A 71,527-nucleotide genomic window follows, 5' to 3' on the forward strand; every position below is an offset into this window, starting at 1 on the left:
TTGTCTCGGTAGGCGTCTGCGCAGCAGCTACCGGTGATGGGAAGCTGCGGAGCAGAGCAGTTTTGCTCTCAGAGCGGCGAGCTGGACTCCGGATTATTTGTCTGTTACAAGCTCTGCTTTAACGCCGATGTTTTCCAGATGTTACAGATGTTATTACCACATCATTGCTGCTGGTAGAGCCCCAACTGTGAAAGCAACCACAACAGTCCCAGCCTCGGTACCAGCACTGGAAGTGGAGGAGTTTCACTCTTGTTGTTTCTTTTGGCTAAGGGCCAGCGGGGCCTCTAAAGGCTTTAACTGATTTATTTAGGAAATGTGAGAGTCCAGAGAAGAGATGATGAGGTTTTTCAGTAGCATGTTGAAGGTGGAGACACTCTGATACTGTACGGAGCTGCAGTGCAACTTCAAAGATCACGTAATAATGTATTACACATTATTACAGCTAACCCTGAACACAAGAGGCAACAATAAGGCAACCAGGACAGGACCTGCACATTCAGAGCCCCAAAGAAAAAGGAATGAGGGATGAGGGTTGAGGGATAAAAGGGTGAGGTTTGAGGAATGTATGGATAAAGATTCAAGGGACGAAAGGATGGGAGTTGTAGGATGAGGGGATGAGGGATGAGAAGTGAAAGGATAAGGGCCAAGAGATGAAGGGATGAATGGATGTGGGCTGAGGGATGAAGGGATGAATAGTGAGAGATGAGAGGATGAGGGTTTAGCGATGAAAAGGTAAGAGTCAAGGGAAGAAGAAGGTAGATTTATTAGTCACTTTTTTAAACAAAGTTTAAAAAATGAAATTACAGTTTGTTCTTGATCCTGCTACATCTTTGGAGTTGAAGGATGAGCTGATTAAAATCACCAGCTGCTATGAAAATTCCATCCTGTTGCTGCTGGCGGCATCATACAGTTCCTGCAGAGCATTTTTTGAATTTGCGTCAGAGTCTTGTTTCCTGTCAGCTCTGAACATGGTCCACGCATCCAGTGCAACAGCTTGATCCGAGATGTTAGGGGTTAACCAAGTCTCTGTGAAGATGTGTTCAGAGCAATCTCTGATCTCCCATTGCTGAGCGAGCCTCAATCACATCTCATCCATTTTATTCTCCTGTGACCGGACATTAACCAGAAGAAGGCTTGGTAGAGGAACAGCTCTCTGCTCAAGTTGGGTCAGCCTTGCCCTGATGCCAACTCTCCTCCCTCTCTTCGTCTGGTGCTTTTGGATTAATTTCTTCCCTCTGGTCTGACTGGCCGCTAGACGTATGACATTGGTGGAGATGATGATAAGTGCTTCTATATCTTGCTTCATTAGAAGGGGCCATTGAGTTAATAAAATAAAAAGAATAGCAAAAAGTAGCAAGGTTTAGAGAAGCTACTGGCTGCTGCATCTACATGCACCACCATTGTCATAGCTATGATGATAAAGAACTTGAATTCAATCTCAGGTCTGTGTGTTACGACAGAGTTGTACACAGGATATGGTTAGCCTAGCTTAGTGTAAAGTCTGGAAACACAGGGAAACAGCAGGTGTGTCTCTCCCCAAAGTTTTCAAATAAACCCACCAACACCTGATTGACAAAAAGCAACTTTTCTGTTGTTTTTGCATTTCTGTTTGTGCTCAAGTTAAACAATCTGTCGTTTTGGGGAAGAGCAAAATCCGCTCATTGACCACATCTGCAGCCTGCTCTAAAGTCAAAAGACCCTGCACAGAAGCAGGCCTGCTGGGTGGATTGATAAACTGTTTATAAAGAAATAGTTCCAGCACATAACTCCCCTCCAAAAACAATAAATGTCATTTCAATAAACTCAAATGTTGCTCTGTTTATTAGACAATGGCATGTTGAGGGAATTTCCGATTAATGATAAATCTACTGTGTAAACTTCTTGTAAATTCAGATTTCCAAACACTTTATGGAGACAAAAGTCTGACCTGTCAGTGGATGTTAGAAAGGTCAGCATGTCACCACAATGATTAGAATCATTCTCTGTGGACTATGAGGACTACATTTTGTGTTGCGATGTCACTCAGATGTACCTAAGATTGTTGGACAGACAGGCAGACAGACGGATGGGTCACTGGACCAACATCACCACCACTCATCATTTCATTTTTTTTTTTATCATTTCTTGACAGGGGGGAGAGAGGGGATGACATGCAGCAAAGGGCTGTGAGCTGGATTCTAGCCCACGGCCACTGCAGCCTTCATTAATGGGGCGCCTGCTTTATCCACTAAAGACGCCCCCATTTTTATCATTTCATCACACAACTGATCAGTGCAACTTTGTGGAAAATAACTGCCATTTTTCACCCCAAGAATGTGTGTACAGACTAGAGGCCATGATAGGGGATAATCTTTGAACTGATCATAAACAGACATTTACATTCTGCACATTGTTCAAACATTGTTCAAATCCTAATTGTTGCCAGATGTATGCACATCTCCTACAAACACAGTGATGTAGTTCTTTCAGGGACCAAAGTGGGCTCATGCGTTCTAGGATCAGAGGAGATCTGTGATTACAGGGTACCTGGACAGCAGACCCATCATTTATTATGCTATTGCAGATTCAGAATAGGTTGCAAAATAATTATTAGACCTGTCTATAAAACAAAATATGTTTACCAATAAAAAAACTGAATACAGACTTGTCAAAATGTGTGCAGTTTGTGCGCATTTTAAGGGATTCTGCTTTATGAATTTGGCATGATTTGAGGGATTGTATTTTGTGCTCTGTGGTTTGATCTCTTGTTTAATCCCCATGATATATATAGGGGGAGAGAGAGAAGGGGCAGCATGCAGAAAAGGGCCAGGGCCGGAATTGAACCCTTGGACGCTGTGGCGAGAGACATACAACCTCTGTTATATGGGGTGCTGCTCCATCCACTGAGCCATTTTTCATTTTTAACAGGACCATTTTTGTCTAGATGTGGACTAAAATTAAAATGAAAAATGCGATTTGGAACACACCTTGTGTTTTTTTGGTTTTTGGATTTCAGTTTACTGTGTTTTCCCCCTTCTGTATTCCAGAGGGGGGTTTAGCAAATTATGCTGAGTCTAAAGATGGGGTCTCTGTGTTCAGTGTCAGCATATATGAACTGAAAAAATTAATAATTCACTTTATACAACTTGTTGAGCCTCAATGTTATATAAACGCCTCCTAAGTAATCTGTGCAGTTACAATATCGCTATATGCATTGTGAAGCTTTTTTTTTTTTTTTTGCTTTTTTCCCACAGGAGCCTACAGTTAATCAGAGATGCAGAAAATCTGAGACAGCATAGTGTTTACCTTATTCGGTTGTGACTCTCACTGAACTCCTGAATGTATCTGTGGTGTTTTCTGGTCTGTTTGTCCACAGGATATCTAAAAGAAGCTTCTATAAAACCACAGATCACACTATACATTAATGGGTCATGTTATATTTTTAATCAGGATGAAGTTAATTTCACATTAAATGTGATAAAATTCCCTCAAATCATACCATACCGTTACCACTTCCTAGTTATGCTTGGATATGCTTGGATCTGATTTGCCAAAGTCTGTTTTTACACAGCTGTTATATTACAGCTGATAGATCAGTCATTTATCATTCAATCCGTAAAATTCTTTTTACTTTGATTTGTCCACAAACTGAAGTGATTTATACCTCTGCTTCATAATGGGACAGTGTTAAACATAAATATCGTTCTTTATAATAATGTTTAAATTTAAAGTTTAAGAGCTGCGGAATGTGCAGCTGTCTCGTCAGAAATAACGTGATATAACAGCCTTAACATTGCCCATATTAATGACATTTTCTGTCAGCATTTCCCTTAATTGAAGCAACAGTTGCTCTATGCTGTAGTATATTTTATCATTCTTCATAGGTGGAAGTAGGCGTCATGCGACTGTGACTGTTTTCTTGTTTTTTTTTTGGGTTTCAGTTTACTGTGTGTTTCTCCTTCAACTTACATGAGGCAAATTCTGGACCCTAAACAAAAAACAGAAGGAGGAATTTCACACATTGGAGGTCACATCACCAGGTTTTCATGGGAATAATTGGAAAAATCCAGCCTGAGCTATCGAATCTCAGGATGCATTGAGGATGCTTTGGGTGCATTCACACCTGCACTTACGGGTGTCCACAGATCACTGAAGACACATTTTAATACCAAGTGTATACACAACCAGTAATTAGCCCACCATTCAGACACTGACCTCATGTCCTCTTTTGTTTGAGACGTTTGCAATTACAATTAGAAACTATTTCTGGTGTTTTTAGACACAGTAGGCTGTATTCAAATGCTACCACTTTTAGGCCAAATCTTTAAATGATCCACCAGAATTTTATTCCACAGAGTTGAGTTTTCATGTGATTATAAAAAACAGTAATGCTTATTTTGTTAGGCTGATCATTTCCTAAGGTTTGAAAGAATTATGTAGGCTAAGACAGAGTTTTTGGACCACATTGAGGATTTTTTTTTTGAGACTTCAAGAATAAAGTTGTAATATGAACAAAAAAAGTCATAGTTTAACAAGAATAAAATCATGGTTTAACGAGAAAGGAAAATTGCAATTTAATGTAAATAAACTCGTAATATTATGTGAATAAAGTCAGAATTGTACAAGAAAAATTTTTATAAGAAAAAGTTGTGGTTGCCAAGGAGGGTGCACAGGCAGCAACCACTCTTCCCAGTGTCGTGCCACACATAGGTCATCAGGTAACCTGTAACCTGCTGTTTTACAGTTTGCTGGCAAAATGTTTATCTCTACGTCCCCCTTCTTGTAAAAATACGATTTTATTCTCGTTAAATTATGACTTTTCCCATAAAATTACAACTTTATTTTCTTAATTTACAATTTTATTCTCATGAAATTGTCATTTTTCTTGTAAAATCACAACTTTTTTTCTTGTAAAATTCCAAATTTATTATTGTAATATTAAGAATTTATTCTCATTATATTACAACTTTTTTCTCGTAAAACTACAACTTCATTCATGTAATATTATACCTTTTTCCCCATAATATTACAACTTTTTTCTTCTAATATTACGACTTTATTCTTGAAATCTACATTTTTTCTTTCTTTAACATGGCCCTAATCAACCATCGTAGGCTAATGACTGATAACAGAATAAGTTTACATTTTTAACAGAAAGAAGTAGAAAAAATAATGAAACAGAGCTAACAGGCCTGCATGTCTTTCACATCGTGTTCGTTATACACTGTCAGCACAAAGGACTGTCAAACCACAGCCACTACATTTGAGAGGCCATTTTTACGAGCTTCATCGAACGTAACTGTGACCCGCTGTGAATCATGGGTAGTGTTTATGTTTTGAAATCAGTCAGCTGATAATGGAAACCTGACCAGCAGCTCGCAATTACACAAAATGATGAACGGAAAGACGGTAATAGTAACCGGAGCGAACAGCGGGATCGGGAAAGCCACGGCAGCCGGCATAGTGAAGCTCCAGGGCCGCGTGATCATGGCCTGCCGGGACCTGAGCAGGGCGGAGGAGGCGGCCCGGGAGATCCGACAGCAGACCGGGGCAGACGGCTCTCTGCTGGTCCTAAAACAGCTGGACCTGGCCTCCCTCACATCTGTACGCACTTTCTGTCGAGACATAATAAAGGTAGTTGGATGACTGTTACAAAGCGACGTTTGCCTCCCAGACAGTGTAAATACTCCCCTTACCTGACGTCACGCCAAACCTCATTAAAAATGTGTACAATTTTATAAATCTCCTCTTTTATCCCCAGAATCTACAATTGACCCCAAACAATGGCATATTTTCCGTTAGGAAAAATAACACTCCTTCATTCGGCATACATTTATTCCACAAAATTTAAGTATTTTACAACCTAATAAGCCTGCTATTTTAGTATTTTCATCAAGTCAGCATTAGCTGACGATATGACGGAGAGTGAAAGGCTAGGTAAATATTTTTAAATATATTTTGGTCAGATAGGTTCCACTCACGGGATTAAATTAATGCCGAATCAAAGACCATAACACAACGATTTACGCAAGTACATTTTAAACACGTGCTATTTTGCTATCAACATGTATTCATTGACAACTCAGTAAATGCAGATTTTTTAAATGAGGTTCTCATAGCTTATAAGTAATTGTAACATTACTTGACACTGTAAATAGATAGCTTGTCTGTTACTAAAGTTTGCAGTGTCTCCATCAAATCTAATGCTAATTTACCGATTTACTGCTGTTTGGTTATTTTGATATTTCAATGATATGACAACAATGGCAAATAAAGTAATTCTCAGTTACGTAATCTTAACCTTTTGAAACCTGAGGAAATTGTCTTCATTTCTTTCAAAAACATGGAAAGAAGGCAATAAGCACCCTTTTCCCCATGTTTTTGAAAGAAATTGAAAGAAAATTTGCTCAGGGGTCAAATGTTTGAATGTTATTTTAAAGGGTCTGAAAGCAGCACACGAAAAGTAATGTCGCTTCAGCTTTCAAATGGTTACATTTCAAAGCATTTATTAAAACCACAAAACCACCTGATATTTAGCATAAAATGGGACATTTAAATATTTTGTGGGCTGACTGCTATTATTAATCCTTTGAAACCTCAGCAGATTATGTTGATTTCTTTCAAAAACACAGAAAGAAGCAATGAGCATCAAAAGAATAAGAAATTGTAAAAAAGAAAATTACCTAAAGTAAAAAAAAACAAAAACAAAAAAACAGTTAAATAAAAACGCAACGCACACAAGACATTAAAAAAGTGTTTTAAAATTATTGGGTCACATAATTTTAAATATGTAATATTAATAATTATAAATATATTTTGTTCCCTACCTTTTTTCCTATTTTTTCCCTAGCCTTTATAAAAAAAATTGTTGTGCTAAATCTTCTAATTTCGTGCAATTTGTGGAATATTACATACCAAGTTGCTTATTCCCCTTTTCCCCATGTTTTTTAAAAGAAATTGCTAGCAATTTAAATTGTGAAATACATGTGAAAGGCGTCTGAAAGCAGCACAGGAAAGGTAATGTTCCTCCAGGTTTCACAGGGTTAAAACATGATGTATGCTTACTCTGTAGCACATATAGTCCTGAGACCAGCTGGTCTATGTTCTCAAAGTCTGAAGCAGACTGTTCCTCTGTGCTGCTGAACAGGAGGAATCTCGGCTCGATGTGCTCATCAACAACGCTGGGATCTATCAGTGTCCTTACACCAAGACGGAGGACGGCTTTGAGATGCAGTTCGGGGTCAACCACCTGGGCCACTTCCTGCTCACCCACCTGCTGCTGGACCTCCTCAAACAGTCAGCTCCCAGCCGCATCGTGGTGGTCTCCTCCAAACTCTACAAGCGCGGTCACATCAACTTTGAGGACTTAAACAGCGAGCAGAGCTACGACAAGGCCTTCGCCTACAGCCGCAGCAAACTAGCCAACCTGCTGTTCACCTGCGAGCTGGCGCAGCGCCTGGAGGGCAGCGGCGTGACGGTGAATGCTCTGACTCCGGGCATCGTGAGGACCAACCTGGGCAGGCATGTTCACATCCCAGGGTTAGTGAAGCCCGTGTTTGACCTGCTCTCCCGGGGTTTGTTCAAGAGCCCCGAGGAAGGAGCTCAGACCTCAGTGTATCTGGCGTGCAGCCTGGATGTGGATGGCGTGCAGGGCGAGTGCTTCGCAGATTGTCAGCCTCAGGTTCTGCTGGACAAAGCCACAGACCTGGAGGTGGCCAGTAAACTGTGGGACATCAGCGAGGTCATGGTGGGCATAACCACGTGAGATCCAAGATGAATTCATGCATCCTAAAGACACAAGTGAACTCGACTGAAATCCTGAAATATTCTAAATAATCAGTGCCTTGCTCTATAAAAGTCTGTCATTAATTCCAAAGCACACTAGTGTCACAGAATTTTATTTTGTTTTATTGTATTTTACTATTTTTAAGATTATTTCAGGGGGACAAAGAGTGGACAACATGCACTAAGTGTCGAAAGTGGAATCAAACCCGTGTCTGCCGTGATAAAGACACAGCTCTTTGCACATGTGGCGCCCGCCCAATCAAGGGAGCCACCGGGCATCCCAGAAGTTTTATTTTAACATGCATATTTTTTTTAACAGTGTCTTTATTTGGGTTTTCAATTACAACAGATATTACATATAAATAAAATGCTTTTGTCAGCAAATATGGTATACTATAAAATGGAAAGGCCTACTGAAATCATACTAAACAAACCAAAACAGCATCAATAAAAAAAAAGATAAATTAGAAATTAAAAAAATGAACACAGTAAAGCAGAGGTGAAAAACATATGGTAGTTGAAATGTGCAGAAATCTTACATTTGGCTATTATAGGCAATGGAGGATGCCGCGGAAGGTCTTTATTTTCATCTATCAATCAGACTTTATTTGTATAGCAGTTTTCATACAGATGAACTGTACAACATGTTGCGCTTTAATGTATACATCAATCAATCAGACTGTATTTGTAGAGCACTTTTCAACAGATGAACTGTACAACATGCTGCGCTGTAATTGGCATACAAGACAGTTAATAAAATTCTGCAGAATCGTCCATGTAGCACCTTAAGGTGTGAGGAGCTCCTGGTTCCAAAAGTATTTCTACCCAATATAAAGCCTTCAGATAACCAGTTCAATAAAATTATTAGAATATTTCAGTCTGATTTTTAACTGATGGAGAAATTTTAAAAAATGGACAACAAATGATTTTCTCTCGTTTCTTCTCTTTGACGTCTCCTTCATCAGCTGCGTAATCTCATATCACTTCATAATCAGGTGCACAATATATACTGTAATAGAATAATGCTCAGCGACTTGCCTCATTTACAGACTGCCTCATTTACACACAGGCTCCGGAGAGGGGTGGAGGGGATGGGGGGTTGAAAATCCATTTTCTTCAGGGGTTACTTGGGCTTCAGTCAGCCATGCTGACTGCTCTGAGAGCAGTCATTAGCCGGGAATGTTTTCTCTCCAGGTCACCCATAGATAGAGCACTTCTCCCTGCATCAAGTGGTAGTGAGACCCCCCCCGCATACATAATGACTTTCCCACCTGTATTCTTCATTAGGACATTTTCTGGATCATTTATTGAGAGCTGGAAAACAAGGTCTAAACACAGAGGCAGCCACTTTATCAGATTCACCCCACACAAGCTGCTCCTGAGGCGGTTTAATGGCAGCTCCGTTCTATTTATTTTACAAATAACTCCAATTAGTGCAATTACAGAGTTTAATGTCTGTAAATGGCACAGTCGTATTGATAGGCCCACTGCAATGCTAATATAAATGTGAGGGCCCCTCTCTGCCTGCTTATGCTTCAAGGGCCAACACATAATGGTTCCATTAAAAGTGCATTAAATCTGTCTGTTCTTCGGCTTCTGTCGGATTGACTGCGCTAGGCTCTCCAGCATGATCAACTCATGTTAGAATAAGCACAAAATGTACCACTGTTCCTAGTTTATAATTGACACTGTTAACCTTTGACCTTTAACATCTGGACATACTGAGCTTTAATGCTAGCTGGGTTATTTTGCTTTAAAACAGCGACACCAATGTCGATAAAACACAATTGCGAGATGAGTGAGGTTATGCTACTTCTCTCGCGATGTTAACCCTTTGAAACCGAAGTGAAATTGGCTTGATTTCTTTGAAATGATGTGAAGAAGGCAATGAGCAATGAAAGGAAAAAATACCTCCCAAATTAACAAGAAATTAGTAAAAAGTAAAAGAAAATTACCTGATGAAATTGGAAAAAAAGTAACGTAACGTTTTATAATTTGTAATTATGATATTTATACATAGGGTTTTCCCCTTGCTTTTTCTCCCTTTTTTCCTCGGGCTTTTGAGAAATCATTTTCTAATCTACTAATTTCTTGCAATTTGTAGAAAATTTCCCACCAAGGGGCTTGTTGCCTTTAACCAATGGTTAAAAAAATGGCGCAGCAGTTTGCTCAGGGTTCACAGGTTTAAATACTTGTGAAAGGTGTCTGAAAGCAACACAAGACAAGTAATGTCGCTCCAGGTTTCAAAGGGTTAACCAATGGTTGGCACTAAGTCTACTCTCAACACATGTAGTTAAAGGCTATACTCTTGTGAAGTGTGACATTTATTCTGAATTACTGCATTCTCAAGTTTTATTTCACCTTAACTATTTTAGAGTAAACTGATAAAAAAAATTTTGTCACTTGAAAATAGTGATCTGTGCGGGGAGAATCATTCAGTATATCTTGACAGGAAAAAAAAAATTCTGCTTTAATGTAAAAATGTAAATTTAGTCCCTTGGCAAGACGCCCCCCTTAAAAACAGGATGAAAACAATTAGCAGCATTCTGGTTCAAAATATAATTTACTTAGAATGTATTTTATATGGTATGGTAACATGTGACTTCATATATATATATATATATATATATATATATATATATATATATATATATATATTCAACGGCTTGCTTGCAGTAGTAGCTAACTAGCTGGCAATCAATAGCATTGCTAGCTAGTTACAATTAGCCAGTTTTAGCGAGTTTGCTGGAGTATGACATCCTGAAATAAAATAATACAATAAGCTTGAAGTTAACTCTAAAAAGCTTGTCTTACGCTGGGGGGCATCTGGCCCCGACAGTGGGCAGCTTTTCAAGATTTAAATTTCTGTGCTCTAGCAAAATGAACTACTCTACCAATTTATTTCTGCCAACTGTGTGTTTGTTTATGTCTTCCCTGGGGCATTCTATTGTGAGTTTTAGGCATTTAAAATTCATTTTTAGTCTTATCATTGAAGTTTTGTGGTAATGCTGACCTCGCCTGTTTTTGTGATGTGAACATACAGCATTATTTCAGCAGTTATGGAGAAAAGTTACTTTGCGCAGCATTCACAATATCCACCCAGAGAGCCAGCACATGAAGCAGCCTGTAGCTCTCCAATGATACAAGCCAGTCCGGCCTTACATAACAGCTGATCAAACACGATGGTGCAACCAAACTACAACATTCTGTAGCAACACAATTAGACAGGGTCATGAAATCTTGAAAGAATGTGTGAGAAGGTTTTAGATATCAAGATGTCAGGGTTAATAGTTTCATGCTAAAACCCCCAGATATGCCCCGGATACAGCCACAGCACTGCAGTTGCACAAAGTTGTGATTAAGATGTTAGAGCTGCGGTTGCACAGCGTGACATCAATACTGAGCATACTTCAAATGTAGTCTCGGGAAAGGAGTCAGAATATCAACAGTCTCTCTGAATTTGGATGACTAAAATAGACAATATGTCATATATTGAGACTTTTAAAACTTTTATATGTGTCAATGCCAATTTTAAGCAGGTCCAGCTCTAATGCACGCACATATTTTACCCTATTCTCAGAAAACATCACAAATTCTTCAGGGATATGTTAGTGCTGAATTTATAAAGCATACCATAGTTTGAAGTGTTACTTGTTTAAATGTGTTTTCCTATGCTATATTTAGCCATTACACCCCAGTACTCAATGAAAACCAACTACACATTTAACTTTAAGCTTATGAAAGGTCATTTTTTAAAGTCACTTTAATATCTTTCTTTTTGTCAAAATTAAATCAATTAAAGACACAAAGCAGATTTTTAAGAATCACGCTCTCGTCCCAACTCGTCACATAGTGCCACTTTGCAGTGGACTTCCACGTCTGCATATAACACTCTAGGTATCCTGTGTCTGCTCTTTACGTTCTGGGATGCCGCTACCATGATGTCAACATAAGCACGTGGTGAGACGAAGTTGCACACAGTTATGTTTAGGCAATAAAAGCACATGGCAGCCGACACTGGGACATCAACAAACATATATGCTGGCACGAATGGTTAGTTTGAGGGGAAGGAGGCACATGGTTAGGTGTGGAAAAAACCCCATTACATTTAGATGATAAAAGGAACTCTTTGACTCCTAGACTCCTGACTCATACACCGCCCCTCCTGCCCACCCTATAAGCGCCCTTGAGCTCCTTATACTATAACAATATTACCGGCAGTGTTTAAACCTGATGCCGTCCAGTGCTGTATCGTGCAGACACAACAGGTTCCTGCATTCTCAATTTATGCCACCTGTATACGTATGATACGGGTGGGGAAACTGCCATTAGCACTTAATAACACCTGTCTGTCTGGCTGCTTTCTCACCTGACACCATTCGGCATCCTATAAAGCTGGCTTTTGATGTTGACCTCCGAATAAGAATGGGCTTGTTTAGGCATTCTCCGCATCATATATACAGCCTGTATTTTTTATTAAATTGCTTTATACAATATAAAACTCTGGAACGGTCCTTTAAATCAGTGATTGGTTGTCTTATCAACATCTAATGACAATGTCTTTCTGGCAAATGGTCACTCCTAATCAGTTTTATCATATTTTAGTCTTACCACTGTTGTGTTGGGCTGTGGAAAATGTAGGAGGGCCAATAAATCAATGAATGTCTGCACAGATCTTGATGGCTAAGCTTATAGCAGGGGAGGTAATCAAACAAGAAATTACACAATTGTTTAATTAAAGTCTTGCAGTCTTAAAGTCTCATAACCAGGTAGTCAAATACTGATGCTTTGTCACACCCCTTGGTGTCTGATAGCGAAGCCCCGCCTTTCAGCCCACTAGTGTAGAACCAACAGCAGCAATATTTGACAATCAGAGCAACCGATGTAGTAAAGTTTAAGAAAGTCCATGTAGGGAGGCAGGGGGCATATGAGATAGATGGGTCAAACAAACACAGGACTTTCACCCAGTAGAAAGCAGTTTGTGTCCCATGTGAAGCGAAAGATAATTAACTGTTAATTAACATTGTTACTCTACATAACAAACCTACTTATTATAACACAAAGCATCATTTATTTTCTAAACCTAACCAAGTAGTTTTGTTGCCTAGCCTCACTGTGACTGTTTCAGAACATTAACCACATGTTACAATGTGTTTGAGCACATAGAGCCTCTATAGGGTGCCTTTTGCTTCAATATCAGATGCTGTAGAGCATGAAAAGGCATTGTTATTTAACAATGTGGGAATAACAGCGGGTTGGAAACCTTGGCAGGTTGTTAACTTGACTGAAAAGTTGTTAAAATATGCAGTGTTGTACACCAATATTAATATCGAATAGTAAACAAATGTTAAAACAAGCGTTAAATTAAAAGTTTAGCTCTGGTAATCATCACTGCACTGGTGCTGAAAGTAAATGACAGGCTGCTGGCAGCTGGATGTTGTTTCTGTCATTAACAGTTAACAATAATACATCCACAATGACTGTGATGGAGAAGAAACTCTATCATCATTTTCAACCACCACCTTTTTATTGGATCATCACCAGGTTAGTATTACCAAAGTTTTTTTTCTTTGTCTTTGTTTCTATGTGGTCTTAAAGGTTAGGTGCACTTAAAGTCTATTTTAATAAAAAAGTAATATAGAAATACTACATCTCTTACACCGTATGGATCACTTAATGGCCAGAATGAAGGAATTGTTACAACAACCAATAACTCTCAATTTAAATATGACAAGACAAACAAGAAAAAAATCCAAACCTATTCTTCATATTCTCAGGAGTTTTTCGGTGAATGATCTGAAGCACAAACAGGTCACTAACATGACATGATATCTTCTACTTTCACCAGGAACAAAGTGCCAATTCTTTATCTGCGTCTTTAATCTTCTTTCCTCGCACCGGCTGGGGCAGCACCAAGCCTACGGCAGGCTGAAGGAAAACAGCCCGAGTATTTAATTTGGCCCGAGTCTCTGTACATCCAAATGTGTTATGTGCTGCTGTGCCCTTAGACCACCACACTGAACTTTTCAACTTTCTCCCAAGTCTATCATAAATTATTGTAAGCTGTTTTATTGTGTAACAAGTGAAAAGCTGAGAACTGATGCAAAGTAATTAGTGAGTGATAAAGTACGTTTGGATTCGCACAAAGAGATATGATTTCCCTGTGTCATCACAGTGCTTGCAGATGAATATTGTTAGTCTTCCACTCGTGCCACCAGTGCTTAGAACTCCCTGCCCATCCACCAGCAAAAGTCCAGGTGGCATATCATGTCATCCATAAAACGTTATAAGGCACAGATGGCAGAGGATCTCTGGGTTCTGGCAGCACAGAGGGGAGGCAAACACCATTCATCTGCACCAAAGACTGTATATATAGACACAGGATCTTCCCAAAGGTGAAGCTAGAACATCTCCATTACACCCTGGTGGCTGGCTGCAAGGTAGGTGGCACATTCTTCAAATTTGGCACAAACATCCACTTGGAATCAGTGGTGAACATTTTAGATTTTGGTGGTCACAGGTCAAAGATAAAGGTCATTGTGACCCTCTGTATCTCAAAAAAACCCTTGAGGATTATTTAAATTTTCACATTCACTTTAACTCAACAGTGAACTGATTAGATTTTTGTGATGCTGCTCTACCTGTGACCTTCCGCATCTACTTATCACATTTTAGATATCCTTCTGTGTCTGCTATTTATGCGCCGGGATGCTGTTACGGTGAAGTCAACAAATGCACATTTGGTGGGATGAAGCAAAATGATCCTAATGTTTATACAACAGTGCAAACTTTCAAGATGGTTGGAATAAGGCAAAAAAGTCATGCATGGTTAAGTTTAAGCAAAAGAGGCACATGGTAAGGTCAAGTCAAGTCAAGTCAGTTTTATAGAGCCCATTATCACAAAACATGGTTTGCCTCAGAGGGCTCTACAGTGTGCGACATCCCTCTGCCCTTAGACCCTCACATCACCCAAGGAAAAACTCCCGAAAAAGAACCCCTGTAACGGGGGGGGGGGGAAAAAACCTCAGGAAGAGCGGTAGAGAATGATGAAGGATCCCTCTTCCAGGACGGACAGACAAGCAATAGATGTCGTAATAGCAAATGAAATACAATCATGGCAAAAAAGGAAAGAGAAAGAGAGAGGGGGAGAGAGGGGAAGAGAGGCACAGCAATAATAGAAACAGATGCATGTCATATTACAATAATGGTAGGTGTGAAATTAGTAATTGCACTCTATGATGATGTCAAGGGAGATGATAACAGTCTCATGCATATGTTGAAAGGGAGGTGTCCAAAGGCAAGATCACAGCATCAGCGCAACCAGGACCAGACCACATTCAGGGCGAGTGAGGGGCACAGTATCAGTACAGCCACAGCACGAGCACAACCAAAGGCAGGATCACAGCATCAGCACAGCTATCAACACGGTCAGGCACAGTCAAGGTTACGGCCAGGATCCAGGAAAACTAGGAAACAAGGGAGCAGGAATGCTCCCGAGAGGCAACAGGATTAGCGTAGTGCAATTCAACAGACCCAGGCTCTGTAATCGCGAGCCCCAGGTAGTGAGAGTACCACATGGCTATCACAGAGCTAAGCTAAGCTTGCAAACGGCAATGCAGTTAACAGACATGCATGATTTTCCGATGGCGGCATTGAGGGAAGGAAAGGAGCTCAGCGTATCAGGGGAAGTCCCCCGGCAGGTTAAACCTATGTCAGCCTAACTATGGGCTGGTCCAGGCAACCTGAGCCAGCCCTAATTATAAGCTTTATCAAAGAGGAAAGTCTTAAGTCTACCCTTAAAAGTTGAAACGGTGTCTGCCTCCCTGACCGAAAATGGAAGATGGTTCCATAGGAGAGGAGCATGGTACCTGAATGCTCTGGTTCCTAACCTACTTTTGGAAATTTTGGGAACCACAAGTAACCCTGCATTTTCAGAGCGCAGTGATCTTGAGGGTTGGTAAGGAACTATGAGCTGTGACAGATAGGATGGAGCCTGACCATTTAGAGCTTTGTAAGTAAGGAGGAGGATTTTAAATTCAATCCTGGATTTCACAGGGAGCCATTGCAGAGAAGCTAAAACAGGAGAAATATGATGCCTTTTCTTGCTTCCCGTTAAAACATGAACAGCAGCGTTCTGCACCAGTTGGAGAGACCTAAGAGATTTGTTGGGGCAACCAAATAATAGGGAATTACAGTAATGCAGCCTAGAAGTGACAAATGCATGTACTAATTTTTCAGCATCTGTTTGGGACAGGATATGTCTAATTTTTGCGATGTTACGCAAGTGAAAGAAAGCCGTCCTTTAAGTTTGTTTTATATGGGAGGCAAAGGATAAATCCTGGTCAAATAAAACTCTGAGGTTCCTTACAGTTGTGCTAGAGGCCAAGGTAATGCCATCTAGAGAAATTACATTGTTGGAAAAGGAGCTTCTGTGGTGTTTTGGGCCAAGAACAATAACTTCAGTTTTGTCTGAATTCAACATCAGGAAATCACGGCTCATCCAGGCTTTGACATCCTTAAGACATGTTTGAAGTCTAGATAGCTGATCAGTTTCATCTGGTTTCATAGATAGATATAATTGCGTATCATCAGCATAACAATGGAAATTTAAGGAATGTTTTCTAATTATGTTGCCTAGAGGAAGCATATATAAAGTGAAAAGGATTGGTCCAAGCACCAAACCCTGTGGCACTCCAAAGCAGACCTTTGTATGTGCGGAGGGTTGATCATTGATGTGAACAAATTGGGAACGATCTGATAAGTATGACTTAAACCAGGCTAGTGACGTTCCTTTAAGGCCAATTGAGGTTTCAAGTCTGTGCAGTAAGATTTGATGGTCAATGTTGTCAAATGCAGCACTGAGATCTAAAAGGATTAAAACAGAGACCAGACCTGTGTCAGAAGCGATAAATAAGTCGTTATTAATTTTTACTAGTGCCGTCTCTGTGCTATGATGAACTCTGAAGCCTGACTGAAAGTCCTCGAATAGACTGTTGTCTTGGAGAAAGTCACAGAGCTGATGAGCAACCACTCTCTCAAGGATTTTAGAAATAAAGGGGAGATTAGATATCGGTCTATAGTTAGCTAAAATTTCAGGATCGAGAGTGGGCTTCTTTAGAAGAGGTTTAATGACAGCTACTTTAAAAGACTGGGGTACATAGCCTGTTAATAAAGACGCGTTGATTATATCTAATAAAAAGTTGTCTAATAAAGGCAAAACTTCCTTCAGGAGCTTAGTTGGGATGGGGTCTAGCAGGCATGTTGATGGCTTAGTTGCAGAAACTAAAGTATAGAGTTGATGAAGGTCAGTGGGGGAGAAATGGTCCAGATAAATTTCAGGCCTTGCTGCCATATCCAGGTTATCTGAGCTCGGGGTCAGGTCACTGAAGAAAAAGGTGAAGAAAACAAAAGACACACACACACACACATCCACACAGGAAGAGAAATCTGCACGAAAGCTGCCCTTTCGCATTTCATGTGCACGCGACCCGTCCAGCCATGTTGTGGTTGGATGCGAAGGGTGGCTTTTTTGTGTCCCGATGGTATGCTGAAAGCTCTGACAGAGCAATATTTGACGAGTTAAGAGTGAGAACACGCTGAGAAAACCCACCATATGTATGTCTTTACCTATAGGATTGAAGGAGTTTTTCTCTTGGTGGCTGCAAGTAGAAAAACACTCACCCTCCCAGGGTGAGCGCAATGTTCAGAATTCTTAATAGCAACTCAATAAACAGTAAATAACTGAATGTCCACACAAAATTTAGAATTTTGAGTTCAAACCTTTTAGTGAATCTTTTTCAAGCAAGCAATGAGCAGTTACAGAGCACTGGATCAGAAATGCATCTCCCTAGCCGATAACATCAGCGAGTCAGCCTGCATTCTGACAGCCTGTCTTTCCCTGATCCAGTATTTCATACTATTTACAATGAGGAAATGTGAATGAAGGTAGAATCATCTTCAGGTTGGTTCCCCTCGTCATCTGGCTCCCCATTCAGCGTGGCTTTTTCTCTGGATTGGTCAACTTCGAGGACAGTCCCTTTTTAGGAGTTGTTTTTTCCTTTTCTGCATGACCTGTTGAACTCAGTCACAGAGACCAAACACCCACACTCTCTTTTTTTTGTCTCATATACAAAAATATTTCCTCATTTTTGTCTCTGTTTACGGATGACCTTAACATGACACTCCTAAATGACCTATACAGTAGCATTTCAATTCCTCTAACGGTAGTTTCAACATTCTCACTTCATAATTTTTGCAACTGCATAACAATTTTAACCTTTCTTGGACAGATCCTTAAGGGCTCATGTCACATGAAACTTGTTCCCTATCCTAGCATTATAATCACACTTTAGCTGAAATCATTGTTCGGTTACAGAGATTTAGGTTACATACTTACATACTCCAACAGGATGTAAACTCTTAATTACAAAGGACCTCAGTATCGCTACAACCCTGAGTGTGCAGACATTGAAGTGAAGTGGAGACTTTATACTATCAGCCCCACTGCTTGGCTATAATAATCACCATGTTGTTTTTTCCATGACTTTATACTGATGCAACCCTAAAAAACCCTCATGGCTCATCCCAAATTAAGACAGCAGACATCAGAAGCAGGACGTCAACTTATTCCAAGCCCAACAGTTCCATATTGCCTTCAGATGAAACTTGAACACTTTATAAAACTGCTGCGGGGAAGAGACGTTTACTTAGTCTCAGCTGCAGCTAATTTCAGACCGAATCAGTTATTTGTCCCGCGGACCGCGCTGGTTAATGATGGATCGCAGTGCACCGAGCGGAGATCCCCATCAGCCTGCGCTCTGGTGAATGAAAGGTGAGCAGCGGCGAGTCTCTGAAAGGAGCGAGCCCATCAATCATCTGGAAGAGTTTAGTGTAAAGTAGCAGGAGAGTTACACAGGGCCCAGGGAGCGCTTGTCTTCAGCCTACCGCTTGGCCAGAGGGATTTGTTTGCTTTAACCCGTCCAAACAGTCAGGAGAAGAAAGAGTGGGCCTGCTCCTCATGGTCCCACCGTGGGACTGTCCTTCCCTTTCCCTCCTCTTTCTGTCAAACATGCACACATGTTCCCTCACATATATTCTCCCCGTGTTCTCACTAATATAAACACACTTTTTAGCTATTGTTTATGCTATCGCCTCAGATAACTGTCCTCTTTTCTCTGAGTCAGCCTGTGAGATCAAGCCTGTTGCATGTTTCCTCTGTTACAACACCTTAAGCAGAATTAACCAATTAAAGGGTCATGTTGTGGTTTAGTTTACATAAGGTCAAGGTTCAGGTCAGAGCCATCAAAGGGTTACAGCCTGCAAGGATGTTTTTTTGAGACTTCTGGGCAAGAAAGTTTTCTATGAAGTACTTTAGCGTGTACTTAGCTCACAGCTGTTACTGTTTGGGTTTCTGTTTTAAAGCTGTGAAATGAGATTTGAGGTCACATCTTTCCTCTAATGATGATGCAAGAAAAAGAGTGTCCAACAGTGGCCCGGATCCAGAATCACTGTCCTACATTAATATGAGGTCTTATGAGGTGACTTTTTATTCCTTAACAGCCGCCCAAACAGACAGTCCGACTGCTGAGGCCTTTAACCCTTTAACATCTGGATCAACATCTGGATCAACATTTTTTTGCGCTTTGTTCAGATGCCCTCCCTGCAGCATTTAAACCTCTCAAACCTGAGAAAATTTTCCTTTTGAAATATGGGAAACAGAGCAATAAGCAACTAAGCAAGAAATGTCCCACAAATTTTAAAGAAAATGTAAATGGTGATGTTGTTACCAAAAAGTGAGGGAAAAATGTCCAGAAATAAGTCTTACAGTTATAAATGTACCAGAAAACAAACATATTTTTTAAATTATTTTTTTCTAAAAATCTCTTTCTTAGGGTCATTTTGTTTTTAGTTTTTCTCTTTGCTTGTCTTCTTTCTTGCTTATTTTTGAGTAATTATGTAAAAAATGTCTTACTAATTTCTTACTTATTTTTGGCCATTTCTTGTTAAGTTGCTAGTTTCCTTCTTTCCATACTTTTGAAACAAATCATACCGATTTGCTAGGGTTTCAAAGGGTTAAATCCAAACTTAAAACTCATCTTCCCACCTTAACTTGTACTGGGTAATGCTAACTTGCGAACATTAGCATATTAACATTATAAACTAAAGCCCTATTTGCACGGGACAACCTGGGGACCTCATGTGATTGAGAACCCCCCGCCCCCTTCCCACGCCTGTGTTTCATTTGGGGCATTCACACTGGATATTTCAATCAAATTTACTGACAACTCAATATTTTAACATTTAAGCACAGTTAAGGTAAGCTACAATTATAGCTTGAATAGGTCATTTAAATGGACTTCTGTCCTTGTCCCAGTACAAGCACTGGGAGAGACTCTGGAGATATATTCTTGCAAGTCTTTTGTAACATTCCCTTTTCATTTTTCTTTTGTTTTCGTCATTAATGATCCTACAAAAATGTTGAAAAAAAATATTTTGTAAGAAGCTTTGTACAGAAGAAGCAACGCTTTATTTACACCAGCTTTGGCAGTGTGAGCTGATGTTTTCATATCGGTTAAGAAAACGACGGATCCATTTATTGACGCCATGGTAGATGGAGATATGCCCCGATTCAGCTAAATGCAAAAAATCTATATTATTTATGCAGTCTATGCTACAGACCGAATCTCATCATAACTTTTTTTTACAATAACTTTGGTGGAGAAACCCGTCACGTCATGCCGTATAAATCAACCAGCACTGAGCAATCTCTGCCTTCATTGATTAGTTTTAAGACACCTAAATAAATCAAGATCTGTTTAAGTGTACGCTATATTTACAATATTTTTACCACTTTACCTTGACATAAGACAGCCCTAACCAAGTGGGATTTTGAAGCCAATATATCAAAAACACCAGTGTCAGTTCTGTGTCTGCTGTTGATGTTCTGGGATGCTACTCCCAATGTTGAGATGTCAACAAAAGCACATGGTAGGATTATGCTGTGCGTTGTTATGTAAAGGCAACAAAAGCACATGGCAACCAACGTCGGACGTAAACAAAAGCACATGCTTAGTATTAGTGGAACATGGTAAAATGTATTTAAAAAAATCCATCACATTCCAGTGGGACCAAAAACACTGGACTCCCACATGAGTTTGTTCAACCCATCCAACGCCTGTCCTGCCGGCCCCATGAAACTTTGTGCTTCGATTGTTACCGTCAGCATTTGAACCTGACGCTGTCCCGCAGACAGGTTCCATCCATCCATGTATCATGCTGCCATAGCAGGAGGCTTTTTGTGTCAGAATCTTGCGCCAGAACCACTGCAAAAGCAGCAGAATTTGATGTCTTCGGTATGAGGGTGAGCTAGGAATAAGGTAAGAATTGTTGTTTCAATTTTTTAATAACATTTCATCCATTGTAGCTTGAAATGATTAAAACAACACTGCCTCCATCCTTAAGCATACAGCATTAGTAACTGAGCACTGTTGTGATGTTTCTGTGATGGCGCTCAGTGTTGATACCACCACAGTCTCTCACACAGAGCAGAAACACAGCCCAGAGAGAGATCATGGCCTTGGTATTCGACCCCGTCAGCTCGAGCCGCACCTGAGGGACTGGATCCACCTGCCTCATTGGCCCAGGACCTTTAGAAGTTACCCATTGTTAATATCACAGTGAATTGTGTCGACGTCCACGGCCCAGCTCTCCCTCCCTCACCCACTCTCCCTGCTCTTACAGGGAGTCGTCTGCAGAACATCACTGACTCCGCAGTTGTCACAGTCCGCTCAGACCCCCATACATCATGGACGCTGTGTGAGAAATGAGTTCCTTTTCTTCCTCTGATAGCTGCACAGCTCTGCGGACTGTGACTGTCCACATCCTCCTCTGTTCATACACACACACGTGCACACACACAGACAGCATGTTCTTTAGGACAGTGTTACAACTAATACAGCATGGTTTCTGTGGCGAACACGGTCATAAAGCAGTGAGTTTAAAATGGCTCAAAAGACAAGAAATTGAACCAAGTTTCCGTCAGATTTTACCAACTTTCTCAGTTCTTAACATGTTGGACTGAAGAGAAATCTGTCCTCATTCGGTCAGTGAGAATGGCTTAAAATTGCAACCCTGATGTTGTGGCTCCCTCTACTGTAATGACTAGGAATGCAGTGTTAAAAGACCACTGTGAGTTGATTTCTATGAAAACTCTGGATGAACCTAAACCTTGTCAATTGATACTTCTTCTAAATTGGAAACATCATAATCCAGCCTGTCTACAGACCAGCTGACATCCCAACTGGCACCCAGCTAGCAATTTTTGATATTAAAAAACTCTGAGAATGGTACAATGCAGTGTTTCTGCTGCAAGTTTTCTTTCAGTTCTCAGATTGTTCTTCTTTAAGTTTAGTTAACATGCTCTACAAACATCATAAAAATGTAGTATAATCTCAGGCCTCAATAATATGTTCTGAATGTTGCTTTGAAATTGTTCCTCCTTTGTTCTCATGTAACTTTGTGGGAACATTTTATAAAAAGAACATTCTTTGATCTGTGACCCCTCAGCATTACCAAAACAACCTTAGAATGTTGCAGTTATGACATTACGTTTTAAGCTGTGTTCAAAACAGTCGCCTCATTCACTCACTCACTATTCGCTAGTGTATTAAATAGTGCACTATATACTGTATATTTTCACTATGCCAGATTTGGTCCTCCACATATACACTCAAACATTCATTTGAGTGGAGATAATTTACCTTCTTCTTGTGCTCCCTGTCTTTGTGGTGTATAGATAAGGTGTACAGTTATATAAATATCTATTTTTCATTTATAAGGAAGCATTTTTATGGAGCTAATTTTCCCTCATTCTGGGGAAGATGAACTGGTGCGGGAGGAGTTGTGTTTTAGGTTTTGCTTATTCCACCTGAAAGTATTCAGGGGTTGCCAAATTGAGCTCACAGCTTTATCTCTTTCTGTGAGCCATTTTACGAATCATTCTGATGACTTATTGCATTAATTGTGTTTTAGACTCTGCTTTGTTTGTGACTTTGTTTCTTTTCCCTGAATAGATTTTTCTGCCTTCTCTGAATACCTACGTGTGTATGACCCCTGATATCCTCAGTACAGATTGGGATCTGAACTGTTCTTGTGCTTTTCTCTGCAACTGAGTCCCAGTTTCATACTACATCGTTACGATTTGGGGTTTTCTCTGTACGTCTTTCTCTTTTTTCATTAATAGTATTCAACAACAGTACTGCATGGAAGACTCATTAAGTTACACCTAAATTCTTTGGAAATTAATTTAAAGTTCACATTAAATTTGCATGGAAACTTATGTGCTGGTAATAGCTGAGGCCGCACTCACCGTTGTTAGCTATGACGCATAAGGCTCGACCTAGACTGTTAAGGTAGGCTTATTGAAAGCTTTTTATAGAATTTATAAGGAGGGAATCCCACACAATGACATCAAGAAATGTCAGATACTCGTATTAGACAAATATTTATCATCAAAATCTTTGAGGACAGAATAAATAACATACAAGGCATTAAGGTATCATAGTAGACATTGTATCAGTCAAATATCTACCATGTAGAAGTATTAAATATAGCTTCATTTAAAAAAATAAAACAAAATTGAAACAGAGAGGAAGTTAAACCATTCAGCCTTGACCTGAAGCTCTACATACCGCATGCAATCACCCACCAAATTCCCAGTATCTGTTTAAATCCCATTGAGCACTTTACCTGATGAGACTAATAGGTATGTCAATAAAATAACTTCCTCTAACTTTTTTGGCATGAATAAAACAGATTGTAACTTTAATAATATTTTCCTATGTAATAAAATAGCATGCATATGATCTGGTGATGATTAGAACACAGTGAGCAGTGCAAAGATCCCATAGAGCAGGGCACATGGGTAAGCCACCAACAGCTGCTGGCCCTCCATAGCCAGGGTGGAGATGAAGATCTTAGAGGCAGAGAGACTACACCAACAGATCGCTAACACGGCCAGAACTGTTCCCAGGACACCTCTGTGGAAACAAAGAGGGATTTGAAGCATTTTAATTGAAGTCAACCTGACCTAAACTCTACATCTTTGTGTCATCTGACTGTTTCCTTTGTCAGTCCAAACCATTACAGACCATTAACATGCTCATTTGCCTATTGACAAGGATGCTGGTGACAAAGTTGGTGGCTGATTGTGAAATGCTGATGTCAGGAGCTGGAAGCAGTGCATTAAAGTTAGAGCAGCTATGTTAGCTTGGCATCACCAGATGAAATCAATGACGGGAGTTAAAGGCTGATCACAATGAGCCCGTCGCCAGGAAAACCATTGTTTCCCTGTGATACACCACGCCTTTTCAGCTCAAGGCATACTGCTCGTCAGTATCATTTTTGGCCACATGCATGCAGTCCCACTACAGGTGTTTCCCAGCTGTTTTTCCAGATGCACTTCCAAGAAGTTTTAGAGTTTTAACCCTCAAATTGTGCAACTTTTAAATTGCGAATATAAAGTATATCAAATGGAAATGTCAATTTCGAAAAACTACAATTTATCAAAAAAAGGTTTTTACACTCGCATGAGGTGGTATTTCAGGAGCCATCTTGCAATTGTGTTTAATTCACATTTGGAAAATATTACTTATATTATATAAGTTTTGTGCAAATCTGTAATGGAAACCTGCTCAATATAGTAATGCACAACCACTGAATAGACTTACTGCAAAGAGTAGAAGACAGCAAATGCAGAGAGGGCCACCATGGGCAGGAGGCAGTAGCCCAGGACGCTGGCCACACAGCCATAAGACACTGCCACAGAACTCATCAGACTCAGCAGAACGTACATCCCGATACAGGCTGTAGCACTGATCCCATACACATACCCAAAGTGGACTTTTCCTGCCTGGATATATGAGAGTAAAGAAGTACATTGTTAAACCTTACAACTGTACAACAGTGGGTACTGAAAAGGTTCCTAGAAATGGATATACAGTTGGTTGAAACAGGCAGTACCATGCAGGCAACTCACCATCATTAAAGTGAAGCCCAGTGCAACACAGAAGAGGATGGGACCTGTTAGATCAGTCTCATTCATGATGCTGCCGTCTGCAGGCTTCAGAGGGTTCAACACAGTCAGGGTCTTCTGCCAGATGTGGTCAAAATTGATGCCAAGCTCTAGACAGTGAGAGATACTGATTATTAATGTGGAGTCCCAGCACAATTTGTCTTTTATTTGGCATTTGAATACAGGATTGTTGCTTTCTGGGATGACTTGGTTCCTCAGATTTTTCTTGGGATCAACAGGCTGTAAATGTAGATTCTTTTTACCTTCAAGAAGGCTGGGTTCCTCTTCAAGAGAATCTGTTCCTGTGCTTTCGGCAGGTTGGTAGAACTGTTCAGTGTACTGCTGCTCCATGGAAGGATCCAGAGCACCAGGCACGAACGGCTGTGCTCCACTGAAAACAACAGTTGAACATTTATATAAACCCTTATTAAAAGAGTATAAAATAGTAATGTCATAATCCTGGACATGCTTCCAAGGTAGAAACATCAATCAGTAATGCTCAATTCATTCTGGGATTTATTTGATGTAAAAATGTTTCTGAAGTACAGGCTTTTCCAAAACCTTCATAATGCATTCCTCCATATCCCAGAATGCATTTAAACAGCCCAGATGAAGGAGCCTTAATGTCTGGTGCCCTCACGTTAAGTCATATTTACCATGATTATAAATGGAGTCACCATAAAACATCTCAAAGGTGATGGTGAGGGGCACAATTAATCCTCAAAAGTCTACATACTTACGTATTGTAATAAGCAGGGCTTGAGGAATCGTACTGATCGTAGTAGGCCACGGTGTTACCCTGGTCATCCACATAATATCCTGTTTGGTAGAAGTCCTGTTCAAAGTTCTGGAAGTCCCCCATGCTGATCAGAAGAACAACAACAGGACATATTAATACACAATACAACTGTTCACCAGAAACACAGCAGAAATAAAGAACCACTTCACAAGTGTAGAGAAAGTTCTCACCTTTAAGCCAATTGGCTCACTGACTCAGTAAATGGATGTCAAATATTTGAGCTTCATGTCTTTTTTCCCTCTTTTCAAAATTAACTCCTACTTCTAATTGTTTTTATTGATATTAATCAGTACGATAAAGGGAAACTAGTAGTAAAGTCGCCATGTTGAATTTGATGAAGTTGTATATGTCTTTTCACACAATTCACATTAGTTACTGTTGTGCAAAGGGACAATGTGTTACGTTAAAGAAAATACCCGAAAGGCTGTATGTTGTTTCCTTGTCAGGAAGCATTTCCGGCTACCCCTGAATTCCAGTTGCGGTGTGTTTTGCCTGCAACCAAGATATGTCATCTGCAGGACGTGATACATTGCCGAAGCAGAGTATTTGGGGACTGCACATTGTGTCTAAGTACTGATGATTATACACACTCCCTGCAGTTCGACAACCCAATCACCAGAAACATTTCTTGCATTCTTTCTTGGGCAAAACAGTTACATTTATCTTAAAAAAAAACTAACACATAGTTTTAGTTCAGAAAAGGTCATGTATTGGCACAAAAGTTGCTGGAAAAGCAAGGACAGGTTGGTTAAAACACCAGGGTTTGGTGGCCCCACGAAAGATCAGTAAAAACACCTGGGATCGATGGCTCTAACACTGCTGAGAAACGCCACAGGTGCAGCATAATTCCACCATGTGCTTGTGTTGACATCATGGCAGTGGCATCCCAGAACGTCAACAGCAGACGCAGAAAGATACCTAGAGCGTAATATGTTGACATTTAAGTCTGCAGCAAAGCGGCAATATTTGTTGGTTATCAACATGAGGTGGTTGAGCTGGCAGCTAGTAGCTAACTGTGTTAACTCTATAAACAGTACTGACAAATATAACAGAGGTAACTAGGGGTGAACCTGAGGGTGGGCACATACGCTTTCATGATGATGCTATCTAAATATCAGCAGTAACCTCCAATGTCAGCGGTAATCGCCATGACCACTAGCAGTAAACACCACAACAAACCACAGAGAAATGTATCTTTAAATGTTCTTTAAACATACAAATGTATTTGAATGTTTGTATAAACCTATGGGCCACACAACAAGCTCTTCTTTCCCCAGTTCTTTTTCTCAATGAACTCACCTGTTTGAGTCTACAGTCCAAAGCCAAACAGTGTAGACTGATTTCCTCCCAGTCCCCTCGCAGGGCAGTGTGCTGGTGTCAGGGCAGAGAACATGTGAAGCCCAGTCTGTGAGTAGTTGTTCTATAAATAGCTGGCTATATTTGGATTTGGTCTCAGAGTGTATGACAACTGCTCTGCACCTCTTTATTCTGTTTCTACAAACTAAAAGCCTGCTGTCTGTGCATGCAGTCAAGCATTGTCAAAAAATTATGTATAAATATTACATATGCCATGTAAATTATCCATATATTTGAATACTTCCTCTGACAGGACTTCCTGAGCAGGTGTAACCATAACCTTGTTATTTAACTAGAGTGCGGAAATTTGGTGCTGTGTTTACATTCTTCTTCCCTCCAAAAAATATTATTAATAAATTAAAAGCACTCAAATTCAAAGATCTGGTTGATTTCAAAATCATTTACAGAGGTAGAAATCACCCTAAACCTAATAATATCCCCAAAAAAATATTTAAAAATGAAAGGAAGTTGACATAATTTGAGAGGAATTTGTATGTTCAAGAAACAGTTAGTGAGGACTAATGCAAAATATCACTGTATTATAGCCAAAGGCCAAGGTGTTACTTTATAGAACAGCTGTAGTGTAGAACTGAAAACATGCTGAACATTTAACGAATTTAAACATGTTTTGAAATACAACACTGAAGGGATATGAGCTGGTAGAACAGAGAGGAAAATGGCCATGTGTTCTGTGATGTGTGTGTATTTGTTTATTCAGATTGATCTGTTCTTTTTTGTCCTAATTCTTGTTTAATTTGATCAAGGTAAATGTCGGGGCAGAAATTGAGAATACTTATATTTAAAATTAAGTTTTTTTTAAATATAAAACTGAAAAAAGGGGGGTAGATTTGATAAGTATTCACTTCCTCCTACTCCTTTTCAGACATGAAGTACTTACGTTTATTTACTGAATATGTATTACTGCATATTACTGCATTACGGTGTTGTTTTTCTTTTAATGTGGAAATAAATGCAAATAATTCATAAGTAATTCTATAGATGAATAATACAGCTATAGAAACACATAATAGAAATATAAATACATAAATAAAATTGAATTAATTTATTTCATGTTAATTGTCAGTTTTCATTTATTTAGTGGTGCATCATTTCTGTATGTTTTCATTAATTCTTTCACTTTTTCTTCCTTTTATTCTCCCCATATTTATTTATTGATTTTGATACCTCATTTTTCAGCCTCTTGGGAAAAGTTTCAATGTAGCATTCAGAGGTAACGTAACAAAATAAAACAAAATAAAATAAAATAAAGTAAAATAAAATAAAATCAACACACGTAAACACATATATTACTGTGTGGTTGTATTTAACAGTAGTGTAGTCCCGCGGCAGTGCGCAGTGTGTTAGTTTTGCAGTAATGTTGCGCAGAACTGACTCTCCGTAACACTCAGCAGCCGGTGTTGTGTTGTACCGAAAAGTGCTCGTCTGCCAGAGAATGCCTCCCGCGGGAGCGCGCGCAGCTTGTTAAAGCTGTATTCCCCAGTTACTTCATGTCTCCAGCCGGTTTTACCTGATCAGCCTGTATTAGCTTGTGAATACACAGAACTGTGTGTCCTGCTGGTGTGGAATAAGCTACAGGTAGCTCATCCTGAGAGGGGAGCACAAACTGTCTGAACAGGTTACCATCAGTCACAGCTGAAGTCATACCTTTACTATTATACAGTTATATGTAACATATATAGTATATAGTATATATTGTAATTTTCGTCAGCTAAAAGCAGCTGGAGAGGGAAAGAAACTTGGGGAAACCAGGTTTGAGGGGCTGCGCGCGCTACCGCGGCAGTCGGAGGAGCACTTTTCTGTAACACCGGAAACAAAACAGTCTGTCATGTGATTTGTGCGCGTGCCTCTTGTCAAGTGGGAAGCAGGAGTAGCTGCTGGATGTAAAGTCTTTTTAAAAGGACACAAAGAAGGTGCGTGAACCCATTTTCTTTTCAAAATGTGTGTTTTGTTTGGTCTTGTGCAGATTAATTCACCATACGTTAACTGGTAATTTAGTAGTTTGACGGTAACTCAACAGTAAGCTAACGTACAATTCTCATCTTGCTACTTAGCTAAAATGTTAGCAGGCTTTAGACAACTTCAGAGAATCAGGCGGTTGTGTTAGCAGTCAGTTTAAGCCTCTCTTCATCCCTGAGGGCGTTTAATGGTGTCTGTTTTCTGTCCGCAGCTGCTGAGCGCTCTGGACAACATAGAAAAACACTGGCCGCCATGGCGGATGTAAGTAGCCTGTGTGCCATTATTCTAGCTGTTAGCTCGTTCAACAGTCTCTGCCTGCACAGGGACAGGAAAATAATATGCATTTTTTCATATCGCCGGTTAATATCAAGCGAAAAGTTGTATATATGTGGTGTATCCAACATTTGGTCCGCACCAGAGGACACTACAGCTTGTCACATTGCCCTCTAAGCTTTAAAAAATATTGAAAATTTAAATTATCTTTACTTTCATTGAGTTCATTTGTTAACCAATATCATTCCTAATCATGAATATCAAATATTCATTAATTTTTAGAATTTGAACCCGTTCAGTTTTTTTTGTCATGCCACTATGTTGTTAGATGAAAAAAACACAAAAAATTAATTAGTTACAATATATTACATGCTAAGCAGATTATTATTATTATTATTATTATTATTATGAATTTGATATGTTAATGTTTAGCAGCAACATTGATTTTTATATTATTATTTATATTATTATTCTTTGTGCAGTGTCAAATACTCATACTGCCCTGCACACAAAATGCACTTTTGAAAATCAGGCTATATAAAATATTACATATTCATATAATTTAATACTTTCAGTGAGTCTGTTTTTCATCATCATTAGTTCTAATCATGAATATCAAATATTCATTAATTTTCAGATTTTAACCCTTTAAATGCCAGATTTATGTCATGATGCCACTGTTTTTCGATGGAAAAACACACACACACACACACACACACACATACAATGAATTATTTTTAATATACTACATGCATAGTAGGTTTTTTTAAATGATCACAGCCTGGGATATGTCAATAATTGAATAATTGCAACACTGATTGTGACAGTGCACCAAGTGGAAATAACATGCATTTTCTCCATATGCCAAATATGGTAAAAATGGTGTCATCGGGCAGAAAATAGTACAAATGACAAATTCCAAGGCAAAGGCCCAGAATAACACCCAGAAGTGCACGTGTTTATGCTTTAATGGCTGTGGGATTGAAACCTGAGGTTTGAATGGGTTTTAATGGCACCTCACAGTCTGAATGTAACAATTTAGTTTCCACAGTATTTTAGACTTATTGGAGGAGCTGAGCTGGAAATTCCAAGATTAAACAAAAATACACAATCTTGCCAAAATGTATGCCATATGCATGAACACAGCCAAAATTATCAAAAAATGGAGAATGAAAAGCGTGTAAAATGCATTAAACTGTCCCAAAGGATTAAGATGGTGGCCTTTATCTCTGTGTCTCTGTCAGGGTGGTGGTTGGTGACACTCGTAGATCCTTGTCTAACTTGGTTGTTTTATCTCTAACGTATTTTTCTTTGCAGGATTTGAAGAGATACCTGTACAAACAGTTGCAAAGGTAGGTATAGTGAATGCTAACAGAAGAATGTGACAGCTTTGTTCCATGTCACAGTTGACAGTGAAACTTTCAGTGTGTGTTTTTTTTTTTTTAGTCTTTTGTAAAATCCTAGCTTTTTTATGTATATACTATATTTTTGTGCAATTTGTGAGGACATAAACCACACAAATTAAGACACAAACACTAAAAAGTACAGTCACACGTACATACACACAGACCCAGACATACACACACATCCAGGAGGAGAGTTACTGGCAACTACACAAAGTTAATCATAACCATGTGTCTAAAGGATGCAAGCTCATGACAGTACTTATCAACCACTGTAGCCTGGGTTGGTGTGAACAAAATAAACACAGAAATTCAGGGTTGAAATACTGATTTTATTACATCAGTCTTTTTGGGTAGGAGTCCATTAGCATGGCACATCTTGATTTGGCAATATTTGCCCACTCTTCCTTGAAAAAGTGCTTCAAATCCATCAGACTATGAGGACGTCTCCTCTGCACAGCCCACTTCAGGTCACCCCACAGATTTTCTTTTGGATTCAGGTCTGGACTCTGGCTGGGCCATTCCAAAACTTAAATCTTCCTCTGGTAAAGCCATTCTTTAGTTGATTTGAATGTGTGCTTGGGGTTGTCGTCATGTTGAAAGGTGAAATTCTTCTTGATCTTAAGCTTTATGGTGGCTGTTTTACAGCTAAATTGACTAGTATGTGGAACTGTTCACAATTCTCTCCACCCTGACCAAAGTCCCAGAGAAAACAGCCCCAAAGCATGATGTTGCCACCATCATGCTCCCCTGTGGGTATGGTGTTCTTTTGGTGATGTGCAGTGTTGTTTTTACACCACACATACCTTTTGGAGTTATGGCAGAAAAGTTCAACCTTGGTCAGATGATAGCACATTTTTATCACATGCTTTTGGTAGACTTGATGTAGCGGGGCTTAGATGTTTTCTCAGTAAGAAAATGCTTCTCTTGCCACCCTACCCTAAAGCCCAGACATATGAAGAATATAACAGATTGTTGTTGCGTGTAGTACACAACCAATACCTGCCCGAAATTCCTGCAGCTCCATTAATGCTGCTGCTTATTGAGTCACAGCTTCTCCACGTGCATAACTGGAATAAGTTCATGCAACACTTTGAAAGCATGGTGGGACTGGCGTCTTCTAGTCCTACAAAAGTTTTGTGGGGGTTTTTTTGCTAGTACCATGCCCATCATCAGGGTTATTTGAATGTCTAAAGAGAGAATTAGAGTCCTCAGAGCATCTAAAGAAAGCCAAATCTGTCTGGAGAGAAAGTCTTAGGTAAACCTCTGAATTTGTAAAATCCTGTCCGTCTCTTTCAGTGTTGAAGGTCTTCATGCTATAGTAGTGACAGACAGGGACGGTGTCCCGGTGATCAAAGGTAAGAAACCAGTTCTGAAGCCCCCTGGTTCACTCCTTTATGCATTTGCTCTACACAGTAAAGGGGACCACACCGATCCATGATATTGTGGTTTTGCTTGGAGTAGGCACACCTCCTCACATCTGTGTCACAATTTGCTGAGGGCTACAGAGAAAACACTTTTGTTAAAAACCTTGCTTTTAGTAGTTTTCAGTTTGTACATTTACTCCTAAGCCCCATTAAGACATGATATCTGTAATATTGCTGGCCTCATCTCTGTTGAAGTGATGCTTTTGTCTTTCACATACTCAGTAGGTTTTAGTAGCGTAAATACACAATGTAAAGACTATTCCAACACGATAGGACCACATAGAGATGTAGTGCTCATGTGATATTTGGCACCTGGCTGCCTGTATATCCTGTAGAGACAGAGCTAGCTATGGGAAACTCATCCTCAAAAACCTTCTCATCAGTGATATCATTTATTTGTTAGAATGTAGAAATTTGGTTTTGAATTTTTTAGTCTGACGTCTGCCCTTTGCTGCGTGTCATCCCCTCTCTCTCTGCTCCACTTCCTATCAGTCTCACGCTGTCCTATAATAAAGGAAAAAAAATAATAACAATTTAAAAACTGAGGTATCTGCTGAGGAGTGGTCAAATTTGATTTTCCCACATGCTTCATGTAAAGCTTAAAGGGGAGTAACACAAATAGGTGACATAATTGATTTTTTGTTAGACAATATTTGAAATGAATGGTGTGAGTATAGAGACCGAGGAGCAGCCGTTCACTGTCTGGGAAGATGTTGCTGTTAACATTGCTTCTGTGTCCCTGCAGTTGCCAATGACAACGCCCCTGTCCACGCTCTTAGACCTGGCTTCCTGTCCACTTTTGCTCTGGCCACAGATCAGGGCAGCAAGCTGGGCCTCTCCAAGAACAAGAGCATCATCTGCTACTACAACACCTACCAGGTCAGATCTCATCACCAGTGCTCAACATCAGATGCATTACCAGTGAGCTCATACTGACACATACTTTACTTTACACACAAAGTGCTTCACAATGCAGAGAAATAACTGCTTAAGCGCAACTGAAGAAAATGATGGAAGTTGTCCCTCATGAAAAATTTAAGATGAAATACATAAATTTGCCTTTTGAATGACATTTTATAGAACGCAGTATAGATTGGGGAAAAAAGAAGTTTGACTATAATGTTGCATTTGTTACCTCACATCATCTACAGCTGGCTCAAGACAACTGATTACACTGCTCTGAAATCTGTGTTAGTTTTGTACATTCTTCTTTTATAAATACCAGTTTATTTGTGGGAAATGGCGTATGTGTGGTTATGACGTGTAATGCCCTGTGAAAATCAAAAAGACAACTGTAGCATCATAGACAACTGCTCGTATGTAGTGCACCATTCACCCTGTTCAGACACAGATACATATAAAAGAGGCAGAGGTGCTATATAGTGTGTGCTCATGTAATCATTCACACACACTCACACACCAGCCATCCAGTTCATTATATTACTCGAAGACACTCCAACATGTAGACTGCGAGCTTACTTTTAAGAAGTATGTTGTTTTAAGATAAATATTGGGTTTCTTGCCAGAGGGGACTGATGTGTCTGCAGGGCAGACTCAGTGGTGCAGGTTGGCCCTCATTACAGGCTGCAGGATCCTGTTAAGACACTGGAAAACAACAAAACAGTCATCCCTTTTAACGTGGTGTGGTGAGATGACCAAAATAGCCAATTACGACCATTTAATATTTAAACTGAACAACAGGCAGGAACTATTCTGGAAAATATGGGGCCCCTACTTGAATATTATATTGAATAACTAACTGGGGAGTGACAGAACAGTGTTTGTTGAAACTAAACCCTGTTTATATGTTTTTTTTGTTTTTTTGTATCTGCTTTTTTAGTAGTTTAGTAGATACTGTTTGATGATAATTCTGGGGTTTTTAGATAATCTTAGTGATTCCCTTTTTCTGAAGTCTCCTCAGTTTGGGCGCTAACATGTCTGTTGTGTCTCTGTGTTGAGCAGATCGTGCAGTTCAATCGGTTACCACTGGTCATCAGTTTCATCGCCAGCAGCAACGCCAACACAGGTAAAACACTCTCTGTGCACGGTTCACCTCAGTGCACTTCAACAACATAATGTTGGCACTTTTCTCACAGCTAAACAAAGCACAGATACCATCATGGACGAGTAGTGATGGGTTCTGATGGCTGGTTTCATTTTATTTCCAGTTCCAAGTTGTTAGAATATCCAGATTGGTTAAGCTGAAAGATTCAATGTCGGCCACAACATTGAATCTTTCTTTCACAGCGTCTCTTAGATCAAATTTTTTGTCTCTCTCTGACAGTAAAAGCAAAAAAGCACATGCTAACTTAGTTGTTAATAAACCCGACATGGTAGTCTGCCTCAGCTTCAACATTTCAAAGAACACTTCAACAAAGTCAACCAAACAGTTTCCAAATGCAGTATTTTTGGGATCACTATCAAGAGGGGACAACAGGGGAAGTCCCCCTGTTGTTGGCAAATATTCAACAAGTGTTTATCTTTTGTCCATTGAGGTAAGAACTTGTGAAGTTTTTGATTACTTGAGAAAGACGTGTGCTTGTGTCTTTTACAGTAGATTCTCTGTGGCTTTGATTTGACATATAAACTGTCAGAGCTGTGAAAATGCAAAGAGGCAGAAGTGCTGCGTTGCAGCAGGAAGCCTTGAAGCCAGCCTCAGAGCTCCACAGCCGGCAACAGAACATGTTTGTTTGTGTTTACTTTGAATAAATATGTTCCACAAGATTAAAGTACAGTTTATTTAAATGGTCACTGGTGGGATTGGGTATGAAACTGTCAGGGTTGTCTAAGGCTTGGTATCTACTTTTTCAAACCTTTGTGCCTTCCTGGAGTATCACCAGGGTATACGGTATATTATGGTATCAGTGTGCTGTGCTAAAACGCACCCCCCACCAACCCCCGGTACGGGTGACCGGCAAGTTTGCCACGTTCTGCAGGCTGTCTCGCCATTTCAGTCTACATACTCATGAGATGTCAATAAATGGTAATATTCTTACACCTATTTTCCTTATCAACCAGAGAAAGATAACTATACAACTTCTAAAGTCATGTTTCTTTTTTTAACCTTACCGAGACTAGCTTATATGCCTCTGTAAGTCATCATAAAACACTCAACAGAAACAAAATAAAACTCAACAAAATCATGTTGGCCAGTCTTGTTGGTCGTTTAATTAGTTATTTCACTCTTTAGAGTGAACGTAGGTTAGATCTAACCTAGTCGTAGGTTAGATGTGAAAACAAGCAGTTTTCTGTACCATCTCTCTACTCTCTCTGTGCTGTTGCGGTCACAACACAAGCACGGGCTGTTGTTGACTGGCTGTTTACAGTCTTGTAACATTCCTTTCATCGCTTGCAGTCAGCACAGTTGCCTCTGATCTGTGGTGGCATCTGATGCACACTGCAGCCAAAACATCCTCATTACAGGGTCCGTATTATAGACCGTATTGAAAATCACACCGTCAGGATTGCCCGTAATACCGCCAAGCCCAGCTGTCCGTTGCGGTTAATCTCGTTTTCTGCAGTAAAGTAACAGCTGTGCACTCTGTGTATCCTCAGGTCTCATCATGAGTCTGGAGAAGGAGCTGGCTCCACTAATAGAGGAGCTGAGGCAGGTGGTGGAGGTGACATAAGCTCCGAGAGACAGGACAACCGTGAGCAGGATCCACAGCAGAATCCCCAGACTCCATCACATCCTGCTCTCTGAATCTCTCTCTGTCTCTAACGGTGCATTCAGGTCCTGTCTGAAAACCGGTCTGGAGGTTTTTACAGTCCCAAGTTATGTTAGCGTCTTTATCTGTTTACATCATGATTGAAATTTCCTGTTCATTTTTGCTTTCTGCCATGTTGTGTAAAATTTGGGTGCTTCTCATCAGCATTTTCACAGCTCTGACAGTTTATATGTCAAATCAAATGTCTCAATAAATGTTTCATTTTCAGCACCTGAAGTGGTTTCCCTGCCTTTCCTTTAATATAAATACATATGGTATGTAGCGTAAATTTCCTCAAACACTTTGTGCCCTCTATTTCTATAGCAATGCAGTCATACTTTTTGTTCTGGGGTTCCTGACGCCATTTCCCATGATGCCTTTCATGTTAGCAGCCAAAAGAATTTTAAAACTTCATCAGTTGCATATGTCTCTTAGATTTGATATTCATAAAGTCCAAATATAAACATCACCAGAGATGCTGATGCTCTTTTTTGTTAAGTGTCCAACAATAAAAAATAGGGCACTTTCACTTTACTCTTGCTGCAACCTGAAGCCTTTCAAGGTGTTGCTAACAAAGTCGTCCGTTTAACTGAACTTTAATATAGCGATGACAGTTTAGTGTATAGTTACATGTTGACTTGTTGACTGTTGTCATTGTTTTGTTGACAGTCATGTATGATTGTGTTAGAGGAGTGATTGCATAATTAATCATTTGTAATACATCCATTAGTTGGTTGTTTTTATTATTCAAGTCATTTTCTACACACATAAATGAGTCACACAAGGCAGGTTTCCATTACAGATTTGCACAAAACTTGAATGATATTTTCAAAATTTCGATAATTTTTATTGTGCCCATCCAACGCACACCTGTGTAGTAATGATGTTTTTACAGCATCTTGTTATGTCACACCTGTCAGCTAGGACTGTTATGCTCACTAATACAATTTTTTTAATTTTTGCACATTTTTACAAATCTGTGCAATTAAAAAAAATAACATTATAAAATAAGAAGGTTGTCCTCAGTGTACAAAGAAAAGCCTACGATCTTTTATTTCAACTTGTGAAAAATAGTAGTAAAAACAAAATAGTTGCGTATATATTTTTTGGGGAGAAACTATGAATAAAGTTTGGCGTATAAATAAGACAAATGCATTATGTCCTCCTATTTCAGTTGCTTCCCCAGTAAGAAACAGTGAGCTTGGAGCTGAGAGCTGAAGACGGGAGCAAACTCGCAAAATATTGAGAGACAGACTTGTCGGTTTTGGTGTAACAGAATAATGCTGGAAATATCCTTGAAGCTTGTAGCTATTAAAACAAAGGATGTTAGTATGAACAAGCATCCTCTGGGTAAGAAAAGCAGTGACTGCTAAGAGGTCACTCATGAGAAGTGAAGCATCTTTAGCTGATCTTGAAACAACGTGGAGTCACATCCAAGTATTTAGTCTTTAGTCAGAACACTGAGGGAAATGTGTCCCAGTGTTATTCATGCTTGGGTTTACTATTCACTTTTAAATGGTGCTGTTCTTCATTGTTCATCCAGCTGCTGTGACGACTTCTGTGAACATTTGGCTTCTTTCCATCTCCAGCGTCTCCTCCCACAGCGGTCATCGACCTTTACTTATCTGTGACTGGAGACAGACAGACAGTCAGTAGGCGGGTTTCCATTACAGATTTGTGCAAAAACAATATTTTCAAAATGTCGATTAAACACAATTGCGAGATGACTGTGTTTTCTTTTGAGTGATGTTCTGCAACTTCTCATCAGGTGATGATATTCCAAGAAGCATCGTGATGGATGTTCAAAACATTAGCAGCTTTATTTCAATTGCAGCCACCACACTAGCCGACATTATTTCCAATCCAAGGCCACGTAGGCGTGTTATTGAGCTCCTCATACATGGGAGTGGCGACGTATTAGATTATATTAGATTAGATATTTTATTTGTCCAAAATGTGGAAAATTGTCTTTGGCTTAACAAAAACACAATGACATGGATTACAAACAAAACAACATTTAAAAACAAAGAGATTAAGAGAGCACTTAACAAAAGTAAAGACATCACCACCATTAACACTGTTCATTAATAGAGAACATTATTTAAAAAAAAATAGAAAAGTTCAAAATGTAAATTGACACACGGTACAGTATTCAAAAAGTTTCTTTCCTTATCATTTCACCATTTGCGCAGTTAAAACTAACGAAACCCTACAACAACCGGGGTGGGCTGTGGTTTAGTTAATTTAAGAATTATATATGAGGGATTTCTGGGCACTGATAGTCCATGATTTCACAGATTGTGGATTCAAAACTTCTGGATGATCAACTTTTGAAGAGTTATGTGATGCAATAACAGCTCATGTAGCTCCTGCTGCATCATGAGGGAGCCAGTTCCTACAAACAACTACATAGCCATAGCATCATGTGACCTAGAAGAGCCAAAGCCATTGCAGTTTTGCAAAATATGGCCTTTTCAAATTGCCTGAAATACCACCTCATACAAGTGTAAAAACATTTTTGTGATAAATGTCATTTTTTTCCCAATTTGATGTGTTTCCATTGGGCGTATTTTATATTTGCAATTTTAATTTGCACAATTTTAGGGTTAAAGGAAACCTGGGTATAGCCAGCTGCAGACATGCACAATGCCATGCATAATAAATAAAATCAGCCTTTACATGCTGTAAAACTGTCAAGTCAGCATACATTTGCTGCTGCCACTTTCAGAACACTGAGTTACTTAAAAACAAATCATAATGTACATTTTGACTCCTGGCAGGAAGCTTTCTTAAAGACTGCTAGAATTAGTCTGAGTAAGTCTGCTGTTACATATGTGTTGTTCTTGTGGTCAATCTCGTTGATTCTCCTGCTACAGCTTTCTCTGTTTTATCATAACCTTTGGCAATAGTACACAATTCTGTTTTTGGTCTGACGTTTGTACAAACCAGGGCTAGCTACGCTTAGGGTTGTGGTGAACAATTTCTGAAACCAGCGTGGATGTAAGAAAAGAACAACTTTATTTCTTATTGTTACATCATGTGACATTTAACAGAACAACTGTTGAAATGAATGGGAAAATATTTTAGCTTAAATATTTTAGCCTAAAATGTGGCTCTCAAAAATTGAGGGCAGCTGATATTGTATTCATTTATTGTTTTTACAGTGCACAAACATTTTCTGCAGTTAAGCACAGATTCAACTTTGATGTAAAACACTACAAGAGTATGGTCTTACAGTACAGCATTGTGTTGTTTTAACCAGCAGAGGGTCTGCGGTTGGACAAACATGGTATTTTGAGAAATAAGGAAGTACCTTAGTGTGACACAAGCTGTGTGACATGTCACTCACTTTCTGTCTGTTTGCACAGCTGAAAGCAAAACACCTCCCAGAGAAACTGCAAGTGTGGTAATTATCAACTCTCCCTTAACCAGCCATGCCTTCTGCTACTGACCTCAACTGGGGATTTCCTCAATTTCCCAGAAAGCTTTTCAACAATCCCCAAGAGGACCTGTGTATGCCCAGAGATATTCTTTAGTAGTTTTTGTTCTATTTTCTTCTTTATTTCATTTTATTTCATTTTTTTGTAAGGGGACCATATTAAAACATACATGTTACCATTTGATGCACTGCACCACATTGTATTCATTCACATCTTCAATTCACAACTTCAGTTCACATCTGCAGTCCCTTGACAGGTCAGAACGAAGACAGAGCACGATATCCATCATAATATGTACTGTACATACATTTTATGTTCTTTATATTCTATTTCTAATTTTATATTTTATTTTTATATTTTTATTCTTCCCCTATGTTAACTGTTTTGCCCCAAGTCATATTCCTTGTATGTATAAATCTACTTTGCAATAAAAAGCAATTCTGATTATGATTCTGATATAAAATAATATAAGAAGAGAAAAGAAAAAAACAACACACAATACAAACAATACACACAACAGCACATGATATAAAGTGATACAAAAAAGAAGACACAAGACAATACAACATAAAACTACACTAAAAAGCACATCACTTACAAAACACAGAATCAAAAGCTACACACAATAACTGCACTACAATATGGAATAAAGCGAGGAGGCCCTTCAGCAGTTTAACCCTTTGAAACCTGAACTAAATGTGTTGATTTCTTTCAAAAATATGTGAAGAAGGTTGTTTTTAAGGAAATTAGGAAAAGGCACCTGAAGATTACCTGAAAAATGGTAAGAAAAATAAGAAATGAAAAGAATAAAACATAAATGAAGAAATGACCTGAAAAAGGTGCTTAAAAATTATAAGGGAGTTTATTATAAAATGTATAAATATGTAATTGTGATCATTATAAATATAGTTTTTCCCTAGCTTTTTTCTTTTTTTAGTTGGACATTTTTCCCTAACTTTTTGTAAATAATGTTCCAAATCTTCTTATTTCTTGTAATTTGTGTAACATTTCTTAACAGCTTGGTCATTACCTTTATCTATTTATTTATTTATTTGTTCATTCATTTATTTATTCATTTATTAATTTTTTAATTTATTATTTATATTTATTTATTTTGCACAGTAAAAACAAAACAGCAGAACAACACCAAAATAGAAGCAGATTGTGCAGGTGAGATACAGAAAACCTCTAGAGGCTGATAAAAGAATTACCTCAAAATGGATTTACAAAAACGAAAAAGAATCCTGCAATATTAAGAAATGAGAACAAGTAGATAATGGATCAGTAAAGTACCGATTTTACCACATTTTTGAAGGTAATCGCACCAAATTACAAGCTCAGAGGTTTAAAAACTTTTGAAAGGCATCTGAAAACAGCACAATGAGAGTTATGAAACTCCAGGTTTCAAAGGGTTATGTGACTGGCAAAAAATATCCTGTTTCCTGTCATGCTGTGTAAAACATGCAGTGTGAACAAACTCACCAGTTTCCACCTCAGAATCTTGATCCACTCGTCTGCCTCCACACCCGTCTTTGCACACAGATAAAACGTCCTCTCAGGAAACACCAGACTGTGGACACACAGAGATAGCATAGCATTCAGAGTTACTGTATGTATTACAGTATATTATCTAGTTTTTACATGTGAACAGTCATGTCTGCAAACTAAGAGCTAACAGAGGACAGTGTCCTGAATCTAGTATTTCTCAGAAACCAATGCAGAGTTTTGTTTGATAGTTAGGTGTGTTTTAGATCAGCGATGTTTCTCAGGATTAAATGATAGCTTCACTATTTTACAAGTCTGCCTCACAGCAATCCTCCATGCAGTAAAACAGGTTTTGCATTCTGCGAGTATTCCTCCTGTTCACTGTGGCCATTAAAGTGATACTCCACAACCCAAATGATTAATTGTATATCAGATACTCACCCTGAGTTTTCTTGAACTTGTGAAAAAAAATCTTTTTTTCCCACATCTCCCATTAAATTCTGCCTTAACTCTTGTCTGGCCTTTGTTTGGCATTATTGACTAACTTCAATTGTTTTATTAACTCTGGGGTTTAAATGTTATGACAGTTATGGCTTACTAACTCACTGTAACTAAGGCTATCCAGCCAGTTTTATGCATATATTTAACTGCAGTATTGGAGTTTTTGTAAAAAGGTTAAGATGGTCAGTGGTTGTAACCTCCATAAAGTCACTGCTGCCTTTTCAGGTCACGTGTCCTTCTCTTTTTCTTCCCCTGTTTCCTTCTGTTGTTAAACAGCTAACACTTCCCTTTTTTTAAACAACACAAATGTTGCAACCATGGGGAAGTACAGCCAGCTGCTGGCACAGACTGCTTTGCTGTGACTTATCTCTGACTTAGATTTGGGTTGCTTTTTTGTCATATTGTTGGTGTTATCTGATAAATATTACGTACATTTGTCTTTATACTATAGTGTATGGGCCTAAGCCATCGCTTTGCCTCTACAGCAGCCCAGTTTAGAAACAGCAAACATTTTTAATAAAATGTTTGGCTCCTATTGAAGAGTGAAACATTGTTCAATTTTTACATTCCTTTATGATAAATAATCCCTAGTTATACATGTCGTCTCAGTGCTGATCACTGACTGAGCATCGCTTACCAGAAGCAGTTGACTCTTTCCTGAGAATAGTCAAACTGGACTGCAGAGCAGCCTCTCAGATCCAGGGTCCGGATGGGCTCCTCACACTGCAACAGAGACACTTAACAGCTAAGAGTACACATACCCATCACAAGAACCCCTACTTGTTTGTGTAGTGTGACTTGGAGCAGCTTAAACTTTGTACAGTTATCCATTTACTGGAATCAGAATGATGAGCTGACATTGTGAAATATCTCATGTAGCACACCATGTCCCAAAGCTGAAGACAGACTCACCATGTTGTCTTTGAAGTATTTGAGTTCATATCTGTTGAGTGTGAACCACCTCTGTTTCCAGCTCTGCAGAAAGATTTAGCGGTTATATTTTAGGGAGACAATGGACCAAATGTTTCTAAAATCCCTTTCCATCAAAATTAGCGCTTGCACACAGATTTTTCAAACACAGGTAAATCTGCTAAATATAGGTGACAGACTGCATTCCCACTGCCAGTGAACACACCGATGCAGCACACTGGTCTGCCTCTCTTGTGTGTGTGTGTGTGTGTGTGTGTGTGTGTGTGTGTGTGTGTGTGTGTGTGTGTTGGTTGTTTTGTTGGTGTGACTGTGCGACTCACAGGCCGGAGAACAGGTAAACAGTAGAAAGCAGTAGGAACAGAAGATTGTAGAAACTTTTTCAGTAGCTACTGCTGACTGGAACCTGGGCAGTAAAAACTGTCTACTCCGGAGTCATTTAACCCTGGTGTGAATGCCGATTGTACATATTGTCATTGCATTAAAAAGCCAGATGCCAGCTGTTTTTTTGTGCAGTGGGATGAGGCTTAAATGAGTTCTGCTCCCCTCCAGTTTGATAATGCTTTCAACCACACATTTCTTGATAAAAGCTAATTTGTGTTCAGACTCTATCCCATAGTTCCACAGCTCTTACCTTCACAAATGCTCCTTGTTTCACCAGATAGCCTTCCTTTGTGCCCAGCTGAAAAGACATGATTTACATTAGTAGTAAATTGAATCTACTGGGATTAAGTATTGACTTTTGTGGATAATTCTGGTTAACTGAACTTAGATCTGGGCCAAAATTAGGGCTAAATATTGTGTCAAAAATGCCAATACCAGTACCCTTAAAGTGAGTACTGATACGGTATAGAACTTCATTTGATACCCATTTGTCTACTTCATTTGTTGCCCATCATGTGAATGGGAGCATTAATTTGTGTAAAATGTCACCAGATGCCACAGATGTGCAATATAGTAATGCTTTTGAATGTTTTGGTGGCATGTGCAGCCTTACCACATAACAGACTGTACGAGCTGTAGCTGCTATAGTAGTGGGCCAATCACACATTGCATTAAAAAAACAATGGTTGCAGTGATACCATACAAACAGTCACTTTTTTTTTAGATTTGGATACAAAAACGCAAATATTTAACGCAAAAAATGCAGACATTGTTTGACTGGAGAAGTTTGAAAACTCCTTGGCACTGGGTTATCTCTGCAGTTGGTTGTATTTAATTGAAGTTGGTAACCTCTCTCTGTCTCTCTGGTAGTTTCTGACAAATTTGAAGACATTTCCTAAAGGCATTCTAGAGATATTGCGTTCATGAAAATGGAGTGAACATATGAACAGACTATCCAAAAACACCATGCCTTTGGCCACATATGTCGCTTGCCCAGAGGCACAAAAAAAAAAAAACAGTTACCTTGATGTTGTTGATGCTTTGAGGAAAAGTTTCACTACTAAAGTTGGATAGTGAAGAAAGTCAAGTTTTGTCAAGACACAACTCTTGTAGTTTGATGTCAAAGGTTCCAAACTGAGGTGATGTGATTAAAACTGAGCAAACAACTGCATTCACTGGCGGAAACTGAGAGATGTGTTTAAATGCTCAGCTCCAACTTGGGGTGCTCCAATTGCCAAATAGTTTGGGTACATAGAACATAACTCTGTTTATTATAAGCTACGATTGGACATTGTAATAATCCAGAATTATCTTTTAAAACTGACTTGAATAATGTTGAGTTTGACCTCTCTTATAGATTACTTTGGTCACATCAAATCACAGAAGTACTTTGATATATTTTGGTATATTTCAGTATGAGCTGCTCACAGATGTGTGCAGTAGGTGTCATACCGATGGTGCATTCGGCACCAGATCGTTTTCTGTGCGGCCCGTCTGTATGGCAGTGTGAACTCGCACTGACTCGTAGATGGATGGCTCCTCTACACGCCATGGGTACGGACACTTCAGTACGATGAGGGTTCCTGGTTCAGAGGCAGAGGGTAGGTTATAGACCTGAATACCTAACACTAAAACACATAAGAAATACAACATCCAACAACACAATGGACATGTGTGGGTTTTTTGTCTTGCTGTGGAATCAACCATGTCACTGCACAGAAGAAGGAGTGCATCCACTACCAACTCACCTAGCACCACTGAGCTAGCAAATGTTACAGCTAAGCATATAAGGATGAACTGTCCCTTTGAGGCTTTTTGTGGCAAACTTGGTTACTTCTAGTGTAACCTCATAAAGGCTGAAAGAAAGTAACCTTCCCAATGAAAGTGTTGAACCAGAAAGAGAGCGAACACAGCAATGTGTTGTTTAACTGTATGAGCTGGTTACATACATTAAGCCTAGTTAGTTAGCAGATGTAAGGTTGTGCATACCTGCGTCACTGCCCAGCAGAGGCTGGTTAGCAAAGTGGTTGACGAAGTCTTGAAGGGTTGCAAACTCGTTAAACCCAAACACATAGGAGTTGTTTCTGCGTGTCACGTGAAAATGCTTGACAGAATCCTTCGCCCTGTGTGTCAAATGGCAAACAACATTTAATGTTACACTTGCAAAAATGTTAACATGCAAAAATACAGTTATCAGTGTTCTATAAGTATTTGCTTGATTGCTTCCTGTCTTAGTGATGTGCTTGCTTTTAACAGCATTTTAGAGTCCTGCATTGCTCTGATTTTCAAAATCTAAAGCTGAACTGGCACCACAATGTGCCATTACGCACCTGCCCTGCCACCGACACATATAACCACAATATGACCTGAACCTTCCACAAAAGATCAGCCTGAGCTGAAAACACACATTCTATAATAACCACACACTAGACAGTAGATATATCGTGATTACATTGGGACATTTCATACATGTGAAACAAAGATAATATCTACTTTAAACAAAGGCAATGCAGCATATCTCCACAATTAACATGCCTGTTAGTCACAAACCTGATTGAAGTGACTCTTGTGCTCTATATTGTAGAGGAAAGAGCTAGCATATTTAATATCTTATATTATATTATATTTATATTTTTTGTTTGATTGAGAACTGATCATGGAAATAAATTAGACAAAACACCATCTATGATCACCTATTTTGCAAGTCTGGGCACCCATCAGATTGGTGGCAGATTTCCCTGGCTGACATTAGTTTGTCTACCTTCAGATTTTGTCTGACATAAATGATACTAATTATTGTCAATGTTAAGGTAATGGGAAAAAAAAGCAACTGCAGCAACAAACTATTAGTTTCTCTTAAAATCTTTTTGTCTATGTTGTTGTGGTTTGTTCACAGTCTCCTATCATCTGTTTACTGCCCTCACTGTTGATCTACGTAATTTTCATCTTGCAAATGAGTGTATCAACATTAATAAACATTTGTTTTCTCATTTTCATTCAACACAAGAACACAAAACAAGATGAAGGTACCAAGTAAAGGCTAGAGTGTGTACGATGTGTGCAGCACTGAGAAGATGTCTCTGTTCGACATTCAACCTGTTTGCCGCTTGCTAACTTGTTTGGTATATGATGTAATAGGTCACTCTCCCCGTGTGCTTACTGGGACAAGGGCAGTAGTCCAATTAAATGGCCTAATTGAGCTATACTGTAACTCTAGCGCTCTAGAACTGAATGATGGTCCTATAAGCAGTCTGACCTGACAGACAGGGCGAAACAGCCTGGTCCCTCATTGCTGTTTCTGAGGAGATAACTTCCATCAGTCCCATTGGACAAGAGAAGGGCCTCTGCAGCATGGCGGGACAGGTCAAAGTGGTACCACCTTCAACAAAGAAACAAGAAAAAATGTTTATTTTATATCTAAGTGTTAAGTATACATGAAATTTAGCTGCATTTACTTAATTTTGTGAAGTTGTTGCAACATAAAAATGTCAAATGAAAGCACCTTGTTCTCTCTAAGTGTTAGCAACTTCAGTAAACCAAGTTCATCTGAGTTCACTTGATCATGACAGGATGACATCAGGAGATCTGTGAGTTCTGTTTACTTACATTTTTCAAGGCAGTGGTCTTCCTAGATTTTTTTAAAGTAAAATCAACTTGTCAGAATTTATAAGGGAATCTAAAGTGCCACATTCTTTAGGAAAGCATGATGATAAAATGAATGCTTGGAACCCTTTCAGTGAGTCTAACAAGGCCAAGTCAAGTGGGGCATCTCTTCCTTTTCCCCTCTTCATTTATTGTCAGTGATATATACTTTAGTGACTGTTTTATCCTCTGCTGCTCTGTGGGGAATCCTTACTGGTCCATGTGAATAATGTCAGCATAGATTAGAAACAGGAATGTCCACATTCACTTGCATTAAGGTGAGCTGTGAGCATTCATATCCTGGGTACAGCTGAAGTCTGGTTTCGGTTAAACAACAAGATCCGGCAGTTAAAAGACATGAGGTGATAAATAAGATATATAGTGCATTCAGAAAGTATTCAGGCCCCTTCACTTTTTTTCCACATTTTCTTATGTTGCAGCATTATGCTAAAATTGTTTAAATTCATTGTTTCCCCCATCAACCTACATCCAGTAAACCATAATGACAAAGCAAGTTTATTAAAAAGGAAAAACTGGAATATCACATTGACATAAGTATTCTGACCCTTTGCCATGACACTTGAAATTTAGTTCAGGTGCCTCAGATTTCTCTTGATCATCTTTGATATGCTTCCCTAACTTGACTGGAGTCCACCTAAATTCAGTTGATTGGACATGATTTGGAAAGGCACCCATCTGTCTATATAAGGTCACACAACTAACAATGCATATCAGAGCAAAAACCATGCCATGATGTTGAAGGAACTGCCTGCAGAGCTCAGAGACAGGATCGTGTCGAGGCACAGATGTGGGGAAGGCCACAAACTGAGCAATCGGGGGAAAAGGGCATTGGTAAGAGAGGTCACCAAAGACCCAGTGGTCACTCTGGCTGAGCTCCAGAGATCCTGTGTTGAGATGGGAGAAACGTCCAACAGGACAACCATCACTGCAACAATCCACTGATATGGGCTCCAGGACTGGCTTAGGGACAACTCTGTGAATGTTCTTGAGTGGCCAAGCCAGAACCCTGACTAAATGCAATCAAACATCTCTGGAGAGACCTGAAAATGGCCGTTCATCAATGATCGCCATCCAACCTGACTGAGCTTGAGAGGATCTGCAGAGAAGAATGGCAGAAAATCTCCAAAGAAAAAAGCTTGTTGCATGATACCCAAGACTCGATGCTGTAATCGCTGTCTGTCAATGTGATATTTCAGTTTTTCCTTTTTAATACATTTGCAAAAATTTCTAAAATTTTGTTTCCGCTTTGTCATTATGATGTATTGAGTGTAGATTGATGAGGGGGGAAATTAATCTAAACCATTTTAGCAAAAGGCTGCAAAAGAAGAAAAAGGTGAAGGAGTCTGAATACTTTCTGAATGCACTTTGAAAGTCGAAGTAAAAAGAACAGAGACCAGTAAGTTAAAATAAGAGAATTGATGTAAAATAATTGTTTCAAAAAATTTTTAAAAAAATTAATAAAGGCCAGATCAGTTAAACAGGCTTTCAAATGTCACTGAAAATGTTGACAGATCCTCTCATGGCTTCTCTTATAGCTTTTGGAAGGGTACTTCATCATTTTTTAGCGTAGTTAACAAAGGCTGCACTAACTATTTGCTTGTGTGTATAACTGTGTGTATTTAAAAAGCCAGCAGCAGAAGATCTGCAAGTTGGAGGGACGATAGAACAACAAAAAGTCTGCAATGTAGGCCAGTACCAGACCATTAAGATCTTTAAAAACAAGTAAAATAACCTTCAAATCTGTTCTACAAGATACAGGGAGCCAGTGGCGTGTCGCTAAGTCTGGGTTATATGCTCCCTCTTCTTTGGTTTGGTTACATGTAAAAAGTTTAGCAGCACAATTTATTCAATCGGCTGTTTCAGAAGGCCGATTAAAAGAGCAAATTGTGATCAATTTGAAATTAAATCATGGATACATTTTTCAGCATCTTTATTGGATAGGAACAACTGTACATTTGGTTTGGGTGCTTCTTAAGTGAAAAAAACTGTTTTGTTATCTTTAAATCACTTCAGATTAAATCTCTGGAACCAGATGTACAAACTGGCAAGACCTCTTTTAGCTTTCAAAATTCTGTTTCAAAAAGTTATTGCTCATCCATTTTTTTCAACTGCAGTCATTCCAGTGTACAGACAGCAAAGTGCGTTGTCATCCTCAGGGTCGAGTGAAATGTATAGCTGCATATCATCAGCATAACTATGAAAATTAAAGTGTATGTTCCCTGATGACATTACCCAAGTAACCTCTCAGAGGAAATGGGGAAGATTTTTTTCTGTTAAACAGCCCTCAGACTGTTGGACAGATGCAAAGGAAATCATTTAAAGGATGTGAAAGTCCATTATTTGCATAAAGAGCTGCCAAGAGTGTGTATACAAAGAACAAGCTAAATTGAAAGTCTGTAGACATATCATAGAGGATTATGGATAGTGAGTGATAGTGTGGATGTTTTGTTTATCAGGTAGATCTGCAACTGTCTTCATCATTCTAAAATTCTAACACAATAACTGTTGAGGAAATTTATATTCTATATTATACTTATATTCACTTGTTCCACCATTGCATAGGTATGGTAGGAATTTGTTGTTAACAGCATTACTAATCTTGAAACCTATTTTTGTCATGCAATGCTAGAGTCAAATTCACAGAATAAATGTTTAGATGACAAATCAGCTACATTTAAATCCATCCCATAATAATCTGGGCTGCTCCAACAACAAATCAACAATCACCAGCAATCTGAATAGAAAATTAGGCCAACATTTGCATTAGCCTCACCCTTTGCATTATTGTGGTTTGGTGTATCAGTGTCTCTTGCTTGAAAAATTGTGGCTCTCAAGAATATTCATTCACTTGGGATAATAACAGAGTAACTTACCTATATGTAACAAAGTAAAATAAGTTTGTTTTTTGTTTTTTTTTTTAAAAAGGGACTGCACAATGATTTACTAGCCCATCAGCTAGCCCACATGATTGCTAAAGAATTCATGGATAACAGTTAACCTAACATCAGTGTGTACTGTCAATAAAATGGCTTTTATGGATAGGCCTATTTATCTTAACCCCTTATATTGAAGTGGATTTATGTTAATGTGCATGTTCAGACAGGTTTTTATTTTTCTAATAAATGAAATTTAAAATGATCAAGCAGTATGCAATATTTAAAATGTAATAAATAAAACTAAGAAATAAAAAGAAAGATAAACCCATAATTTGGCAGCCCTACTGCAGCAACTCGGAAGACCCTCTAGGCCCCCCTATTAACAACCACCAAGGCTATTAGATTCCTTTAGGGGCTGTTGCCCCCCAAGCCACCCCATTGCTTCACCCCTGTGAAACTTTCAAATATAAAATTAATTAAAATTAAAATTAAAAATATAACAGCTCTAGTGGACATTGTGACCGTTAAAAGCCTAAAGTTTTCAGTGTTATTTTGCTATTTATGATTGCTAGTGCTTGTTAGTGGTGATGTTACTGAACATTATCTGCTTTATAAAAGTGGAAAACATAGCTGAGTTGCTTGTTGTTGTACTGGATTACACTGTACAGTTGTACATGGTAAAGATCACTTAGAAAATTAGTTTTCATTCTATATTTTAACATCAGGATGACCTATATTCTGTTTTAGTGTAACTTCTGAGCATGTTTAACATTCTTTCTAACCAGTAAATTATGCTGACCTATGAACCTTTACTGTGGCAAAACACCATTCAACAAAAGCTAGAAATGATTTGTTTTGTAATTTTCTGTAATAAAATATAGAGTGCATGAAAATGTAAACAGTTTTAAGAGGTTACTAACTGTGCAATATCTACTATGCACACTGGTCGCGAGCCGTGGAAACAAGTGCTCAGAATGTGTGACCGTTTTTCTTTTCTTAAAATTACAGTGTTAAAGTCCCAGCCGTTCTTACCCCAAAGTCTCCAACTCGTCGCTGATGTCCTCTGAGGAAGCATCGCTATAGAAGCTCATGTCTCCGGTGTGATCCAGTCACAGAGCCACAGAGAGATCATGTGAAGCTGCTGCAGCAGGCAGAAGTGAAAGCTGTAAGTCAGACACGCCCAAAGAGGAAACTCACTTTACTGAGACTCTGTTTCTAATGTTGGTGCGCAGTGGTGGAATGTAACTAAGTACATTTATGAAAGTAGGCTATTGTATATGTGGCTTCTGTATACTGTATCAAAATGAAATTAAAAAGAAGCCTCAGAATAAATAAAACAGTAATAGTTAATTATATATATATATATATATATATATATATATATATATATATATATATATATATAAAATGCAAATAAAAAAAGTCGTAGTGTATTTAAATATGTAGATTTAAATATGAAAATGGAAATAAATAAATTAAAAACAGATAATATTATAGTTCGTCAAAAAAAAATTCTCACAATAAACTGTGTGATACAAACACCTCCAAAAATATGTAATGTAGACTCTCACAAAACCTTATTATATGGTAAATCTAAAAACCATGAAAAAGTCTGATGTGTTGTCCAAAAATCATCAGAAGTCATGATATAGTATGTGATTAGAAAAATCATTGAAAAAGGATTATAGTACAGTGTGTGGTCCGAAAATCATTTTAAAAAAGTGTTGTAGTGAAGTAAGTTAACCAAAAATCATCATTGTATGGGATGTTGTCCAAAAATCATAAGAAACGTCATAGGGTAGTATGCCTTAAAAAAAATTACATCATGATATAATATGTTGTCCAAAAATGATTAAAAAGGATTCAGTATAGTATGTCGTCGAAAAATCGCGAAAAAAAAACGTTATATTGTAGTTTGTCGTCCAAAAATATTTAAAAATTTCATAATATTATATGTTTTCAAAAAATAATTAAAAATGTTATAGTATATTATGTCTCCCAAAAAATCATAACAACAAAACTTCATGATATAGTATATCATCCAAAAATAAAACGGACTTGGAAAGTGTGGAAAGGATAGTATGTTGTCTTAAACCCTAAAAATTGTAAAGAATTTTAAGTTGTCCAATAATCATAAAAAACACATTAGTGCACTATATCATCCAAAAACATCATGATATAATATGTTGTCAAAAAGTGATAAAACGCATCAGAGTATAATACATTGAAAAATCATCACAAACATTATAGTATAGTCATCAAAACTGCTTTAGAATATCACAGTATAATGTGTCATTCACAAATCATAAAAAATGTAATTGTATAGTTAATTGTCCAAAATCATCAAAAATATGATAGTATACTGCCATCTACAAACCGTGAAAAAAACCTCATCAAAAACATCATTATAAAGTATGTCGTCCAAAAATGATCATAAACATCAAAGTATACTATGTCGTCAAAAATAGCACAACATAGTATGTTGTCTAAAGATTTTGAAAAAAATTGTCATAGTATAGTATATTGTTCAAAAATTGTTAAAAAATGTCATACTACAGCATGTCTACCAAACATCTTTAAAAATATCTTATTGTTGCATGTTGTTCAAAAATCATTAGATACATCATAGTAAAGAATGTTGCCCAAAATGTATTTAAAAAAACTCGTCATAGTACAGTATGTCATCCAAAGATCATCAAAAACGTCATACTGTAATATGTCATCCAATATGGCACAGTATAGTATTTTATCAAAATTTCAGAAAAAAAGTTTTAGTATAGTGTGTTGTTAAAAAAATGTGAAAAAATGTCATAGTAATGTCGGTTGCCTTAAATTTATAAAATATGTCATACTATAGTTTGTAGTCCAAAAATCTTCAAAAATAGAGTATTGACAGTGGTCCAAAAATGTTGAAAAAATATATTGGGAAACTTTTTCCTCCAAAAATTCAAAAAAACTTCATTGCATAGTATGTCGTCCAAAAATAATCAAAATCAGCACAATATAATATAATGTCAAAAAATCATGAAAAATATCATAGTAGATTGTGTCTTCAAACATCATAAAAAATATCAAAGGATCGTATTATGTCGTCCAAAAAAACTCGAAAAAACATTATAGTATAGTTTGTTGCTCAAAATTTAAAAAACAAACAAGGAAAACATCATAGTAAAGTATGTCGACCAAAAATGATCAAAAATGTCATACAAGAGTATGTCTTTAAACATCATCAAACATATCATAGTATAGTATGATGTCCTCCAAAAATCATATTATATTATTCATTCATTCATTGCCTGTAATGGCTTGTACTCATAAGGGTTGATGATTTTTTGACAATATATATACTATGACATTTTTTATCATTTTTGGAGGAAATACTATACTATAACGTTTTTGATTTTTTTGGGGCATCATATTATACTGTAACATTTTTGATGAATTTATGACAACATACTATACTATGACGTTTTTGATTATTTTTTGATGACATACTATAGTATGATGTTTTTGATGATTTTTGAACATCATACTACACTATGACCTTTTTGATGATTTTTGGACATTATACTTTAGTATGACGTTTTTGATGAATTTTGGAAGACATACTAAACTATGGCGCTTTTGTTGATTTTTGGACGACATACTATACTATGACGTTTTTCAATGATTTTTTGATGACATACTAAAGAATGATGTTTTACTTAATTTTCGGACATCATACAATAGAATGACATTTTTGATGATTTTTGGAAGACATACCAAACTATGACGCTTTTGTTGATTTTTGGACAACATACTATACTATGATGTTTTTGATTTTTTTTGGACATCATACTATACTGTAACATTTTTGATGAATTTTGGACATTATACTACGCTATGATGTTTTTGATGGTTTTTTCATGACATACAATAGTATGACATTTTTGATTATTTTTGGATGACATACCATACATTGACGTTTTTCATGATTTTTTTATGATTTACTATAGTATGGCGTTTTTGATGATTTTTTGATGACATACTAAACTGTGATGCTTTTGTTGATTTTTGCATGACATACTATACTATGACATTTTTGAGGATTTTTGGACAACATACTATACAATGAGGTTTTTTAATATTTTTGGACAACATATTATGCTATGACGTTTTATTTTTTTTAATGACATACTATAGTATAATGTTTTTGTTGATTTTTGGAAATCATACTTTACTATGACGTTTTTGATTAATTTTTGATGACATACTATATGGTAACGTTTTTGATTATTTTTGGACATTAAACTATACTATGATGCTTTTGATGTTTTTTTGATGACATACTAAAGAATGATGTTTTTACTTTATTTTTAGACTTCATACAATAGAATGACATTTTTGGTGATTTTTTCAAGACATACCATAGTATGCCTTTTTTTGAAATGATTTTTTGATGACATACTATACAATGACTTTTTTGATTATTTTTGGACATCATACTATGAAAACCACATAAAAAGGGATGACGACACACATCATTGTATAGAAAGTTGAAAAAGGTGTCCAAAAACATCATAATGTAGTGTGTCAAAAAAACTACCCAAAACGTCATACTATAGTATGGAGAAAAATATCAAAATAAAAACAAAAACAGTTAAAAACCACAAAGTATAGCATGTCGGGACGCGTCATAGTATGATATATCAAATAAAGGTCGAAAAACATCATAATATAGCATGTTGAAAAATTGACCAAAAAACGCTATAGGCGAAAAATGTCAAAATATGACATGTCCAAAAAACATCTGAAAATCACATTAAATAGCATGTTGAGATATGTCATTGTATAGATTGTTGAAAAAACAACCAAAAACGCCATACTATAGTAAGGTGAAAATGTCAAAATATAACATGTCCAAAAAACAGATGAAAACCACATAGTATAGAATGTCAATGTCAAACAACGTCCAAAAACATCATATTATAGCATGTCAAGAAAATGACCAAAATACCATATTATAGCATGGCCAAAAATGTCCAAATATGACATGACCAAAAAAACAGCTGAAAACCACATAAAATGGCATGTCGAAACATGCCATAGTATAGAACGTTAAAAGTGTCCAAAAACATTATAATGTAGCATGTCGAATAAATGACTGAAAGCGCAGTACTATAGTATGGCGAAAAATATGACGTCAAAAAAGAACTGAAAGCCACATAAAACAGCATGTCGACACGTCACACTATAGAATGTCGAAAGAAACTGCCAAAAACGTCACAGTATAGAATGTCGAAAAATTGACTGAAGCGCCATAATATAGTATGGCATTGTATGTATGTCGAAGTTGTGACCGAAAATGCCATACTGTAGTAAGGCGAAACATGTCAAAATATGACATGTCCCAAAGCAGCTGAAAACCACATAAAATAGCATGTCAAGAAATGTCATAGTATAGAATGTTGAAACAATTTCCAAAAACATTATAATGAAGCATATCAAAAAAAATGACAGAAAATGTCATATTGTCATTTGTTGTCATATTATCATTTGTTGTCCGAAAATCATCCAAAATGATATTGTGTTGTCCGAAAATCATCCAAAATGTCATACTTTTTGGGGAGTTTTTCCTTAGGCGATGTGAGGGTCTAAGGGCAGAGGGATGTCGTATGCTGTAAACTGTGTTTTGTGATAATGAGCTTTATGAATAAAACTGGCTTGAATTGAAGTCTGTAAGATGTTATATTTTTAGTATTTTTGATACATTTTTAAAATAAATGTGTTTCTGTACCTTATGACAATAACTTGAATTGAGAGGAAGTGCATTTATTACTTTTTACAGCCTAAGTGATATGTTTGATAACATAATATAGGCAATTATTCAGTTATTACATAAACACAACACAAACAAACAAACAAACAAAATGCCATACTCCTTAATATTAAAACATGTCAGTCCTCTCTAATGGACAAAGAATGTTATGACATCACAGTTTCTAAATTACCTCAGATTTTACTTTGACATTTCTTTACAGATATTCCTTGATTTCGACAGACGCATCTGCTGATTCTGGTTTTACCTGTTTCTGGAACACTTCACATGATTTATCACCGAAACGATACATCACTCAACTTTAAGTGCCTTAATTTGTTCTGCAATATCACAATCAGTGTCTAAACTATGTGAATCTGCAGCCAAATGATATTTTAGGGCATATATAAAATAAAATATTGGCTGATATATCTGTCTACTCTACTGATATAAGGGTCGTATCGTGTTGAAGCGGAAAATTCAGTATCAGCAGTGACGTCTGTCAAAAACCAGGACCAATATTTGGGTCAGACAAATAATGTCAAGTCAATTTTATTTAAAAACACGGTTTGCCTCAGAGGGCTTTACAGCATTCGTCATCTCTCTGTCCTTAGACCGTCACATCACCTAAGGAAAAACTCCCCAAAAACAACCCCTGTAACGGGGGAAATAAATAAGCCTTTATTTTCTCATTGTTGAATAAAGTAATAACATACAAAGTAAGTCATTACATCTCAGTTTCTAAATTACCTCAGATTTTACTTTGACATTTCTTTACAGATGAAATTATTTCAACAGACGCATCTGCTGATACTGGTTTTATCTGTTTCAGTACAACTTCCCCTGCTTTATCGGCCAAAACAGTACATCACTCAACTTTAAGTGCGCTAATTGTTCTGCAATATCACAATCAGTGTCTAAACTGTATGAATCTACAACCAAATTATATTTTATGGCATAAATAAAATAAAATATTGGCTGATATATCTGTCTGCTCTGCTGATATAAGGGTCATATGGTGTTGAAATGGAAAATCCAGTATTGGCAGAGATGTCTGTCAAAAACTCGACTAATATTTGGATCAGGCTAATAAATGAGCCTTTATTTTCTTGGAACGAGATAAATCAATATCAGTAGAGACATCTGGCATTTTTCTATTGAAGTTTCTTGCTTCTTATTGACAAAGTTATATATATTTTAAGATGATTTTCTCTTACTTTATTTGACAGTGAGAGCCACAAATTTTAACCTAATGGTGGCATCATTACCATTCATCCTGTGGGGCTCATGTACTGTATGTTTATCAAAAATGTTCCCACAGTCTGTATAGAGGATGCTCATATGTTTCAGTTGTGATCAAATTGATGTACTGTATGTGTGTGAAAGAGAGAGTTCCAGTCTGTTGTCTGACATTCAATGGAATGACTTTCATGTGTTTATTTTAAAAATCCTTATTTAAGGCATTTATAAAAGGTACAAGGCAAATCTATTTTGCCAAGAATAAATGAAATTAAAGTTGATCCTTAATCCTGCTACATGTTTTTGGTGTTAAAGGAGGAGTTTATGAGTCTCACAGCCTGGGGAAAGAAGCTGCTCCATAGTCTGCTGGTGGTTCTGCAGGGGCTTTTTCCAGATGGCAGCAGGGTGAACAGACTGTGGCTGAGGTGGCTGCTGTCTTTCAGTATCCTTTGGGCTCTGTGCAGACACCTCACTTCACCGAGGTCCCTGAACCAGTGATGTTCTGGGCAATAAATTGCACTTCCTCTTTTTGCTTTCGGTTTCCTGTATTTTTAATCAAGCAGTGGCGTTAAACGGAGGCTACGTGCAAACCTTTAAAAAGAAAAGCTCATTTGATGGTGACAGAAATTTCAGCCTACATTTCACAAGTTAGGGGTAAAGGGAAGCAGAGTGTGTGGTAAGTCAGGGACGGGTGAGTGACGGAGCATGACTGATAACACGTCTGACTGCCTGACACCGACTCCACTGCACTAGAAGGACAAAAATAGTATTTCAGATAATAAAGTATTTAAGAAAATGTCAAAGTATGTCATAAAAATGCAAAAAAGGTGTAGTATAGTATGTCAAAAAAAATTACAATACAGTTTGTCATAAAGTGCAAAAAATGTCATAGTATAGTCAAGAAAATTAATTAGTACAGACAGCAATAAAAATGGAACAAATAAATAATCACGGGATTGTATATGAAGAAACATAAAACGCTATCGTAAAATATGTCATAAAATGCAAACAAAGTCAGAGTATGTCATCAAAATGCAAAAAAAAAACAACAAAAAAACAAGTCATAGTATAGTATGTCAAGAAAATGTCATAGTATAGAATGTCACAAAAATGCAACAAAAAATAATTTAAAAAAACCCAAAAATAATTAAAACAAAAGTCATTGTATCAAACGTTGTATCAACGTTTTTGCAAATCACAAAATGACAAGCAGTTTTCTTTCTTTTTTTCCCCTTTTTTAACCTAGACATTGCTTGTTTTGTGCTGTGATTGTGTTTTGACCCAAAAAAATGATATTTTTCTAACAACAACCAAACAGTCTTTGTGCCAAAACCACACTTCATATTGACCCTTTGAAACCCGGGGAAACATAATTTCCCTTGTGCTGTTTTAAGTATTTAAACCTTTGAACTGTGAATAAAATGTTTTTGTTTTTTTTGTAAAAATGACAAAATGACAATTTAGAAAACTATTTAAAAAAGAAATAAATAAAAAGATAAATATAAAGTATCCACAACATACTTAAATGCAAATGTAATGTACCCGCTGTTTGCAAAACAATACAGTGCCAACAGTTTTTCTAGCAGTGGGTTGCACTGTCAAACCCAAAAGTCTTGGCCTGGATGCTTTACTCTTAATTCTGATGCACTTGTGGAAACTTGTGGATATGTAGTATATATACACATAAGGGAAAAGTTTTACAACCAATCAAGGTAATTATGTTAACAAATATATCCGTTATGGTCTTGACCTGTCTAAATAAAAAAAAAGTTATTATGAAAATTAAAATTATTATTCAAATGTCAGATAAGTCCGTGACTGAGACAAGATCGAGTCAAAATGCGTTAGATTCTGAGTGGTCTCCAGACCAGTCTTGAGACCAAAACCAATGTCGAGTACTACAACACTGGTAAGCTATGAAGTTATATATACGCAAACGCAAGATAGCTAACTGATGACTGTAAGTGGCATTGACACAGAAATACTACAGCTGGAACTAACATGATGCACCTTTAAAGCCAGCAGATCTCAGGTCATTTCTGCACAAACTGCACACACTGCACACACTGCACAGGCTGCTCATGATCTAAACAACTGTTGAGTTTATTGCATCATCTGAAACAATACAAACAGCCGTTGGAAGTTTGTATCTTACATTCAACAAAACACATTACACAACATAAACCCTCATCAGTGACTGCCGCTGATGCCCTATAGTCTTTAAGGCTTTTGGAGAAATGTTGACATGTGACAGTATTTGCATCAAATTGCGTCAAAGTCTTCCTGTTATCACCTACTTCACTACAGAGACGTGCAGATGTGCATAGAGGCAGTAAGGTCACTTCACTTTGTTAAAATCTCGGCCAGCAAAACCAATAAACTCTTGCCGGCTGCACCACCTGCTACTGAATGAAAAATTTAATCAAATCAAAAAACATTTTCACTATAGTTGAAAAACTGTTTGCTGTTCCGCTTGCCACACAGGGGAGTGCTGTCGTCAGCGGAAAAGTGGGACTGATAACTCACGGCCCTCCAAAAGTTGGCAAGAAATAGCTTGGTTTTGTTAGGAATGTTTTATTTTTATAAATATTTAGTGCTGTAACTAAATTAAAACGGGCTGAATTAATGGGTGGAAGGAGAGAGAGAGAGAGAGAAAGAGAGACTCTTTTAGGCCACGCTCACCCCTTAAATATGCACAGTGGTTTAGTCCAGCCTTGCACAAGGATTCCTCTCTAAAGAATGACTGCTCATGCTGCTGGAGCACAAGCGTACACCGTCATGTCCCCCAAAAAAGAGAAATCAGGGTTCCAAAAAAAGAGGAGAAATAAAGGGAAGGGAAAAAAAACAATGTGACTTTGTAAAAAGAAATAAATAAATTAAGTTCAAATGATGCATGAGAGAGCCATGGATCAAGAGAGGAAGGGAGGGGGGCACAGAGACTGCTCATTCATAGGGTCCAGAATCTGCTGCTGCACCCCTGCACAGGGTGTTTCAGAAGCAACAGAACCATAAATTACACTCATTTTAGGGCTGTCACACACTTAATTTTTAAAATCATGATTAATCACAGAATTTCAATATTTAATCGCGATTAATTGAAGTTATCTATTTTTTAATCATGTTTTTAAAAAGCCCAGTACAGCCTCTTCAAGACAGGAACGCTGACTGGTGATAAAAAAAACAAAAAACAAACAAACAAACAAACAAACAAAAAAAACATCATATAATTGCTACACAATAATGTGTTAATTCTGACAGCCCTAATTTTTTTGTTACAGAATTTGATAGAAAGGGGCTTACTTACTAAACCTGAAATATGACTGTATTTGGATTCTGTAGGATTCTGTCGAAGGATTTCACCTTTTTTTAAGGAGATGATTTCACAAAGTATGTTGCCATACATTCAAACCTCAATAGAAGCTTCGATTGCAAAAGCATTGCATTTGGTCCAGCCTGAGTTAAAGGTTTACAGATTATAATATTAGTTTGCGTTTTCTACCTTAGTAAGAGGTTGAATAAGAAGCACTTTATCTGCTGTCTCTCACACAGTGATGGAGCTTCCATGTGCACTGCTGCCATCCTAACTTATTAAACACCAGTTGTGACACTATGGAGTCACACCAGTGGTTCTGCATTATATCAGTTTCATCATTTTGAATTTTTTTCCAGGCATCCATCAGTTTCCACTCCTTTTTTATACAATATGAACATTAACTGACAGACTCCTCAGTGCTGCAATCCATCACAGTGAACATCAAGTTTAAACTCACTGTTGCACAATGTGAATGATAAGAAAAGACATTGCTTTTCAAATCAAGTAATGCTTCAGCTGCTAATCTTCTCTGTGATTGGATGCACACCTCCAGCACATTTCAGGAGTCTGCTCACTGATTTTCATAACTTTTCTGGAATGAATAGGCACCAATGAAAAATAGCAACAATACCTCCAACAATGTAAAACTGCATGATACGCATTTGAAAACAATGTGTAAAAATATCAAGTAAACATTATTTATAATTATAGTGGTAAGACATGAAAATACAATGTCACTGACCAGAACCTTTAATAACCAATCAACTGATAAGCATTCGTTGTGTAATTTAAACTGCAGTGTATAGATAATGATTAAACAAATTTTCCATTTGATTTGATTCAGTCATAGGTTAAAATATGAATATAATTAAAAGAATACAATTACATCTTGATTGAATGTGATCAGTGCTGATCCTTGTTGGTGCAGGATTGACTTTAGAAACAGCTCAGTGTTGTTCCATGTCTTACTGTCATGTCCTTTGTGGTTAGATAGAAGCTGCAGCCTTTGCTGAATTAAGATTGAACATTGGACTTAAACTCATCAGGACACAAACATTACTCCAATGGGGTGCTAATGCTGCTCTGTGAATTATCATGTTGTAAATAGTTTCTTAAAGGAATACTTCATCCATAAAAAGATTATTTGTAAATCAATTACTCACCCTGTGTTACAGAAAATTTGTAAAGAAAACTTTGTTTTGTTTTTTTGCTTGACTCCTCGGTAAACAACAAACCCAAAAATTAAGAGAATTCTTGATGAGTTGAAGTAAATGGGGTCCACGTTTCATAACAGCAAAACTACGTATATTAAAACATCATTTTACACACAGCTTGTGCAGTATAATTCAGGTCTTATTTATTCAGTCAAATGATCACTACGTCCCAGAGAGATAGCCCTTTCTGACAGGGACTGAACAGAAAGTGAAACTTATCTATGCTTTCTTTAATGCCAGGCTTCATTGACAAAAAAATTTACCTTGTTGAACATGGGAGCTGCTGCTGGAACAATGCTTCAGTTATTAGTTCATACTTGTGTATTGTGTGACTTTGGTGAATCCAAATCAACTGTTTAAAAATACAAAAGTTACAAAATAACAAACTAACAGATTGAGGCAGTTGTAGACCAGAAGCTCCCATAGACTGTAAATAATGATGGACGACGCGCCCCGACTTACCCCCGCTATGCTGAAGTGAGGTTAAAATATCCCTGATACGAACATTACTCTTGTGAGGCTTGATGTTTTTGGGAGCCCTGCATCTGCGCAGTAATGATATCCGCTGTGGGGAGATCCCGCCCAAACATCCGTCCGACAAATCATGAGCAGTTCCATTGAATGTGAGCGCACGGACTGGCTGTCACAGCTGTCAATCATGGCAGAAAAGCCCCGTTTTGTATAATTTAATAACTCATTAAAACCAAACTGATCATGAAAACAAACACTTGAACAAACATCAGTGTGATGAGAACTACCTTCAGAGACAGAAACCATCTTTGGGAAAAGTTCATCTGGCGTGTACTTTGAGTTTTTAGTTTGGCCTATGACCATTTACTAACATGGAGGGGCGGGTCTTAGGACCTGTACTTCAGTCAGACACCAGGGGGCGATCCAGATTGACTAACCTCACTTTGGGGGAGCTATCATGTGTCCATCTTTATATACAGTCTATGGCAGCTCCTGTGTTCTGAAAGAAATTACTGTTTTTGTCAGTGGAGTTTGATTTAAAGCGAGCACATATCTTTTACCATCAGATCAGTTTGAAATACTAAAGTTGTAGATAAAATGCATGTGTTTGGAATGCATTGAGCATACAAACGGATAAATGAGACTAAACAGATTGAGGCAGTGGTAGGGCAGTTTCTGTGTTCAGTGAAGTAATTGTCATTGGAGTCTGGCTGTGAAGAGTATAAATGAGTTTTATTTTCAGTTCAGTTTTAAATACTAAATTTTAAGCAAAAAAGAATGTGTTGTGGAAGTACTGAGCATATGACTGGATAAATGAGACTCGGATTATACTGCAAGTTGTGCGAAAGTTTGTGAATGGATCTTTTTCATATACAAGGTTCCACTTGACAAAATTTCAAATCTTTCAAATCTTGACTTTTTAAGAATCCTCGCTAAAATTCAATGACCATTTACAATGTATAACATGAAAACTATATAGTAAACTCTACGCCAAACTTAATTAGTTTTTGAAAATTAAACAGCAATTCTCTCCAATCCCTAATAATTGGTAATGTTTGTTTCACATTATGTGAAAGGTTATCTACAAAAGATTACCGTGATAATTAATGCCGTTACACACAATAAAATTCCATGACTTTTTCAAAACTTACGAAAATTTTTACTAATTCCATGTCTTTCACAGGCCTGGAAAATGACAGTGACCATTGATATATAGTTTTGCTGTTGCTGCATTTGGTAATTTTCGTATTTTTGGAATCTTCATTTAGCGTCTAGGCACAAAAAAAAAAAAAAAAAAGAGTTTTCTTCACAAATTCTGCATAAAATATGTTGAGTAGCTGATACACAAAATTGTGAAATGTTTTTTAACATATTGCTGTGTTTCTGCCTGTGCTGCCTTTTTAAAAAATAAATACATAAAAATAAATCAGTTTCTACAGCTATTATGCTAAATCACAATTCTTCTGCCCATATTACAACAGTGACACTCATGCTCTTCTGAAAGTAAAAAAGTGATACAGTGATTTGACTAATTTCCTCTCACATGCACACAGTGAGCTCTGCCTCGTCACTGTTTTTCCAATAACAACATCTCAGTGTCATTATACAGCGCAGGATGATGAGGAATATAACAAACAAAATGAATAAAAACCTGTCTATATATGAGAAATAAAATGTGATTTGGTCTTTTTGTTTCACAGTGTGAATGAAGTAGATAGTGAATCCAGTGTGGCGTCTCACAGTGTTAACTGTGGTACACACTGCAGGCCAGTAGAGAGCGCTCTCATCCTTTAATACAAATGTCAAATGATCCTTGAGCTGATCATTCCCAGATGTTCAAATCATGCATGTGGCTCTTTTAAAAAATATTATTGACTTGATATATGTGACATGATGGTCGTGTTTCACAGCTTCTGTTCCCCTAAATATTCTAGTGAGATATTAAACACATACTCACCATTCAGTCAAGTTCAAACATACTTTCCACGCAGAGAGATCTGTCACATTAGAGTTCTTTGGCTGTTGATATGTAGCAAAATCAGCAGTCTTTCAGCAGAGCTCATTAACAGCTGGGAGGTGGAGTAGTGCAGCTTTCATACATATTGCACCAGCATGTTTTTCTTGCCACAGCAGACACTGGTATGAGTCTGTTTGCTGTGTGTAGACGGAGGTCAGGACACCACTGAGGCTGTGCTTTGCTCCAGGCCGGGGTTGTCGGCACACACCGGCAGTCTGTTGACTCGGGACTGGCTTTGGTTCCAGCCCTGCATTCTCTTCCGGTACTTCTCTGAATCCGCTTTGTCCATCTGAGCTGATTTCAGAACAGCAGAGGGGTGTAAGGTGTTGTACAGAGCTCGAAACAACAGCCTGCGGAGGAGAACACAGGACAGTGTTAGCGCAAGTCAGTACTCCAACACTTTGGTTTCACATTCAACACCTCACAGAAAAATTACTTAGAGCTCACTTAGAGCTGGGCAATATGGCTTTACAATAACATTACAATATTTTAAGGCTATATCACGATACACAATATATATCTCGGTATTCTGAAATGGCCTTTAAAACAAAGATACAAAATTATTGAATGAACTGCAGTTACAATAAAAGTTTAAGTAGCTACTGTCATATAATAAAGTTGAATACACTACACTTATATATTAAATTTAATAAAATACAGTAATAAGGAAGATAAATAAAGTACTTTTATAATGAAATTCAAAGAAAAAAAGTATTGTTATTGTATTGTATTAAATAAATCAAAGCAGGACCCACTTTGCTTTTATATTGAAGGACGTGGCTTGTCTCAGGCAGAAGTGTTGATGTTTTTGCTGTGGAATTGAAGCGGTGCTCAGTGGTCACAAAATGTGACTAAACACTGGTAACTGCAATCTGAGCTCTGCAAATATGCACGCCTCATGTGCTTACACTACTACCAATACCACTCCTTAAGTTTGACTGTTACCCCAGCGCTGTTAAACCTGATGATTTGTTCTCTGTAAGCTCGAAACAAACTAACTACTAGCTCTCCTGTTCAGATATGAATGGTATTTGCAAATTGCAGTAGTGCTCCATGATTATGGAGATGATACTGGATTCAAAGAGGGCTGCACTGACTTGGGTGTGTGTTCATTCACAGAAGTGTATTGGTGTGTGTGTGTGTGTGTGTGTGTGTGTGTGTGTGTGTGTGTGTGTGTGTGTGTGTGTGTGTGTGTGTGTGTGTGTACCTGGGTAACAGAGCCATCACAGTGGTGAAAGCACACACTATGTAGAAAAGAGCCTGAGACATCTCGTGTGTTTCCACCCCCACAGGGTTGGTGGGGGGGCTGCAGGTCAAACAGAATACACTGAAGAGCAGCACGAAGCCAAAGTAGGAACAACCACTGAGTACCAAAACCAGCACATGGATCCACGTCTGCAAAAACAACACAGAGGATTAGAGACTCCACAACACAAGTGTAATAGTGGAATACTTCACTTCCCAAATCATTACTTTTGTATAAATTACTCACCTAGTGTTAGGATGAATATGTAAAAACAAATGTGTTTCCTTGCATGCCTACATTGAACTAAAAACCCAGAGATGTTAAAATATTCTTGAACTGAAGTCATATGGGTTCGTGTTTAACAACAGCAAAATTACATCAAAACACACATTTACAAACTCTCATATAACTCATGCAGTATAAAAACACATGTATTTTAGACAGAACTTAAGTATTTTAAAATTGAACTGAGAGTGAAAGATGTGTGCTCTCTTCAAACCAAACTCCAGTTTGTCATAGTTTTAGTCATACAATAACTCAAACAAACTAACTGATCGAGGCAGCGGTAGAACAACAACTGCTGTTTTCAGCAAGGTAAATGCAGTCTGGCTTTGAAGAGAGCATGGATAAGTTTCACCTTCAGTTGAGTTTGGAATACTAAAGTTTTAGCAAAAGTATATGACTGGATAAATGAAACTTTGATTATACTGCACGAGTTGTGCTTTGTTTTGCTGTTGTTAAACTTGGACCCCTATAATTTCAAGTAAATGAAAGTTTTCTTGATTTCTGGATTCTTTGTTCACAAGAAAAACAAGTTTTCTTTACAAATTCAATGTAACATGGAGTGAATAACTTATATACAAATGGCCATTTGAAGAGGCGAAGTATTCCTTTAATGTCTGTTATTGTGTGCATTGTGATCACGCTCCAATTATTTGGTATCCTTGGATTACACACATAACATCCAGACAATTATTTCATTGGCAAAACAATGGGTACATGGTTTGATATCTAATCATTTTTAGTGTAGCAGTGTGTCTGACCAGAGTGTGACTCTCGATGACTTGGTGCAGCAGGATGATAAGAAGAGCTGAGGCATTGATTGAAGAGCCAAAGGACAGCTCGCTGATGCTGGATCCTGCAAACGCCTGAGACGAACATAACAACAGTCTTACAAATGAGATGAGACCCGGACTGTATGAGCAGGGTTATTAAGAAAAAGTAAAATAACTACAATGCCTGCCTCCACACACCAGTCAAGTTACACTTACAGGTTACATTGGTGTCAACAATTCAGTATCTGAGCAAAAGTCTTCCCTTCCGTTCCTGAGTTATGGCATTGAGTAATGGCCAAAAAAGTGTTCTGAGGAATATTATGGTCTCACGTTGACCTCTGACACTAAAATGCCATCACTTCATCATTACATCCTATTAGACATTTGTGTGAAATGTTTGTATAATTAGTCGGCCAAAAACATTTTGTGAGGCCACAGTGACCTTGACCTTTGAACTTCAACCACCAAATTCTAAGCAGTTCATTCTTGAGAGCAAGGGGATGTTTGCGCCAAATTTGAGGTGACTCCCTTAAGGCGTTCTTAAAATAATGTATTCACAAGAATAACATGGACACAAGGTTACCATGACCTTGAACTCTGACCACCAAGATCTAATCAGTTCATCCTTGTGTATACTTGAACATTTGTGCCAAATTTGAATAAATTCTGTCAGGGTGTTCTTGAGATATTTTGTTCACAAGAATGATACTGACAAAGTTACAGTGACCTTGACCTTTGACCACCAAAATGTAATCAGTTCATCCTGGAGTCCAACTGAATATTTGTGCTCAATTAAAAAAATATCCTTAAGGATTGTAACAATTCACCTTAAAAAACCCCATATTAGTTAAAAAAAAAAGGTACATAGGCTACAAAACAGGTTATGGGTGGATCTGTCCTGCGGTAGTTGCTCGAAATGAACTGAATAATCAGCTGTATCGCCAATGCTACACAGAAAATCTCATACTTTTCAACATTAAATTATGTATCAGGATTTTAGATTAACGAAAGAATCAACTTGTTACTTAAATTATCTTTTTTCAGATGCTGTGTTCACAAGAACGAGACAGATGGGGCCAAAGGGACACTGATTTTTTAACCACAAAAATCTAGTCAGTTCATCTTTGAGTGAATATTTGTGTCACATCTTAAGAAATTCCCTTGAGGTGTTTGTGAGATATGGCATTTACAAGAATAGGACAGACAATCCAAAAACAACTGAAAAACAACCCCTTTATACCACTGTAAAGGAACTGTACAAAACAGTAGTAGAGCACATGCAAAGAGAAGCAGTGTAATAAAAGGGGCACCAAAAGGAACTATTTGACAGAGCAGAGTGATCAGTGTACTCACAAAGTAAGGCACGAAGAAGCAGACGAGACTTTGGTAAAACGCATCAAGGACTGTGATCCAGAACAAGTAGGGAGCATGGACCTGCAGAGAAACACCTGTTAGTCCCTCTAAACACAGTAAACAGGCCAGACAGCACTCACACTTTAGTAACACACTCCATTTCCATTCTGTGTGTGTGTGTGTGTGTGTGTGTGTGTGTGAGAGATTACCTTGGAGGTCTGATAGAGCTCTGGCAGCTCCATCAGGGTGTCTGTGGGCGTGTCTTGATCCAGGACGCCGTAGATGAGTGGAGGGACGGAGGTGAAGATCAGGTTAAAGAGGATGAGCACCCAGGCGTTGCTCATGACGCTCCCAGAGAAACCACAGAAGAACTGATACCAGAACAGCAGATTCACATACATCTGCAGACACACACACACACACACACACACACACACACACACACACACACACACACACACACACACACACACACAGACACACACACAGACACAGACACACACACAGACACAGCAGTGAGGATTCTTCTAACATCTCGATGAGTTATTTTGTTGTTTTTAATCTTGATTTTACTTTGTAGAGATTTGGGCATCCTGGGATTGCCGCATAGTAGCGAAGTAAGATACAAAGCTTTGCATGAGATGCATCTTTTTTGTGAATGATTAAATTAGAAAAAAAAGGAGTTGTTGATGACCTGATTGCTGTTAACATGGCATAGATGAGAATGCACATAAGTGTCAGAATATGTTGTTATTGTTGCTTTTTCTTGATTTTCCATCTACCAGGGGAAGGATCCTAAACACTATGAAATAACAGTCATGTCACACTGTCTGAGATGGATCTAATAAATTCCTAAGCGCAATTTTAGCCAGATTGTATGATACCCCTGAACAGACATCTTGTGCTGCGTTCAGACGCCTTTCACAAGCATTTAAACATCTAAAAATCTGAGACAATTGGTTGGATTTCTTTTGAAAATATAGGGAAAAAGTCAATGAGCAACTTGGCAAGAAATGTCCCACAAACTACAAAAAAAAATGTAAAAGGTGACAATGAAAATGACCTAAAAATTAGCTGGGGGATTCATAGATACTTTAAAAAAAATAGAAAAAAGGGAAAATGTCCAGACAACCATTTTTAGAAATTGTATATATATTTAAAATTATGTTTTCAAAAAAACCTTTTTTTGTGTGCTTTTTTTGTAAGGTCATTTTCTTGTTTGTTTGTCTAATTTTTCTGCTGATTTTCATGAAATTTTCTTGTAATTTTTTTTTACTAGTTTCTTGCAAATATTTTGACCATTTCTCATTAAGTTGCTCATTGGCTTCTTCCTATGTTGTTGAAAGAAAACAAGCCAATTTGTTCAGGTTTCAAAGGGTTAATGAACAAAAATCCTGTGAAACACATACAATCCTGAGATAGAGATCCTACGAGTAAGAAATGGGGTGGCAGGAAAAAATCATGTGAGTTAAGCACTTGGCCTTGTCTTGCTCATACGAAGCATTTTTGAGTTGTTTTGGGTATATTCAATGATTGTGCAACTATTTTACCAACATTTTTAACATACCGAGAGTAAACAGAGTCGGTAAAAAATGCTCACCACATTCTTGTAGATGAAGTAGAGGATCATGTTTGCGAGACGAGAGTAACACCAGTGACCGTGGACCAGCAGCAGCCGACTGAGGTGTTTAAACCTGGAGATCGCAAAGTCACTGGACATCACAGCCTGGGGAACAATACACAGCAACATATACTGTATATGTTACCCACTGTAACTTACACACAATAGGTACTAATAGTTAAAAAGAGGAAAAAAAGGAAATGGCAAGTGAAACCATATGTACCTGGCTGCTATAATATCAGTATAATACCAGTAGTATTGTCCTTACAAGCAAGAGAGAGATTAAGATGAGAGAAATGAAGAGTTTACAGAAAAAATGCATATTTTACTGCATAATTGGCAGCCTACAGACTAGGCACGAGTCTACGCTCTGTGACTGTCTCCAATGTGGCAAATGAATATGATGTCTTTAAAAAAAAGCCACCTCAGTGTAATTCATAAATACCTTTGTAATTTTGCAGCTTGGTTTTATAGAAATATGTGAAATGGACTCAACGTCTTGACAACGCATCATGTGGTGTGGTGGGCACAGAATGTGTTAAAATTACCTGTTGGCAACACAAAAACAATGCCAATGCAAAGTACATGAGGATCTTCTGTTGTGGTGGACACACAAGTAAGTTTTATGACTGAAAAAGTTTGTGTAGGAGAGGGGTAGTGGACGTGTCAAACAAACATGGACTTTCAACCGGGAGACCACGGTTTATGTCCTCTATGAAACGTTAAGTCGATGTAGAAACGTGACTTATGGACTTTACATATCTATGCAAAGTATATTTACATTGCTTACATAGCCTCCTACATAGACTTTGCAAATTCTATGACAAATAGTTTATGTTTGAAACACATCATTGTGAAACGGTTGCAGTTTGGTTAGGTTTGGAGGACAAAAACTACTTTGTTAAGTTTCAGAAAAGACTGTGGTTTCAGTTCAAATAAATATGTACAGGACCACGTAAGTGACATAGACATTGCATACTTTGTGTAGTTGTGTAAAGTTCGTTAAGTCACATTACTATGTTGACTTTCTGTTTCAGACGAGGCACAAACAGCTGTCTTCTGGTTGAAAGTCCGTGTTTGGTTTACAGTCCACCATCCTTCCCACTCGCCGGCTGTGGATTTTCATGCTTTTTATGCTTAATTTATATTTCCGCTGTGACAAAAGATTCTCATTCTCATTGCATCTGCATTGTTTTTGTGTTGCCAGCACGTAATTTGAACATATTTCATGCCCACTACCACCGAAAGCATTGTTAAGACTTCATGTTCATGTCATGTATTTCTCTAAGACTGTGTTTTTGGTCAATGTTATTTTACAGTGAATCCAGATATCATTACCTGCATGCCCTCCTGACCAGATATCCCGATGCCTACATCAGCCACCTGAATCATGCTCACATCATTGGCCCCATCACCTAAATGAAGAAAAATAACTTTTCACTGTCCTCCATGACTGTCCACCGAGGTCTTACAATACCTGCATCCTCTATGTGATCCAACCCAGGTTTAGTTTGAGGAAATTAAATTATATATTGGGAAGAATAGGATTAAAAGATACACTTTAAATAATATTAATTGACAAGGAACACGTGTAAAACTTCTCATCAGTTTTCCCACAGTCTGAGTCCTTACCCACGGCCAGGGTCATGACGCCGAGCTGGTTCCGGATCAGGTGGACCACCTGGCTCTTCTGCAGTGGCGTGGACCTGCAGCAGATGACTGCTTTGCATCTACAGCTCAGCTCCAGGAAGTGGCTTTTCAGCTCCTCCTGCAGGGCCCAGTCCAGCGTCCGGCCATCTATAACCAGGATGAAGCCCGCTCTGCTGGCTGACGACGATTCCCCAGGATTCTCTGCTGCAGTTAGCTCAGTCAAACTGTCTTCGCCTCGCTGCACTTCCACTTTGAGCTCCTCCAGTAAAGCTGCACACGCATCCTGATGTACGAAAGAAATCCATAAGTACTGTCTTTAAGAGTCACAATATATTTACTTTATTGCATTTATCACAATAATTAAGCAAATTACTTTTTGTTTGTATTTTAGTCTCTAGGGCAGCTTGGCCTGAAAATGCCACAAGAAAGCTATAATCCCTTGGTTACTGACCTTGCTTCCACAGTTGGCTGTCAGCAGCTGGTCGTTAGGACAGAGCAGTTTGCAGGCGTAGGCGATGTTGATGGCTGTCTCTTTTTTATCTCCAGTGAGGATCCAGACTTTGATCCCGGCCCTCTGAAGAGCTTCAATGGTCTCTGGGACCTCCTCCTGCAGTCTGTCTACAATCCCTGTGGTGCCTGAACACACACATACAGAGAAAACACACTTTAAAAACCTGTGCTCCCAGCTCTGATATCCATGTAGTCCATGCTGCAGCGAGCGGCTGTCCTACCCAGCAGGGTGAGGTCTGTCTCCAGTCTCTCAGCTGACTGCAGCAGCAGCTCCTCCCTGTTCTCTATGCTGCTCTCTGCCAGCAGCTGTTCCTTCATCCACACCTCATAGTCCTCCTCCTCCAGAACCTGCTCCACACACAGAACACAGTCACTGAGGAACACTCACACCTTCTTACACACAGGGCGGCTCTTCTTCTGAGTAGACAAAAGTCGATTGTTAAGACAATTTTAAAAGTACGTTAAACAGTACATTCCCAAAAAAGGCACAGTCTCCTCAGTCACTTGGAACTAGTTTGGTTTTGCAACATCGGATCTTGAACAAACAACAGTCTGCTGCAAATTCTCTTTAAAGCGCTGTTGCAACTAAAGACAACAGCATGACCGATTTATTTCAACATCTCAAACAGAAACATGCAGCCGAGTGGGAGAAATGTGTGTCACTCCAAGATGCACGAGACCACATCAGCCCACAGACAGCCAGTAAAAATCAGACAACATTAGTGGAATCATTTTCCAGTTGCGTCCCGTATAACAGGACAGAGACCTGCTGCAAAGCTGTCACTGATCCAGTTGTGCTGCCCATATAAACAGTGGAAAAGCTGCAGGTTTATCCACATGCTGAAAACTATCCACTCCAGCTATGTGCTACCAGCCGCCCTGCCTCAGCTGTACAACTGTACATGTGAAATGATCACAGAGAGCTGGAGGGGACATCGATTTAGTCCACTACAACAGACCTATGCTCTAGTAGTTAAAACAATAAAAC

At 38.1% G+C, this 71,527-nt stretch overlaps 5 protein-coding genes across 8 annotated transcripts in view; 2 read left to right on the forward strand and 3 right to left on the reverse strand.

Annotated features, from left to right (window-relative positions):
• Positions 1–5,265: 5,265 nt before the first annotated feature.
• LOC121953476 (retinol dehydrogenase 14-like) lies at positions 5,266–8,641 on the forward strand. Of its 2 annotated transcripts, none has more exons than XM_042500609.2 (2): positions 5,266–5,583; positions 7,127–8,641. In XM_042500609.2, exons 1-2 carry the CDS (start codon positions 5,371–5,373, stop codon positions 7,742–7,744), a joined length of 831 nt encoding a protein of 276 aa, XP_042356543.1. In that variant the 5' UTR covers positions 5,266–5,370; the 3' UTR covers positions 7,745–8,641. The 2 variants fall into 2 exon arrangements, with proteins under 2 accessions (XP_042356543.1, XP_042356542.1); XM_042500608.2 differs by having other exon boundaries at positions 5,272–5,613.
• Positions 8,642–23,249: 14,608 nt separating this feature from the next.
• Positions 23,250–27,121, reverse strand: LOC121954030 (protein YIPF7). Of its 2 annotated transcripts, none has more exons than XM_088087406.1 (6): positions 26,934–27,121; positions 25,576–25,698; positions 25,099–25,226; positions 24,800–24,945; positions 24,615–24,673; positions 23,250–23,801 (listed from the first exon to the last, which is right to left on the reverse strand). In XM_088087406.1, exons 2-6 carry the CDS (start codon positions 25,695–25,697, stop codon positions 23,639–23,641), a joined length of 618 nt encoding a protein of 205 aa, XP_087943532.1. In that variant the 5' UTR covers position 25,698; positions 26,934–27,121; the 3' UTR covers positions 23,250–23,638. The 2 variants fall into 2 exon arrangements, with proteins under 2 accessions (XP_087943532.1, XP_042357273.1); XM_042501339.2 differs by having other exon boundaries at positions 24,492–24,673; positions 26,934–27,118.
• Positions 27,122–28,766: 1,645 nt separating this feature from the next.
• On the forward strand, positions 28,767–36,014 carry lamtor3 (late endosomal/lysosomal adaptor, MAPK and MTOR activator 3). Its single transcript, XM_042501434.2, has 7 exons — positions 28,767–28,921; positions 29,179–29,228; positions 30,558–30,592; positions 31,943–32,001; positions 32,816–32,949; positions 34,033–34,096; positions 35,626–36,014. Exons 2-7 carry the CDS (start codon positions 29,220–29,222, stop codon positions 35,697–35,699), a joined length of 375 nt encoding a protein of 124 aa, XP_042357368.1. The 5' UTR covers positions 28,767–28,921; positions 29,179–29,219; the 3' UTR covers positions 35,700–36,014.
• Positions 36,015–36,499: 485 nt separating this feature from the next.
• dapp1 (dual adaptor of phosphotyrosine and 3-phosphoinositides) lies at positions 36,500–50,194 on the reverse strand. The gene is made up of 9 exons (XM_042501244.2): positions 50,086–50,194; positions 45,771–45,893; positions 44,504–44,637; positions 43,967–44,097; positions 42,765–42,812; positions 42,116–42,178; positions 41,841–41,926; positions 40,700–40,787; positions 36,500–37,408 (listed from the first exon to the last, which is right to left on the reverse strand). The coding sequence occupies exons 1-9, from the start codon at positions 50,142–50,144 to the stop codon at positions 37,385–37,387; spliced, it is 756 nt and encodes a 251-aa protein (XP_042357178.1). The 5' UTR covers positions 50,145–50,194; the 3' UTR covers positions 36,500–37,384.
• Positions 50,195–58,168: 7,974 nt separating this feature from the next.
• Positions 58,169–71,527, reverse strand: part of atp10d (ATPase phospholipid transporting 10D) — a 36,827-nt gene continuing 23,468 nt past the window's right edge. For both annotated transcript variants that reach the window (XM_042500850.2, XM_088087201.1), the window contains 10 exons: positions 70,761–70,887; positions 70,481–70,665; positions 70,012–70,312; positions 69,718–69,794; positions 68,359–68,484; positions 66,968–67,159; positions 66,759–66,839; positions 65,394–65,498; positions 64,312–64,499; positions 58,169–63,454 (listed from right to left, as the gene is read on the reverse strand). In XM_042500850.2, coding sequence (XP_042356784.2) covers positions 63,259–63,454; positions 64,312–64,499; positions 65,394–65,498; positions 66,759–66,839; positions 66,968–67,159; positions 68,359–68,484; positions 69,718–69,794; positions 70,012–70,312; positions 70,481–70,665; positions 70,761–70,887 — 1,578 coding nt within the window. In that variant the 3' untranslated portion in view covers positions 58,169–63,258. The remainder of the gene's footprint in view (positions 63,455–64,311; positions 64,500–65,393; positions 65,499–66,758; positions 66,840–66,967; positions 67,160–68,358; positions 68,485–69,717; positions 69,795–70,011; positions 70,313–70,480; positions 70,666–70,760; positions 70,888–71,527) is intronic.

This window comes from Plectropomus leopardus, chromosome 14 (assembly GCF_026936395.1).
Source record: "Plectropomus leopardus strain MGB_pleo_1.0 chromosome 14, ASM2693639v1, whole genome shotgun sequence".
In the NCBI taxonomy this organism is placed as follows: Eukaryota; Metazoa; Chordata; class Actinopteri; order Perciformes; family Serranidae; genus Plectropomus; species Plectropomus leopardus.

Excerpts from the sequence above, each read along its gene's own strand:
- lamtor3 (XM_042501434.2), top strand. Across the intron at positions 32,950-34,032 it reads GCTACTACAACACCTACCAG|ATCGTGCAGTTCAATCGGTT; the intron begins GTCAGATCTCAT and ends TGTGTTGAGCAG. Across the intron at positions 34,097-35,625 it reads CAGCAGCAACGCCAACACAG|GTCTCATCATGAGTCTGGAG; the intron begins GTAAAACACTCT and ends GTGTATCCTCAG.
- LOC121953476 (XM_042500608.2), top strand. The coding sequence starts at position 5,371 with ATGATGAACGGAAAGACGGTAATAGTAACCGGAGCGAACAGCGGGATC. Across the intron at positions 5,614-7,126 it reads TCTGTCGAGACATAATAAAG|GAGGAATCTCGGCTCGATGT; the intron begins GTAGTTGGATGA and ends GCTGCTGAACAG.
- dapp1 (XM_042501244.2), bottom strand. The coding sequence starts at position 50,144 with ATGAGCTTCTATAGCGATGCTTCCTCAGAGGACATCAGCGACGAGTTG. Across the intron at positions 45,894-50,085 it reads GACGAGTTGGAGACTTTGGG|GTGGTACCACTTTGACCTGT; the intron begins GTAAGAACGGCT and ends TCTTTGTTGAAG. Across the intron at positions 44,098-44,503 it reads TCTGCTGGGCAGTGACGCAG|GAACCCTCATCGTACTGAAG; the intron begins GTATGCACAACC and ends CCTCTGAACCAG.
- LOC121954030 (XM_042501339.2), bottom strand. The coding sequence starts at position 25,697 with ATGGGGGACTTCCAGAACTTTGAACAGGACTTCTACCAAACAGGATAT. Across the intron at positions 24,674-24,799 it reads TGGGCTTCACTTTAATGATG|GCAGGAAAAGTCCACTTTGG; the intron begins GTGAGTTGCCTG and ends TCATATATCCAG. Across the intron at positions 23,802-24,491 it reads GCTGTCTTCTACTCTTTGCA|AGGTGTCCTGGGAACAGTTC; the intron begins GTAAGTCTATTC and ends TTGTTTCCACAG.